The 62,935-nt window shown below is 36.8% G+C and overlaps 3 protein-coding genes across 5 annotated transcripts; 1 reads left to right on the plus strand and 2 right to left on the minus strand.

The window, feature by feature from the left end:
* Positions 1-600: 600 nt before the first annotated feature.
* CAPS2 (calcyphosine 2) lies at positions 601-32,436 on the minus strand. Of its 3 annotated transcripts, none has more exons than XM_062567914.1 (17): positions 32,356-32,436; positions 29,935-29,981; positions 28,374-28,419; positions 28,132-28,251; positions 24,337-24,489; positions 23,165-23,287; positions 19,978-20,045; positions 17,587-17,706; positions 16,121-16,195; positions 15,151-15,246; positions 14,952-15,045; positions 12,775-12,890; positions 6,654-6,730; positions 4,857-5,011; positions 3,849-3,968; positions 2,676-2,772; positions 601-1,076 (listed from the first exon to the last, which is right to left on the minus strand). In XM_062567914.1, exons 1-17 carry the CDS (start codon positions 32,434-32,436, stop codon positions 901-903), a joined length of 1,764 nt encoding a protein of 587 aa, XP_062423898.1. In that variant the 3' UTR covers positions 601-900. The 3 variants fall into 3 exon arrangements, with proteins under 3 accessions (XP_062423898.1, XP_062423891.1, XP_062423906.1); XM_062567907.1 differs by having other exon boundaries at positions 24,337-24,510; XM_062567922.1 differs by lacking the exon at positions 24,337-24,489 and having other exon boundaries at positions 28,141-28,251.
* A 2,411-nt stretch (positions 32,437-34,847) lies between these two features.
* CCDC107 (coiled-coil domain containing 107) lies at positions 34,848-41,456 on the minus strand. The gene is made up of 6 exons (XM_062567934.1): positions 41,252-41,456; positions 38,894-39,099; positions 38,568-38,634; positions 37,388-37,478; positions 36,407-36,516; positions 34,848-35,874 (listed from the first exon to the last, which is right to left on the minus strand). Exons 1-6 carry the CDS (start codon positions 41,418-41,420, stop codon positions 35,597-35,599), a joined length of 921 nt encoding a protein of 306 aa, XP_062423918.1. The 5' UTR covers positions 41,421-41,456; the 3' UTR covers positions 34,848-35,596.
* Positions 41,457-41,465: 9 nt separating this feature from the next.
* Positions 41,466-56,257, plus strand: LOC134135462 (glioma pathogenesis-related protein 1-like). The gene is made up of 7 exons (XM_062570846.1): positions 41,466-41,609; positions 45,222-45,728; positions 47,136-47,381; positions 49,783-49,886; positions 54,370-54,455; positions 55,979-56,005; positions 56,103-56,257. Exons 1-7 carry the CDS (start codon positions 41,466-41,468, stop codon positions 56,255-56,257), a joined length of 1,269 nt encoding a protein of 422 aa, XP_062426830.1.
* Positions 56,258-62,935: the final 6,678 nt, after the last annotated feature.

Below are 62,935 nucleotides of genomic sequence, written 5' to 3' on the forward strand. Positions count from 1 at the left end.
TAGGTTCAGAGTAGATATGAAATTCTATACATCAGTTTTGCTAAAGGATACCATTGCTTGCTAAAGGATACCATTGCTTAGTTTTAGATAAAATAATAGCAGTAAAATATACAGAAAGAGATATTTAAATTTTGCTTTCAAAAAAAAACTTAGCAAAATAAAAAGTGCATCACAAAATCTATTTGTGCAATGAAAGGCTGCACAGTATACCCAGACTGTATTCACAAGATTCTTATTAAAATCTTTGGGATTCAGTGCTCAGCTTTGGATGCCTGACCAAGATGTGTATATACAATCAGCAGAGGTGGTCTGCATACCAGTCTAAAAGCTAATTGGTGTGAATTTCTCTACATTTTCAGTAGTGCAGATATCCTCAAAACTGGAGGATGATCTGCTCTCTTTCAGGCTAAGCACCACCATAAGAAACAAGAAACGAAAAGAATGTTATCAGAACAAATGTATTATAAGCAGAAAATGCTGAAAAAAGCTCTCATTGGTATTTTTACAGTCAAATCTAAAGTTTTCCACAACACATCGTAAAACTAAATTTTCTCTTATATGCACCCTTCATGTATTTTAGTATTCTATTTTCCTGTTATTTTAAAAATAGGCTACTTCCTTCTAATATTAAATAAATGATGCCTTCTGTTAGGGGGAACAGCCTTTACTATTTCCAGTAAAAAGGAGTGAAGTATTTACCTTTAGGAAGTATTTAGTTTAGCTCAAAGGATACTAAGCAACCCATTATTTATTATTCTAAAAGCACGTAAAATTTTCAGCCCTTGAAATCAATTTAAGACACTAATTGTGAAGTAGCACATGTCAAGACTAAATCCTCACTTATTTATTTTGCCCCTGGTTTATCATGCCTCTCTTTTCCTTTTTTTGACTTCTTCCACCCTAAACTCCCCAAGGGTTCCTTAAGATATTAACAAAATCATCATCTTCCATGATTCCAACACTTAATCCTTCATAGTAATCTTCAAACTCAGAGTAGGATACTTCATTAGGATTGCTGCAGGAATCTCCTAGTGTTTCTAGAAATGATGATTTAATTTCTTCTTCTGTAGCTTTGCCTGTGAAAGTATTTTTTTCATTAAATGTATTTTCAAGAGCAGTGAATAAATAGCATTCAGTATATTTCAAGAAATAAACTTTTCACTTTGAGCTTACATTCTTTTCTTGAACAAGTTAAAATATTTTGAATCCACTGAAGCGAAAGTCATTGGCTCACTTAGTACCAACTGCAGAACTGATATTACTTTAACAGCACGTGATAGCATTAAATATCAGAAAAAAACACGATACCACAGTCAATTTAAATAGATTACAAAATTAGGAAGATTTTTCTTCCAATGATAAAGAACTGGATGGTGCATTCCTAAATTTTGGTAATTTAGAAGTAATCTTTATAACAAAGCATACGCTTAATGCGAAACAAGTTTAAAGCTCTAGAAAAATCTTAAGACCGGAATTGACATTCGAGCAGTGTTCTGGAAGTGACATTTGTGTCTTCTAGTGACTTCATAAAGATTATATTTGAGATTATATGACATTAAGAAGGAGTTTTATATTTGCAGTTCTTATCCTTTGGAAAATATCAATTTCAATGAATTACTGTCCTCGCTGTTACAACATGACTCTGTTGATTTCAACTATATTCACCACTGCAGTACATGCTTCTAACAGAAGCATGTTTTTATGGTCTACCGTCCTTGCTCAATAGCAACTGTGACATTTCTGAGATTATTTCCATTTACTGTCTATGCAATCATTGAGTTTTCTCTGGCTAGCTTTTTAGGAACAAGACAGAAAAAAATATTCTGACAAATAGGATGAAAAGTTATTTGAATTTACTGAACTCTCAGTTCTGAAGGTGGAGGGAAAAATGGATGGTGGTCCAAAGAGGTGAATTACAGAGAACTAGAATCACAAAGATTTTCCTCTGTCCATGCTACCATGTGTCTCCACGTGTTACCATTAAAATCACTGGCAATACAGAAAACATCCTCCCTTCTGCAGGTAAGGGAGGGAAAAGCCACCAGGGAGACTTTCACAAATACTAATTTGATACACAGAAATGTTATTTTAGAAACTAACCTACAAAGATTTAAATGCCTATTTTTTCAATGGCTGAAATTGAACCTTTTTGAGAGCCCTGAAAACAATAACGAAGATATCAACATTTCTTCTGTAAGGGATGACAGCCTAGGTCCTAGAAATAAATTAATAATTTGTTTAGAAACTCAAGTACCAGTTGTATTTAGTGACAATTGGAAATCTTGCATGCTTTGAAGAAAAACAGTAATACGAAAAAGTTTCTCCTCCAAAGTGAAAATTAATAACATCATATGTGTCACTGATTACTTGCATGCAAAAGTTGAGATGCAACTACTTAAATACAGTCCTATATGGGTAGGGAAAGAAATCTAATCTGCACAAATGAAGTATTTGTAGCTCGAGAAAAAGCAAGTATTAAAACTGTGTACATGAACTACATTACAATTTATAGTCATGTACCAGATAGACACATTATAGACGATCAGAGGAAAAAAAAACAGCTTTTGTTAACATCTCCAATCTAAGTCAATAAAACCCAGATTATATTTACACCAAATAGGTTCTGGATCCAGTATCTCTACTTACAAGTTGACTTTTTTAAAAATGAGAATTACCTGCCAGTACTAGAGGGTGTTTCTTTGCACAGTAACATTTTCTGATGTCTACCATAGGTACACTCCCAGTTTTGTTGAAATCTAGTTTCATATAGGCCTAAACAAGGGGAAAAAAAAAAGCAGGCAAAGAATTTAATAATATATGCTAAATATACTTAACTACATATCAACTAAATATCACAGATATTTAGATCCACACAATGCATCAGATCAACTTATCTACTTTATATATAAGCAAATTTAATCTGCCATTATAGTCAGTGGATACTAGAAAGTGATTTTAGAATATGGAATCTGATAATTATTGTATCTCAACAACTTTCACATAAAATGTCACCTAACAAACTCAAAAAAGTTGTCTTTTCTCTCTCCAAAATGTCTAGCTTTTCCTTAGAATCCGAAGTTAGGCTACTTCCTTTCTGCATCCTCCAGTTACAATGACTCTTAGGTCATTCTGATAAATAGGAAAGCCTCAATACTGCTAACAGCAGTCTCATTTTTATTTCAGCAGTTTTGCTCAAATGTACACTTAATACATAAAGTAGGAGAGTCAGACCCTCAGCAATTAGAAATATGAAAATATATGTTTTTTTTTCCTGATCTTCATGATACCCAGTCACCATAATATTGGCTAGTTTGTAATCAATGTTTCATACTACAGATGGCTCCACATTACATTACCAGCCCCTCTGTCGATCCAGTTTTGAGATTCACACATAACAAATGCTATTTCAACTATAAAATGTCTCACTAATACAGCTTCTCTACGTGTAGGTAGGTCTCAAAGAAGGCAAGTATTATTTCCTCATTTCACACATCGAGGAAAAAATATGCACAGAGATAGTGATCTGTCCAAAATCAAGCAATCAGACTTCTGGAAGAGATAGTTTCACGCAGCCAAATGTTTACACACTAGACTGAACAGTGAGAACAGGCACATACACTCAAACTCAAAATAATTAAACATTTAATTCTAAATTGCAGAGTTCAAAATTAACGATGAATTGACAGAACAATGTGTAGTCTTCTAATCTACATTTATTTTAATAAATTTATCTGACAGCTTAAAGAGTTGATTAGAGGCACAATTTAAGAAAAATTAAAACATCATGAATAACTAACTCCAAAGTTAGACTGCAAAATATCTACACTCAGTATCTGCCAAAAACTTACTTTTCTTACAAATGCTTTCCGATACTCATTCATTTCTCCAACTATGGCACGAATAAATTCCCCATAGTCAACTTTATCAGTCTTGCTATGATCAAGAATAAGCCATAAGGATTTGAAGTCCTGTAATTTAAAAGTAATTTCCCAATGTTAATTCTTATAAAATACATGTGAACCTAACTATTGGGGTATTACTGCACTGTGAAGAAAATGCAGAACACTATTTTTATTTTTAGGTAAGATAAAATTCATTGCATTTAAAATAAAAGACATACTACAGCTGCGGAGATAAAACTTGACTAATGAAATAAATAAAAAAAATTTTTTTAAACAAGCCCATCACTTGCAGTTATTGTAGATGGAAAAAAAATCAAGTATTAAAAAAAAAAAAGATTTCCACTCGAAGATGGTGCAACATTGACAACTCCTATTAAATTCAAAAGCTATGTCACTACCACTTAAGAGAAAAAAAAAATCCTAGTTCTTCTCTGATATTAACGCAAGGCAGCAAAGTTCTATAAATTTTTTCTCAACAATGGAACCAAATAAATCTTGATGTCTTTACTGTGTCCAAGAACAAAGCAATAACGTCTTCACAAACAACTTCCAAATCCAAATTGGCTCAAAGATTTGCCAAAATAACGCAAGTTATTAAGGGTCACTGATGACCGTAAAAAAGTACAACGTTATCTGCAGTTTTGCTAACTGTGGGTAATTTTTACAATGCAATGTATAAATGTTAACAAAATTACTGTCATGTAAGTTAAAAGCAACTTAAAGGAGAAAGAAAATAGCATCATATTAATTATTTTAAAATGGCCAAAAAAGACAAAAATGGATCACAATCCCACTTGTTTCTTCCTAACACAAAACTGTGCAAAAGTAATTTTTTTTTAATTTCACATGGGATTGAATACAAAAATATCAACACACCACAAAGTTAAGAAAATACAATAAAAAACCCACAAATCCTTGCATATGTAGTTATTAAGCAGTTTCAGCTAGACTTACCCCTTCAGGGACTTCCAAATGGAATAATTTTAGAGCTTCCTTGAAGTCTGCCTGAGAGAGAAATCCATTTCTGCTCTTGTCTATTTGTTGGAAATACTTGCCTAAACCTGTAACAACACGAACTCCTCTTTTCCTTAGTGTCTCTCTGAGCATACCTGAGAATCCAGATAACAAAATATTTACATAAAGTTGGCCACATATTTTGTAGATGATTTAAAATAAAACAAAACTACAACTACTTATGACTACTAGTTAAAATGATACATCCAGGCTTGCTCACTTTTGAGGGGAAAATGTCAGTTCAAAACGGAAGTCAGTTGCTCAACATTTGAAGTCATATTGAAGTTCATAGAAGCCATATGAAGAACAGCAACATCTAACAAACCATTATAAAGGCCACACAAGCAAAGGAAGAACGTTTTTCACTCTACGTATGCTCAAACTAAAAAACTGCTTAATTCCACTAGAAATGATTACATATCATCATTCAACATAGAAAGCAATATACCAACATCACCCTACGGCAATACAAACTTTTGATTGTGGGACACAGAATCGCTCATTCACTGTACAGAAATGTTAAACAAATGTGGAAACAAGAACAAATACAAGTGATTCAGCAAAATTTTTCCAAAAAATATCCACAAAACTATTTATACGGTAAAAATGATGGTGGTATCAAAATCTCTAGGTAGTAGGCAGGCTTTACGGGTGTCCGAATTTCTGAATATACTCTGTTAATGCAAGTCATCTGCTATTATCCTACTATTTTTTCAAACTACTAATATTTACAGTTATAAATCAAAATGTGGGAGTTGTTTCCAGTAAAAGATCACACTCAGCATGTTAAAATAGGTCATAATGTAACCTTCTTGCAGGCCACATCAGCAAATGTTAGATACAATCAGATAATCGCAAAAATCAATGTGCATGTATGAGAGGCCAGGGGAAAAAAAAAAAAAAAAAAAAAAAAAAAAAAAAAAAAAAGGAAGAAGATAAAAACTTTCCCCAATTTATTAGTCAATGATTTTTTTAAGTAAATGTCAAAGCAGATTTTAGTTCTAAGACTACATAAAAAAAAAGGTTTAGCTAATGACAGCAAATATTTGAACAATTCAGGAGCTGGTCAAATTCAACAGTTTTTGCATATTGTCTTTGTAATCTCTGATCAACAACAGTGTACAAATATCTTTCTATAATTTTAAATACAAAGATATGCCCTTGTCCAAAAAGCTGTAGGTAACAACCTGGTAAAATTTAGTTACGTATTCCAGCATATACTAATCGATATATACTCACATATTAGTTAACTCAATATTATAGACTATGAAAAATAACAACTTTTCAATATTCTGAAATACCTTTAGATAGTTCTTTTGATGATTAACATAATATTACAAAATTAACTGAAGAAATGGGATGGTATTTGGTACATTTTGCCAGTAATTTTTAAAACAGTGCCAATTTAACACAAAATCAGTGCCACGCTTTAATATATTTTTAGAGTAATGTTTTATTGATTATGTTCATAATTATTCTGTACAATTTCTATGATCTCTTGCTAGACTTCTTATTTAAAGAAAGAAAATTAAAAGGTGTATTTATGAGTGGATGCAATATTCTTGTGAATGTTTTATTCTGATATCAGATTCCAGTAATAATCGTGTTAACTGAAAAATCTAATTTCTGTTTAATTTCATTTATACAAATAAAATCCTTAAAATGCCACTACTGTTCTTTGTGTTGAGCTATAAACAGAAAGAAATTAAAATTAAGTGGGTTTTAATAGATACAAACCTTGGATCTTCCTGAAAACTTTGCTGTCATCAGTCTCTGGCCTGTCAAATTCTTGCTCGAGCTCCACAGAAGTAGCTCTAAAATAGTCAAAATTTATACTGATTGGTGGATTTACATGTAATGTTACTGAATTAAAAAAGTAGTGAAAAATTTTTGAACTTCAAATTTAATTCTTATGGTACCCTTACAAGCATAGTATCCAACTGCTTTAGTTTGTGGCCCATACGGAAGTCATTGCTCAGTAGTTGCAGATATGCAGAAATTCTTGTCTGACAATATTCTATTAGCAGCTCCTCTACTAATTCATTAATCATAGATCATTCCTCGTGTGTGTAAAATCTCCAGAACCAAATTTCAAGATTAAGTCCCACTCTTCAAGCTAATACCACCAGAAATTTGTTAACCAGTAACATTTATTTAAGAACAGGAAAAGAAACCTCTCTTTAGAAATTTCAAAACTATATAATTTGCGTTTGGAATCTCTACTCTCCTAGCAAGCTAGTTAAATGCTAAGTGAAACTGCTAACTGAAAGAAAAGAATTAAGTAACTTCCCCCCCCCCCATCTGTTTCATGTCTTAGCTCCTCATTCATCACTAATGGGACACAAGGACAAAAAGACTAACATTGTTATAAGCCAGACAGAAGAAGGGTAGAATAAGTTGTTTTCCATAATGCAGACCAAGAATAGTATCACTTAATGGACACTGGGGACCAATTCAGCAACATACCCCTACTAAAGAATACCTCAGCAGAGGGATAGAATTATTTAAAATTTTCCCTTAGTCTTCAGATATTCCATATGTCACCAAATCCTTACAGGCAGGACAGGTTCTGATTCACCTTACTGAGGTAAGCCCTGAACCAAGGAGGAAGTGTTCTGGACACAATCCATCAGTGGCATGCAAGAGTAGTAAAAGAGAATTCCAGATCTTTTAATTGCCATGACACAGGCAACCAGGCAACCTACAAACAGCTCCCATGAAAAACTCCCAGAAATCTGCTAAACAAGAAGTATGAAAAGTCTGCCAGCTGAAGGAGAAACTGTTCAGAAAGGGAACAGACATTATATTGACAGAAGTCTGGAGGTACCTGAGGAGTTCTCAGGTATGAAGACTTTAAGCAAGACAAACACGCATGTAGGCTAATTATTGATGAAAAATGCCTTTCTTTACTTTGTTCCTGTAACACAATACAATGTACTTTTAAGAAGACTATAATGAACAAATCATAGACTTCTAAAAGATAAAAATGCTTGAAAAAAGTTGATGAACTCCCAAAAATGCAAAATGGGAGTCTCACACATACGCACACAAAAATCTTGTGAGATAGCACAGAAAAACTTCAAGAGAACAAAGGTACTACAAGTTCTGGTTTGGGGCACATACTGCACATACTGCATACACTTCAAATGCATCTTGAGAAACATGTATTTCCTCCACAATCTTTGAACTAAATATTAATGACTAGACCAAATAGTGACAAGATGATCAGACAAAAAATAGGAAATGAATTAACTTTAAAACTAAAAGGCTTGTGAGCACTTGTGTGACTGCTGTTAGCAATCTTGGGAAACAATGGAAACAAAAATGTGTCTAAACATAGAGTTTTTCTTTTAATACCCTGTTAAACAACACACTGTTCAGAGTCTGACTGATTTTAACATCTGATGATATTCAGAATATGAGACTAATAGGGTGTCAAAAGAATGACAGTAAACTTGCCATTCAGTTTTCTATTTGTTACAGGACTTTATTCAGCCGTTTTCAAGAAATGTTAACAAAGGTGAAATCTTCAAGAAAAGATCTACTTAAACACTGATGCCATTTCAACTGGACATTGCATAGATATCTTCCTCAAAAAAGAAATGTCTCAAATCAATGTCTCAATAGATCAATTTCTTTAAGTGTGTCCATGTAATCAAAAAGTAGTGATGATGTGAATGTTAAAACCGTATTTAATACTATTTTAAGTGTCCACACTGCTAACTGTAAGTTATACAGATCCAGGAAAAAAAAAAAAAAAAAAAAAAAAACACAAACACACACACACACACTCCCTCCCCCCAACTTTTCTTAGTTCAGGTGTTTGAGTGCAGATTTGGAGGGAAGAAGACACCTTCTGAAAAAAAACACAAAGAAGTCTTAACTACTGAGTTTAAGGTACTAGTAAAGCACACAAGTCTTTTCTTGCACTGGAGACTAAACAGAACACTTCTAGCTTCAATTAAAGCCTGATTTGGAAAATACATAAGCCTTCTCATTTCAATACAAGCTAATAAAAAGAAGAAAGATAGGCATTTTTCCATGATACTATGTTTTGCATCTTTTTCTAAAGAAAGCAGTATTAGTTACAATTACAGACATAGAATCCAACTCAAAGACTTCTGAGGTCATTTCTATTTGCTGTCATTCATATAGGCAAACTGTAGGTCTGTCAAAATAAACAAAAGTAATACTCAGAGCTGTCAGAAAAAGGTTTCTTTTCTAGGTATGACTGTTCTGGCAAGAAACACCAGCAATCCTATAGACCTAAAACTGGATCAGCATGTCTTACACAGGGTCTAGGAATTATATCTAGGAATTATATTTAAAAATTTGTGTTTTGTCTGGCAAGTTGTTCACTTCTCAGGAGATTTTAGGATACATTTCTAGCAACACCACTCAGAAATTGTTATAATGTTTGATTAAATAAAAGACCATACTATAGAAGAACTTTCTAGAATAAAAAAGTTCACTAATTACTTTAATCAGAGGAGGAATGCAGAGACACAAGCACTACTGCCAACTTAATGCTGCTTGCTCATTTGCGCCTTGCCACGGAGTACTTTCTTCTGTTTTCTGAGGCCAAAGATTTCCTCTCTGCTATCTATGAAGGATTTTTCACCTATTTGAGCAACTCCCAATATGCAGTTCAGAAGCTTGGCTAACTCAAATCCCGTAAATCTATGGGAAGAAAGAGTTAACAACCAGTAAGAGAAAATGACTCGCCCTCTCTAAAACACATCTAAAATACAAGGGATTCATGATCTGTGATGGCAGGGCATAGGACCTCCTGAGAACCTGCAACAGACTATCTGAGCAGGATTCTCTGTGATTGCAGCAATGGGGGGACAAGGACTCACTTCAATAGTTTTGTACCAGAGAAAGCAGATAGTTCAATTTCAATAATCTCTGGTCTCAGAAAAGACAGTCAGACTTTCTACAAAAATCTAAGAGAACATACTTTAACTTGAGAGAGAATAAAAAAGCAGCAATTTGTAGCAGAAAATCCAGACCTGAATTACGACTTGAAGAGCAGGTCATGATTCTGAAGCCTTTAGAGATAATATTCAATCAACTCCAAACTCTACAGGTACCAGATTAGCAAATGAAGTTGTGTAACAAAATGATATGCTTCAGAGATGCAAAATCTTACATAAACGTTCCAAAATTAAATTGTATTGTTTTCCATTTCATGGAAACATTGCAGGGAGAGAACAATTAACAGTAAGCATCATACAACTATATATTTCTATAAACCATTCAATTGAAATTTACTGTTTTATGGATTGTTAACTTACAAATGGCTGCTTTGCAGAGTTTTCAGTGTAAAGGGACTGTACAGTGAATATAACTGTAAGAACAAGCACCATGTATTTAAGCACTTGCAGAAAGAAAAGTTATGTTATTCTAACTAAAGCTAATTCCTAATTCTAATTTTAGAAAGTATTTAACTATGGCTCTGTTATTGCTGTTCCTACTCTACAACTGGATTGGAACACCTGGCTTATGAAGAGAGGCTCAGAGAGCTGGGACTGTTTAGCCTCGAGAAGCCTTCGGGTAGAATCTTACTGTTCGATATAAATACCTGCTTGCAGAGAGTAAAGAAAATGGAACCAGCCTCTTTTCAGTAGTGCCTAGTCAAAGAACAAAAGCCAACGGGCATAAACTGACAAACAGGAAATCCTGTTTGAACTTAGTAAAAAAAAAAGTTTTCACTCTGAGTGTGGTTGAACACTGGAACAAGACGCCCAGACTGTGGAGTCTCCATCCTAACAGACGATCAAAACCCAACTGGACACAGTCCTGATATACCTGCTCTAGCTGACCCAGCTCTGAGCAAGGTGGGCTGGACTAGAGAATCTCTAGAGGTCCCTTCCAAACTCAGTCATTCTGTGATTCTATGAAAGTTTTATCTTGCAATATCTACTATAGCCTAACTCTTCATCAAACTTCAATTCACAAAGCTCCAACTGTATTTCCAATTCCTTTAAGTAACTTCCATGTTCAGAAAATGTAGTAATATAATAAATTTTCATATCAAAATGAAAATTTGGTATGAGATCCTGTGTTAAGAACCAGCATATCAACAATAAAATCCAGACACCTCAGAGGAAGACACTGCATTCCCTAGACAGTTTACTTCTATATAGATATTAAGATGAGAATACTATCTACAAAATGGTGCATACTCAAAGATCACCCATTCACTAACCATCTGAAAGAGTTCTAAGAAACTCCCATCTTTCAGACTATGAAACAATCTAATTTACCAAAACCACTTCAAAAGAAAAATTACAGAAATACTGCTCCAAAGGAGCTTTTTGCTACCTAAATGTATTCTCTTGAGCTGTATCAGCATCACACCTACATTCTGCTGATCATAAAAGAAAGGAAATGCACAAGGAGGAAATAATTTTCTCCCTAAGACAACAGCCTATCCTCTTGGGAAGAGCTATTTGCAGACATAGACCAGTTTTCTTTCAGTAGGAAAGAGAAAAGGAATAAAACAAAACAAAACAAAAAACCCACTAAGTTATATATCCCAGTGAAACACACTGGGATCACTCACATCTCACTATTAAAACGTTAAAAAATGTCCAAATCAGAAACTTCACTAACTGATGGTTTACTGTACCCACTAAAATTACAGTGATTCAGCAACAAGAGATGCACTTAAAACTATGTTCTTCATAGTTCTTTGCCACAGTAAACTATACTGATGATAACAGGGACACTCAGCCACAACAGTCAACATTGTCAGTCATGTTAAATTAATGCAAATGGGGGTTGTAGAGATGCTAAGTGTTCATAAACCGTGACCTCCATATTTCTCTTGTAGGTGTTGTTAATTATAGCATGTAACAGAAAGAATTCTATCTCTTCCTCCTCTTTGTTTTCCCTCACTTGAAATAAGGAGGAGGAGAAAACTGGCAATTTATCAGTATTAACATCTTAATTCTAAAGACATATAATACCAAACAATATCAAATTACTAGGTATCAATACTAGCCCTGTGCACTCTCTACTCCAGCTCTCCCAACACTGATCGGCTGGATGATATGCAGTAGCAGAGAATGTTATCAAGACTCATTTTCTTCTTCATCGGAAATGCAGAATTGGTGCTAGCGGCAAGTATTACCCTCTGTCGCAGTAAGCAGCACACCTCTTTCGACCAAAATACTAAAGCTGCAATGTACAGAGAATCTCAGAGCCTTAGAAGAGTGGGTGAGAAAAAGCTCTGTTGGAAATTGGGTTCAGTACCCCAAAGGGGCAAGAAGCAAATGCGATGATAAAGTAAGATGTAGTCTTCACATGTCAATATCTGGAGAATGACAGTAAAAGAAAAATAAATGGAAGGAGAAGATTAAAAGAGAGTGAGAGCGCGTGCATACAGTTGGGTGAGAGAACATGCACACGCTGAAGTCTTTCCCCCTACTTCTGTTCAAAAACTGTAACATTATCATGTCTGACTGTTTCATGTTCGTTTGAAACATAAGCGTCAAAAGACTCAGTGATACTGTTGATCACTTAAAAAATGACTTTTTTCCCAAATGCAGCACTTCAGTTCATCATGTAAAAATTTCAGTATATGACTTGTATATAAAAAAATCTGACTCCAAACACAGGGAAACAGAATAGTTTCATAATTAAATTAATTCTTATTTTAAAATTACCCCTTATCATTCTAACAAATTACTGAATTACCGAACATCCATTCACATCTATTATTTCTTCCCAACAGCCTAAATATAGAATTTTTAACAGTATAAATAATATAATGAAGATCCAATTAAAAAAAAAAACTAAACAAACTTTTTTGTAAGGGAGGATGAGTAATTTGAAAAACTGCTGCACTTACTTTAGAAAATCCATAGCTGCTTCATCAATACTTGTCACACGAAGGGTGAGAACAGGGTTCTGCTTAACACTTTCTGGAAGATTATGATCAACACTTCGGAAAGTGAGGTTTGCTCCCTGAGGACAGAACATAATGAATCACAAGTCCATTATACATTTTGTAGAACAGGTTCTGCACCTGGATTTTTCTGGATTCTATAATGATGAAAGGAGAAGAAAAACAGAAAAGCAGAGCCAGGCTGTGAAGGAACAATGCTCTACAATCTCACATGCCTGAGCCACAGGCAGGCACATTAGGCCACAGTAGGCTCTTCTACTAGACAAATCGCTGTGTGAAAGGTAACAATTATCATCTTGGAGTCTGCAGCTGTTTTTTTTAGTGAAGAAAAAAAAAAAAAAAAAAAAGGGAAGAATGTAGGATGTAGAAGGTGCTACACTGATTTAACAACAAACACCTTTCAAACAACAAGAAATCGTTCACAGCTATTTTGAACAATAAGATTTGAGAGACACAAACAACTATAAAGTAGCCATTCCAAAGTTCAAATCGTTCATGCACTGTTTAAATATATGGTAATTCTTTAAAATTACCGTATTTCACTAATAAATCCTGGTAAAAATATACTAATAGTAATATACAGTTCCCAATATAGTCCCTTCTAAGTATTGATTTAGGTTCAGCTCAGTTGATTAGAGCGTGGTGCTGCTAATGCCAACGTCACGGGTTCAGTCCCCGTTTGAGCTATGCTGAGGGTTTGACTCCAGAAGTCCCTTCCAACCTTGCGATTCTATGATTTTATTACAGATTCTCCTCTTCCCTCCAGGTTGAGGTCAGGGGACACCTTACATTTACTTCAACATTCAAAACGTTATTTGAGTTGGGAGAAGAAGGAAGAAAGGGAAGTGGAAGGAGAGAAAAAGCAGCAGACTAAAAGCAAGGAACCCTGAGAAGAATCACAGAAGCAGTAGTTCTAACTGTAATACCATGCAGGCTTCAGTTGTAAAGTCTCCAAAAACCACTAAGTAGTAAGTGAAAATCTGTCAGCCCCCTGGACTTTGAGAGACAGTTGTATATCTTAATGTCAGCCCAGAAAAACAGTTTGCAGATATGGGGATGTACAGATAAAACACTACCGCAAGGGCTATAAAATTCAGTAACAGTACATTTTCTGGATGCCTTAAAAAGGTATCTCTATCCAGAACACATTTTAACCATTCCACTGCAAGTTGCAAACATATCAATAGCAACCATAAAAAAAAGTCTGAATAGTTGCAACCACCATACAGTAATTATTTAATCGTGTAAACTCTTACATGGTAGCCAGATGTAAACAGTTAAGAGAAGGTAGGTGACTAGACAAAATACTTGAAAAACTAATGTTGTGTTCTTTTATTTTCATATTCAAATACATCATTTACTCTAAATTTAAGATTAGTAGGGGGATGAAAGGCTGAAAACTCAGTGGAAACATCTTCTACCTGAAAAATTGCTTAAGTCTTTATAAACCAGGAACATTTAACCCACAAATCCAGCAGTACAGATGATGCAATGTCATCTACCTTCATTGATGAGATTAGCTGCTGGATGAAGTTTAGCCTAGTTTAAAATGCTCCATTTGATAAAGTCTTGACTTTAGATACTATATATTCAAATGATATTTCAAGCTAACACCTTTTTGTAAAAGTTTCTTTTCAAAGCTATTTCTAAACAGCTGGTGGTAAATCTCCTCAAAGTTTAGGTTAAAACCTATTACTGTATAATTTTCTTAGGTTTAAATAAAACCTATTCAGTCATTCCTTAATGTTAAAAGTGTCAGCAAACCTTACAAAGATTATTAATTTTTAACAAATGCTTTAGTCTATTTCATCTTCAAGACCCTCCTGCCTGAGCTGTTAGTTTTGTCATGCTTTAAGGTCTAGAAATGCTTCACTGTCTGCAGCCTTATGCCCTCTAGTGGCAAAAGTACAAACTATAGCTTAATCTGAAAACAAAAACAGAATCGCTAAACATTCCAACAGCAAAATAATCCAGACTCCTGAAAATTTTAGGTGGGAAAAGCCTACTGAAATTAGTTGAAAGTCTTTCCCTTAATGCTAGAACACAATGTGCAATTCTAATATCTAGATATTATTTCAAAATCAACAATATTGACATATGTTCCATAGAAGAATACTTACAGTATAGAAGTCGCTAAGATCATACGCTTTTCCCTTCTTTTGTCCTTGCTGGTGTTGATAAATTCCCTTCTGAATGAAAGGCAAGGCATTTGTTCTGTGAAATAATTGAAATCTGATCTTAAAACGATAGTTAAGCCTCTTAGATTTGTTGTAAAAGATAATGCAGTCCAAATAACCTTTTCAAAGTGACTTATCCTACCTATTTTTTCCAAATTGTCGAAATTCATAGACAGTAATGGATCTGTCATACACAAAAAAAAATCCAATCAACTCTCTACAAGCATCACGACCATTTCTAGAAGGAAAATTGAAAATAATCTTTAGATTTTTGCATTTATACAAATCAATTTCAACTCAAACAAAAATAGCACTTCTATTTTGAAATACATATTTTATGTCCAATGTCATTTATTGTGTAATCCTTTTCTTTGAAAGAGATACCTGACTCTGCTCACTGAAATACTGTGTAATTCAATCTGTAGATTTGGACACGTCTTAGTATTATAAAGAACGAATATCGAATTAAGAACCCCTTTCAAAACTGCATCTCAAGTATACCAATGTAATTTTCATTCATTAACTAAAAGATTAGCTAAAATCAAAATTCCTACATTCATTGTAATACATGAAGTGATATGGCTGAATCCTCAGCTGTGTCTATCAAGTAGAATATACAGCTCAGTGCTCCAGAAGAGCCACATACAGAGCTGAAGAACGTTTGTATGCCCTCCTCCCCCGCAATTTAGACCAGTTACAAAGATATGCTAAATCTGCAAGTTCTGAAGGTAAGGTGTTACAAACAAGATAAAGTCATTCTTTTGATCCACAGTGGTTGCCACATGTTAAGATAAGGCAAATAAACAAAAAAAAAAGTGCAATGACTAAGAGCACTATTCTACACAATCCCTGTGACCTGCACAGAGCTAAAATGGATAAATGGTAATATAACATTACTTAAGCATCTTAATGCTGTGCAATGGGACTGTAAAACCACTAACAGCAACATCAAAATCTGTATTTGTATTATGTGTGAATATATACCCATACAGCACATACCTTTTTCTAAGTACAGGGCTCAGAAACAAAGGTTCAGTGCAACTAATCAAGAGGGTAAAGATCATCATTCACCAATTTATAGAACTGAAAATCTTTATAAAATTTGTGATTACCTTGATACAACCCTACTATCAAAGCGTAGCTTGTTGGAAAGAATGTTTTCAGTTAATCCTGATTTTGTCTTTATTCTGTGAAAATAAGTCAACATGTTAACACCTATATGCTCACAAAGCAATATTAAATGAAAATCAACTGTTTCAGAACAGCAAAACATGTGAAATATGGTATCCTTGGCAACCTGGTTGAAGAGATGATCCCTTGTAGTTGAATTAAGACAGCAACTCAGAGCTGTTATGTGAAAGGCATTCTGCAATTATATCATACAGCTGTTCACCACACAAAAGCAGAGTGCATCCACAGAAGCTATTGTATGAATAGGATATTTTGTTTAGATATGTTGATGTCAAGAATTAAACCTTCACCATGCACTATGTTTCTACTGCACAATACATTTTCTTGCAAAATACGCGTATAGGGTCTTCTTTAGCCATCTAAATACTTTGTATCAACCTTATCAGTACAGATCACAAGAGGGTTTTTTTGTTTGTTTTTTTATAATACAAATAAAACAAAATTGTTGAGAAAGCCTTCAGAACATGGTACTAAAATAAGCAAAACAGATGTTTGCCTGCATGTTAAGACAGATTAACAAAACAAAAATAGGAACTCCACATCCGTTTCATTATATAAATCAAAATGTTTTCCTGGTCCTTCTCAAACCCTTGGAGTAGCCATTCCAATGTTCCCGGGCAAGGAATGACATCTAAATGCCCATACAGTTACCTATTTCTGCAGAAATCAAAACACGAAAGAAAGTATGATTGTGTTGTGGAGATCTACATCAGCATTTGCTAATATATATTTTTGCAATTTTATGCACCTAAGAATGGGAATCTTAACAAACAAAGAAAAAATACAGAAGGTTGCAAGCATGCAGCCAATTCAAAGGCAGCTGGCAAAACCCTGTAATGGAGAACAGTATGAGTATGAGCTTAGGATAGTACTCCAAGGTTCTACAAATACTCTGAATCAATCATTACATACAGAGAATCCACAAAATCCTGTCTCAATAGACAATTACAAGCACAGGGAGGCTACAGAAAAGTACTCACACAAAACTACTGGGTCCAAGTCAGGAACAAAACAACTAAAAAGGCATCAGGGATATTAGGAAAAGATACCAAACCACCGATGGCTCGCCTGGGACAGCCCTGGGAGGAGCAAGGACAAGATGTCCATCTCTCTCAGTAGAAAATTTGGGTTCCCCTGCCTGCCTCTGTGCTTGTAGAGATGAGCACTTACTGGTCTGATCACTCCCCTGTGAAAAGCCTAGAAGTAGCAAAGGTAGGGCACTATTCAAGTTCCCTCTCCTGCCATTGTCCCTCTGTGCTTCTTTGTGCTTGTAAAGACAAGCTTTTATCAAATAACCTATCACGGAAGACTTTAACAGAGCCCAAAACAATCAAAAAACAGAGCACAAAAATGTATTTCTAAAGAATGACCACTACAGAAAACTTACTTTGTTTCATGTAATGTTCGCTTTCTAAAACGCAGTGGTGCTGTCTCAAGTCCTGGAAGTCCATGAGATGCCTGATCAGTATCAGCACGTGTGGACTGCTCTGGGTCACTTATAACAGCTCTAATCAAAAAGAGCAGAAAGAAGCCCTCTGCATATTAGTAAGTAAGTATACATTTCAAATCTCACATATTTTTACTAAAAAAAGTGAGAACAATGCAATAGTAAGAACATGGAGATAGCCATTAACCATGCTTAATTTTGTGTTGGATTTTGTTTTTTTCAAAAAAAAAAAAAAAAAAAAAAGGCAGTCTGAACCTACTACTCAAAGTGAAATATATGCAATAATAGTCTGCTAATGCACCACTTGTAGTAACTTAATGGGTATAATTCAGAGGATTATGAAGGATTTTTTTTTCCCCCTCATTCCCACTATTTCATTAATCAGTGGCTCCTTCCAAAAATCAGTCACTGCCTTTTCTAGTGCTGGCTAATGACATGATTCAACAAAACTATAGGCACTTCCTCTCCCAAGGTCCTGACTACACAGTCTACAGGATCCCAAAGTCCCATCAAACACACACGAGAGAAATTAACTGAAATCTGAACGTTATACCATCCTCTTTATCCGTTTAACAATCAAACAAAAGAGGAGGCACTTTAAAAATATACTAGATTGCATCTACCTCTACATTATCAAAATGGTTAATAATCATAAGGAAAAATAAGTTTTGTATGGCTAATAATTTAAGTTTATAAAACTGCTCTGATCTATGCAGATCCATCTTTACACACAGATTAGTTACACTGATTCAACTGCAAATTTAGCTCCATTAAAAAAAAAAAAGAAATCTTTTGCGTTTCCTTTAATAGATTTTTCATGAGACAGTTTTGAATTAATCTTCCCCGATTACCATCCTGCTCTCTGATACCAATTCCCTTGGCAGTACCGGCACAGTTATATTTGGAACATAACAGAGATCTTCTTAAAAGTTCACCCTGTTGCAGCTGCTGCACTACTGAACATTGTTTTGACACTGTCAAAACAAAGGGTTCAGAGCAGAAGAAATACAAGAAAAATAAAAAGTGAAGCAGCTGAAGGAGTTTAAACATAGAAGGAACATAAGTGATCCAAGATGCACAACGTTGCACATTTAATCCTACATCAGTAGGATTAAAACCACTTCAACACAACCCATATATTGTTAAAATAATCCCTGTAATCACTTGCTTTGCTTATTTCTTTGTAAAAATATGACGAGACAAGTATTATTTTTGAATACTGGGTTTTCTGCATTGAGCACTGTTTCTAGATTTCATGTTCTTAATCTTGTTACAATGACATTTGAAATGTAAACATGATGTTTGATGAATATCTTTATGCAAGTTTGCTGACTGTGTTCTTGATACCTCAGCTTTTAAATAGCATAAAAGCATTAGTAGACTTTTATACAATACAGGTTGCTAAACTGCAGTTGGAAATGAAACAAAAAATAAAATGAAGTATAACAACATTCCAATCTCAAATATCAAGATTTCATAGGCTATAGTATCAGTATAAACAATTATAGAGACTGTACCTAAGCACAGATGGATCTTACTGTAGAAATGCCCACACTAGTTTTAAACAAGTAAGGTAACAAGAAATAATACTGAACTAGCCTACACCAAACTATATTGCCATGACCAGACAGCTTTAGTAAGTCTCAGAATTATTAAAGTATTTTTAAAAATGCAAAAAGTTCCTTGGAAAAATAATAAGGAAAGGTAGTTTTACTATACTCCTCTTTATCTATATACTACTTTCCCCCCCCCGCCTTCCCTTCCTTAACATAGCATGGTATCTTACAACACAAAGGCAACACTCTATAGGAACTAAAGGGACAGCAATGAAGTTAGGAGTGCTTTCCTTTGCAACCTGTACCAACTTGATTTATCTGTGTCTTTTTTTCCTACCTGCTTAGCACTGGGATAATACTCTTCTACTTCGAAGGAACGCTACATTAGTATCAATAAAAGAATATTAATAAAGCTGACATTCTTAGAAGGGAAACAATGCCGAAGAAGTGTAATTTATAACAACAGGCATTTATGCATTTTGCAGAGATACAGTAGGCTATTTTCAAAAAGTAATTTAAAGGTTTTACAATAACATTAAGTTCTAGCATAGAATTAAAAAAATATCTCAGCAATAACTGTACTAATGCATAGCGATTAAACTAGAGGCTGTTTTGGTTTGTTTGTTTAGTTGGGGTTTTTTAATACAAATGGCAACACTACAGAAGAGTCACAATGACATGGTCAAAACACCATCTTTGCAGTAAAAGCCAAATGCTCAGAGATCCAAGTTCTTCTCCACAGAAAACTGAAATTTTATTTAATAAAATCTCTTACCTAGATAATTGATCCACCATCACCTGTTCTACTACAGTTTGCTTTCTCCTCTCAGCAGCTACATCCTCCTGCAAGTAAAAATTACCAGAGAACAAATGAAATAGAACACCAGACATTTCAATAACTTACTAATGGTGCAACTAATTGGGGATTTCAAGGGTTTTTCCATCTTTTTTTGAATGGAGGGAGTTCTATTCACATGAAGAATAGACAAATAATATTCTCTGCTACACAATTAAATTGTCTATGAATTTCAGTTGTCAATAAACACAAGAATTCTAATATTTCTACTGACATACAGCTTTCCTTATCTCTGCATTATTTCTAATAAATTAACTCTGAAAGTACAAGTAAGTTTATTTTGTAAATTCCTCAGAGCCTGCGATAACCTGTACTATATGAGGTAACGTTTCATACAAATTTCAACCCAGAGAATGAAAAAAAAAAAGTTACTTCTAAGAATATTTAATCACAACAACTATGCCACAATCTCCCTTTATTTCATCTTCCAGAATTCTGAACTTTTCCACTGCAACTTACATTTGCCCTTTTTATCCAAGTTATTTTGATGTATGAGAAAATCAGAGGTCATCATTTCTGAGGCGTTTTAATGCAACCTCCTAACCCAATCTATACCTTTCACAACTGTTCAGGTATTCAAAAATCAAAGAATTAAGATATTTTTATGATTAGTAATTTATTCCATGCAGATTGTTGTGTTCAAACCAAATTCTAAATAGATCAAGCCTCCCTACAACTGAAGAAGAACTGAAAGTTGGTTCCCAGATACCAGGCAGCTGTAACGGATAATCACTAATTCCATAATTCATTAATTCACAAGTCTTCAAGTAAATAGTGACTAGTACTAGCCAAAATAAATAATACAACACCAGACCAAGGTGTTTATTTTGAGCTGATTTTATGCCTTAAAAGATTTCTGAATTATGGGGTTTTGGGGAATCTTTGCCCATTCTTACAATACATGCATTAAAAAGAATTATGTAAAGAAGGCCTCAGTGGTAATACATAATGGTTCTTAAAACACAGTATATTTCATTAACCACAGTCTACAGAGCCAAAACAACTAGCATGATGAAAAGAACCTGGCTTTTAAGAAGAAAGTTTACACTTTGAATTTCAGTTGAATACTAGAAGGTCACTAAATGTACTTTTCTGTGGAACATCTTCCTTTCAGCTTTTACAAAAAAGCTCTATTATGAGTTTACAAAACTACCGAGATAAATATTGAATTTACAGTGCTTATCACCGGTTAAAAATAACTACCTCTTTTGTCCAAAAACATGTGATTATTCAGACAAGATAGAGCTTCTTCCACAAAGCTAATTATATTACATGTAGCCTCCAGAGGACATCACGTATTAGTACAGAAATCACATTAGGTATTACAGTTTCTCTTTAATATATGAATTTTCATTCTAAGTGACAGAAAATTTAATAGAAATTCTGCTTTAACTGAATTTTAGTAGTGATTACAGTAAAAGGAAATTTTAACATTGCATATTTTCAATCAAATTTTTAAGACATCTTAAAACTAAATGCCTACAACTGATGCAGCATATATCCAACTGAACGAGTATGTATGCAATAGCTACTTTGATTTTTTGTTATTCCTACAACTATCAGAAGTTTTAACCTGAGTGAACCTAAGAGATGCTCCTAGAAAGACAGTCTGTGCACCCATGACTGCTAATTGATAATAGAATTGCTTTTAACAGTTCCTGTGATATCCTTCTCAATTGCCTATTAACTTCTTTAAAGTATGTCAGCTGCAATATATCTGTAATTCTGTGGTCTTGCATTGCTCCATTTCTCAGTCCTTTCAGCTTACTTGATTCATTAAGCAGTTATTCTAAGGATACTTAAAACTTTTTTGTCATTACCCTTTCCCTATAGCACAGATGTTTAAATGTATAAAATACAAGAAACATTTTATCTGTTCTTTAAGAATACTTTCTGAAAGGTTTTTTTTTTAATAGAAATGAACAGTGACCTCAAGAGTGCAACATCCACATTTGCTTTAGTAAGACTAGAAATCAAATCAACGTTTGCAATGATGCAAACTTCAGTGCATATAGATGAGAAAACAGAATAAATGAAAAACATTATTTACCTTTACAGTCTCTTAAGATTGTTTACAGTTTAACATTCCATGACAATGGTAGAATGCTAACTCTGTTCAACATGTACCTTAATGTACCTGCAATATCAAATCTTAAGTTCTTCTCCACTGTAAATAATGCTAAATTCAAGGCTTAACCTTAACTTGGCAACACTGCTACAGAATCCTAAAAAGAGTAAAAATCATGTCTAAAAAACAAATTAAAGAAACATACTGGATATATCCATTTAAGGGAAGTTGTTATTTCTTTCTACTCCTGCTACTGAGGGTGCACCTGGTTCTGGTTTGTGATCTCTCCCTAAGGTCAAGACAATAGGATCCAGCAGGGGGTTGGGGGGCCAAAGCGCACAACCTGCAAGAAGAGGCTAAAGGAGCTGGGTTTGTTTATTTTGCAGAAGAGGAAGCTAAGGGGCACTGTAAAAGTAGCCTGCAACCAAAGGGCAACTACAAAGATGACAGAGTCAAACTTTTTTTTGACAGTGGCCAACTGTGTAAAAGGAGGCCAAAGTCACAAATGGAGCCTAGGAAGACTCAGGATGGACACTAGGAAGAACTATTTCACAAGCAGAATAATGTAGCACAGGAATGTGATACCTAGAGATGCTGCAGAAGCTCTGTCCTTAGGGATTTTGAAGACTAAGGCAAAGCCATAGAAGACCTGATCTAATAACAAAAATAGAGCCCATACTGCTTACAAAGACTGTTCTCATCACATAGTCCATCTCAGGTATTAACAAGGGAAACCAACTTGTTTGTTCTAGAAAAAAAATAAATTATATAAATTATAAATTGTATTTTCATGTATATGTATACTACATAAAATATATGTATTACAGATAAGATTTAAAAAATGCTCACTGGAATGCTCAGTTCCATTCCCATTGAAACAAATGTTTAAATCCCCAGGATTTCAATAAGTGTAATTACATACTAGGACCAAATTGTCAAAGGCTCAACTTCTGTTGAACACCAGGAAGTCGTAGATCGTAATAGTCTAGACAGTTAATCTCATTTCAGTCAAACAAACAAACAGACAAGAAAACTTACGGCTTCTGATTTCCTTACACTGTGCTGCATATTGTAGGGCTTGCTTGTATAGCATTGCTGAAGGAGAGCTTTCTCATCAAGAGCTGTAAAATCATCATTCTGCCTGTCTTCAAGGTGTGCACCCTATGCAAAAATACAATACACTGTTTTCATAACAAAGTTCCATAACTGTAAAAAGAGTCCTCATTTATTGAAAATTCCCTTTTCTTTTTTCCCCCAGTTTACACTTCTTCCACTTTGTGCTAATTTCTGTGAAGAAATTTTCCCTGGATTTCTAAGAAACTGAACTTACAGAATCTTGTTCTGTGTTCTGTCCACATCGCTTTTGAATCCTTACCAGCTTTCAACCATATTGAAACACAAAAGCCTCAAAAACATTGTGTTCCTACAAGCTTTGTGAAAAAATAGCAGCAGAGAAGACAGACTGTTATAGTATCTCTCTGAAGAAGAATCCATCCCTTCTCTGTTCAGTTCAGCAACAGTCAACAAAAACCAAAGGATTTGTCATCATACAAAGAGCTCAAAGCCCATCTCAGCTGAAGTGCTGCTTCTTGCTCAGCAAAGAAGTTAAATATGACATGGACAGGGAGAAGGCAAAGCACATAACAGAGTCTGAGACCTGTAAACCAGTTTGGAGGTATTATGGGAATATCTCCCATATGGAGGATATGAAGAAAACTGACATAGAAGGCTGACAAAGAAGCCTATATGATTATAATTGAATATAATAATAATTAAAATACTTCTATACTCAAAGAAAAAGATTTTAATGCATTTATATATTCTGAGGTAAGATTTTTACCAATATCTTTCCACTACCTCTCACCTGCTCAGGATTCAAATTCTTATCATTCATGCTAATGATGCTGAAGCTAAAAAATGCATTATTAGGGCAAGTATTACATTCCTTACCAGAGACTACGTGCCAGTAACATACTTGTTATTATCAGTCTTAACAAAACAAGAGAGCCCAACAAACTTCCTGTGGTTTATATCTTACTCAATATTAGCTACTGAAACCACAAATAGAAATATCTATGTAATAAAAGCACAGAAGAAGTTATTAAAAAAAGAACATTATTTATACATACATGCAAACCTCTCTACATACTGTAATGAAATACCAACGTACATTTGCCATTTACAAATATAATTATTTCTTGGTTAGTTACCTTTTTCGAAGCTTCTGGACACTGGATGTGGTCTTTTTTCTTTTCTGCAATTCTCTGAGTATACTGCTTATACCTTTCCTTCATCTCTGCCTCATACTGACGATACTTTACTTTATATTTGTCTGTTGGGGAGGGCAGATTTTCTGGTATTGTCTTTTGCTCCAAAGGAGAATTCTAAAGCAAAAAAAAAAAAAAAAAAACACACAAAGAAAAATCTATATAAAAGACTGTGGTTGGGTTGAGATATTAAATGAGAACAATACAATTATAATGGTGATCAGGACTAACTTTTAAAACCTTACTTGGCACTACACTTCACATTAAGAAAGAATGAAAACATGACTGTATATTCCAGTTTGAGTTCTTCATATTCTGCCATTTTTTAGTATCTTTTAAATATACATATATATATACACACACACACACACACACACACACACACACAACTAATAAAACGGTTTGAAGAGAGAAGCTGAGACTCAGTGGTACTGTCCTGTAAGACCATGTTCTGATGACTGTGTGAGCCTGGAGCACTGACATTTGATTTGAATAGCTGAAAATGGGCTGATGATTTTTTTTTTGAATCATAATTTCTAATAACAAGTGGCAGATGATTATTAGCCTTGGGACTTCCTTCCCTAGACCAAAATCAGTTGAAAAGGCTATGAAGCCAGCTACTTAACTTCCTAAGTTTGCCTCCTTGATTTCAGTGCTCCTCACAAGGGAGACCAGACCAATGGAAAGAGCAGAAATAAGGGAAGCCCAACAGTTCATTCCTCTTTCTCTTCTTGAATAACTAACACCTTAAATGTTTACAAGATCTCTCTTCCACACTCAAAAAAATAAGATGGCCTCACCTAGCATATCTGCCTGGCACATATTCTGATCCTGCAACAGGAGAGAACAGTCCTGTTCTAGAAAATCATTTTTCAAAAAAACAAAATATTGACATTCTTGAAAGGGTAGCATCCTCTTTCAATGGAATAACCACAACCCTCTCACTGGTTAATTTCCTGAATGTTAAGACCATGTTTAAATTATTTTCCTGAAAGTGACTTATTTGGGAAAGATTTACTTACATAGTCTGCATTGAAGTTGGAATACATTTTGCTAAAGGAATGCTGAGTCAGGACGCAAGCAAGCAATGCAAAAGTAAAGGTCATTCAGAGGAATATAATTATTAAAGTATTTCAAGACTACTTGAAAATCTTCTCAAAGAAAAAAAAAGAGGAATGAAAACCAAAAGAACAAAAGATTAAAAAAAAAAAAAAAGAAAAAAGAGACCAAGGAAACAAAAAAAGAGAGTGAGAGATGGCAAAAAAGTTTAAGCGAACAGAAGACACATTCCCACAGGTCCAGCACTACAGTTATTTTATACATAATGAAGGCAGGAAGGAAGGAGACCGAAGACAAAGGAAAGCAATGAAGAAAGAGAGAAAGCCCATAGGAAATGGTCAATGGACACAGTAACTTTTTCTTAGCATTCCTGCAGCTAGACAGATTTATATTTATGAACTTTGTATCTTTTTTTAAATATGATCAAGTGAGAGGTGAAATTTTAGGCACCCATAGCAAAAAGGAGTATAGCAACTCAAGCATGTTGCACTGCACACTTACGATGCGGCAGAGAGGAATATAATCTATCTGTAGCTAAATGTTTACACTTCCACTTTAAGAAGTGCTTAAGTACCTATATCAGGTACATGGATACTCTGAGAAGTAACATACTCTCAGTCCAGTAGTCTCAGTCAGTTCAAACAATGCATACATACAGTCTAAATTGAAGTCTAAAGTCTTAATTAACATGAGTTGCTACGTTTTCATTATCTTAAAATTCTCAGAAACAATAGAAGTGTTAAGCTTTGAGTAGCACGAAAAACTTTAAATAGTTCGAAAAAAAACTGGGTAGCTGTTGCAAAGGAAGGTTACTTATGTTCAAAACACCTTTTCAGACAAATACTTCCATTTGCTCTTGTGATAGATATGTTTTCTGCTTTTCTATTTTTAATCACAGTTCTCCTAGCTTCCTTCAGTAAAAGTGAACTGGAGTCCCTTGAAGGGAAGAGATGGTGCCTCCTCTGGAGGAGTTACCAAGTCTGATCAGGAGAAAGAATCTTCTACATAATAAAACGTGTGGAGGACAGGGAGCCCCAGCCTGGAGCAGTGAGCCCACAGCCCTGAGACTGCAGCTGATGCAGAGAAACTGCAAGCAGCCAACAGCCTGGCTCAGCAGAGGTAGGCAAAACCTTTCTAGAGCCTGCAACAACTCAGGCATCAACTTAACAACCACCCTGTGTAGACACAAGGGACACAATAGGCAGGGGGCAAGCTGCACATATAATGCACATAAAATACTACAAATATTATTTGTATTGTATGTGTCATGATCATGTATTGTGCATGATTCTAATAGAAAGTAATCATGTAGGCGGCATTGTTCCTGAACTAAAGCTTTCGATATCTAATTGCTTGAAGATACAGGGATATCAGAAGACTACTGTTCGCAGCACTTCAGTCTTTTCCCTCTAATTACCACATTTGAAACACTTTCTAAATACTAAACCAATATACAGTAACAGCAGATTAAAAATAGTTTCTCAAATAAGCTCCTTCCTGTCACACAAAAGAAGTTAAAACATACTACATTTTCAGACTACACGCTGTAAGTACTCTACCATTTGGTTGCTAATGTTATTTTGTCAGTATGTATTTTTTCAGCTATTTTATATCCACTTTATTCTGACAAGACTTTCTAGACATCTGTTTAAACTAAAGGAGAAGAGAAACCAAACAGTAATTACCAAAACCTTTCTTGAATGAATGATCAAATAAAAATGCCACATTCATATTTTTTTTTCGAATTTAATACAAGTGTAAGAGTCCAAATAAAAGCTCTTCCTTCTTTCAAAGAACAACTTCAGCAAAGGGGTAATTACATTACAGAATTACAGACAAGTTGGGGTTGGCAGGGACCTCTGAATATCATCAAGTCTGACCTCCCTGCTCAAGCAGGGACAGCTAAAGCTGGACCACGCTCAGTCACGTTTTCAATTATCTCCAAGGATGAAGACTCCACAACCTCTCTGGAGTTACATTTATTATTATATTATATATCAATTTATTATACCAGATATTGATCCTGAAGCGTTTTGTCCTGAAGTGTTTTGTAACTTTACAAAGGTTAACAGTTTGTTAACTGCTGGACCTCTGATTTCTTTGTACAGCACTGAAGATTAGTGGCAAGGTAAATTTCTCAAACATATGAAAAAAAATACTAATACTGACCCAGAAACATTAACAATAGAAATACTCTGACAAACTGAATATAATTCCAAAGTTGAAATCACAAGTCTGTTTTAAAAGACAAAAGATTTAGAAGAACTTTATAAAATGGCTGCACTTTACTCCATGTATGCTTAATGACCACTAATTATCTTACCTTTATTATTTTCATAAGTTTCACTTTGTTTAAAAAGAAAAACCACAGCTACATGTGACCTTAAAGGTATTACATTTTTCAATTGCTTTCGCAAATTCTTAATAGAGCTAGCTGTTAATACACATCTTAAAAATGAAGAAAAAGGTGAATGAATGAAGAAAACAGTATTTCTGAAATATTCTAGACACTTCTCATTAAAAAGTACTTCATCAAAAAATAATTTGGACCAATAGCACTTGGAGATATGAGTTTAATAAAATGAAAAAAAAGAGAAGTTGTATAATAAAGCTTAGTATATTTGTCTATATTATCCCTAAAGGGACACAATTTAAAGAGATTTACAAAGACAAACTGACTTGCTGAGCCCGTTGATGCTGTGCAGACAGTGTTTGTAGTGATGTTCTCCAACTTGAAGATGAATCTAGAGGGCAAGCATGAGGATAACTTCTGCTATATGGTATGCAAGAGTCTCCACCCTAAAACGAAAAGGGCAAGCAATGGTAATTGTTATAGAGTCACAAGCAAAAATTTTATTTTATAAACTCTTGCAACACATGAATTCTAGTAACTATTCAAGACAAAATTAACTTATAATTACCTCTTCATCAGAATCACCAAGCTTCCCTAGATCTAGGCATGGCACCCTGCAGGAAGTTAAAATGATTTTAATAGCAGTATGTCCTCTTATTTTTCTATTATACCAAAAGTAAACCATCTATTAATTATTATTACTAGCTCCTTCACAAAAATTTCTCTACTATAAAGAGTTTCACTACAATCAGAGAGGCAAAATCCCTATTAACCCCTCTTGCTGTTTCAGGAACTGGCCACGGAGCTTTCTGCCATCTCCAATTGCAGAGTACACTGGCAGCTGCAAAGGGCTTGTGGAAGGCCTAACTTTACTTCCAGGTTCCAACAGCCCTAGCAAGGCCATCCTGGCTACTCTCCACCAGGGGCTCCTGCAGCAAGGGCAGAACTCAGAGATCCCTTATTCCCTTCTTCCACAACAGATCTGTAGCAACTTTATTCAGTCACGAGACAGAAAAGAGGGAAATAATAGGTGTTTATGATGCAAACCTTGAAACTATTGGAAGGGATTAATATAGTGGAAGCAAACAATACTTCAGTATTTCATTCAGCTTAAAGAAAATAAAATGTCTTCAGTTCATCAACACATTTCTCAACTGTGTTTGTATTTTTTGTCTATTGCAACCTCCCAAGAGGCAAGTTATACTATTAGCACTGCAGCAGGATAAAAAGAGGAGTGTAAAAAGTGTAACCAAGTTTTTATTACAAACACATTAGACAACTGCAAGTTACACTAAAACTTGCAAAACGTATCTTAAAATAGGCTCATCAAGACAGGAGATTTCAATTTCCAGCATAATAAAACTTCTTCCAAGTGTCTAGATATATTCTGGAGCAGTACTAAAATGTGTGTTTTTTCCTAATTTACTACCAATATTTCCAAACAATCCTATTATAACAAGATTACTTTTTGGAATGAGAGGGTTCCTTAATCTCCAGTCTTTTTCATTAGAGAATGACTAACAGCACACAGAAATTGTTTTGCTCAGATATGAAAAAATCCTATGTCATGGTCATGTATACTTGTAAAATAATGCAGAAAGATATACAGGCTGTAAAAAAAATTTAAGCAAACAAACAAAAAAAAAAACTAGAACAACAAATATGGTGCTTGAAATACATGATGTTCCCTACTTGCAAATAAAATTGAAGTTTTAAATTCTATAAGCACTGCACAAAATTTGCCGCTGATTGTAAAAGCCCTTCACAACAGTTTCTCTATGATTTTTAATTCTAATACTTACAACCAAGAATTAAAAGAAAAAAAATGCTTTTGTCTTTTTGAAGAATATTACGTTAAAACCATTCAAGAAAGGCTAGGTATAAATAAAAGCTGTGAGTATAACTCTCTGTGAATACTACTCTGCAGTTAAACTCAACCAAAAACAAATGAAGTTAATTCCAATCTAAATAAAGCTTCAGAAATTCTACTTTAAGTATAAATCATAGAAAACAAACCCTTGATGTTAAATTTCACAGAGCACTGGTTATATATATTAATGCAAACACAGATGCATTTTGTTAATAATGTTAAATTTCAACAGATTGATAAAATCTAGAATCAGACTTACTCTGGTGGACGAGGACCCCGAGCAGTCCGTGTACCTGGTCTCCATCCCTGAAAAAATGATACATTATTATTTACCTACAAGGATCAGCTCTAAAATACGTAGTTTACTTTTTAGCCTCCTCTAGAATAGTTAAAGAGTGGATGACTTAAAATATGTGAGACATATCTGACTTTGTCTTGTTCTCTTATTAAGAGACTCAAAGAAACTTCTCATTGAAAGTTGATTCTTACAAATCATAAACAAGACTAAAAAGACTCAATATTCATCAAGAGAGAAAGATTTTTAGTCATTGAGGATCCAGAATAGTGTCCATGCCAGCTGTTAATAAGACATTAAAAAACTCTATGCTCCTAGGATTTTGATTGTACAATCACTACTCACAAGGTCTTAGGTCATATTGTGCTTGTGGGTTGGGGGGAATCAACCCCTCATTCAACCTGTAAACCAGAAATCGGTAGCTGGCTCAGATCCCAGAGAAGCATAGTCTTTTACTGTACTGTACAGTCTTAGCTTTAAGATAGTACCAGATGATGATGAGTACACAGCTTCTGCGCTCATAATTTTGCACTGTACTATGGCGCACACACACTTTGCAATTGTAGCAAAATGATAACACGCACATGCGCACAAAGTCAAAGCTCCATCTATTCCACTGTCACATTTCTGAAAACACCCAAGAGAAAATGCCTAGAGAGGACCATATAACTGGGGAAAGCACATAGTAACAATTCCCCCAACTAGCCTCTCAGTGTGAAAAAACTTCTGGCTCAGATATGTTCTGAGCTGGGGCCGGCATCTTGGTTATTAACAGTCTTCAGCCCAGCATCCAGAATCTGAACTGAGCAGACATCCTATTTCCAGCTGTGGCCCAGGTCTTTCAAGATTTGAGAACACTAGTCTACTCACAGGGGAAAAGCCCCGCCCCCTCCCCCCCCAAAAAAAAAGGAAAAAAAGAAAAAAAAGTGCTCACAGTCAAACCACAGTACCCTCTAGTGCCTTTAAAAAGGCTTTTTAGTTAGTTCTCTCTCTCTTTTTTCTTTCTTTTTTTTTTTCTCTCTCTCTCCTTCCAGGAAGGTCGCACATATAAAACACCACCACCCCGTGGTCAAATAGGTAAAAAACTGCTTCAAGATCTAACACAATTTAGTCTTAAGGACACACTTAACAGATGATACACAGTACATTAAGTCACAGATACTTTTACAGTGCTTTAAATCACAATTATATTTTTTTCTGTATTGTTTCGACTGCCTTAAAATAAAGAGCCACATTCTAGATTTTAAAGTCTTCAAAAAAATTCCTTTTTCAGGTGGCATCTAACCATGAAGAAAACAAACAATCACATCTGAAAAATCACCATAAAGAGAGCCCAATTTTACTAGCTGAAGAACATAGTTTTAACCTAATTTTACTCTGTGATTTAACAAGCCACCAAGAAACAGAAATACCAGGAAGTTCACATTTGGAAACTGATAGGCAGCAGGAAGAGAGGGGAAAAAAGGGTAAGAGATCAGAGAAAAACAAATGCATTTCTTTCACAGCCTACAGCAAATGCCCCAGATGTTGTCGTTGTAGACAAATCTTTCATTCTCAAAAAAATGGTTAAAGGATACCATTATAAAAATTCTTAATATTGGTTAAACATAGTGTTTTTATATTCAAAATCAAACAGAAAGGGAAAAAAAAAGGAAAACAGCAGTTTAGCAGTCAAACTCCAGGAATTCCTAATATGGTCATCCACCAGCAATATGGAAGTTTAATGCGTGTTTGGAGCCTGAGGGAAGATTACAGATTAACTTTTGTTTCATGCGCAAAAAGTAAACATTCAGAGAAAAAAACAACTGTTATTTAAAATATTAGTATTTACATTGGTTATAATAAAAGCAATGGCTCTTATAACCTGATATCATATTTATATTAATCAAGCATGTAATTTGTTTTCAAAAGTTAGCCTGAAAGTTTCTGCTACACGTATTGTGAGGGTTACACATCTACCTTCTTTCCTTATTAGGATGCCTGAAAAAAAAACAAAATTCCCTTCAGAACGAATGCTGGGTATTGAGATTTATTTTACTCCACATCAGTCTGTAATTAGGCCTTCTGAAATTATGTTTTGGGGGCTGCTTGCGCTTAATTGCAAGTACTGACTTGTACACAAGTTCCCCACATCCCAGGTAAGTACCTAGAATATCGGTTATTTTAGAATGACTGTCTCTCTTGAAATTCTCTCCTTCATTTGAAAAACTGTTATATTGAACTATAACTTTCCGACAAAAATAATTTCTTTAAAAGTTTTTTTCTCTACAGTATATATACTGTACATATGTATTATAAGCTTGAACATCTTTTATAGCATGATTAAGAGATTTGTAAACATTTCAAAGTAGGGAAAGGAAACAGGGAAGCCTCCCATTAACATACTTGATTATGTTTCTTCCCCCTCAAGGACAGCTGAGTCTGTCTTCTAGGGGATGCAGCAACTCCTTTAACCTCCAAATCCATGCAGATCAGACGATGCCCTTCAGAATAAACTGAAAAACAGAAAAGACTATTAGAAAATCATGTATTGTCTATGTAAGTACTTTTGTAAATAGATATTACTGTGTTAGAAAAAAATATGTCTATCATTGATAGCTTATTGCAGAAAATACCCAAGTTATGAAAACATCGCTAGCTTCCCTTTTTCACCACTTTTTAATTTTCTTTTCCTTACTAATGTTTTACCAGGTCTCTGTCCAAATTTCTCTCTTAGCTTCAAGTTTCACCCCTTAGTTCCCTTAGCTTTACTCATCTTTATGTTCCCTCTCACGTCCACTGCACAATGCCTTGGGAGCAGGTATTTTCTGCAAGGTGCAAGGATCCCACCGCTCCCCAGCGAGCGTCTAAGAGCGCTAGACTCTCTTTTTAGCAGAGCCTATTTCCTGCTGTACTAATTTCTCCTTCCACTTGGCCAGCTTTGAACTCAGAGCCTGTTGTTTAATCCCCAGAAACGAGATATTCCCGTTTTAAATCACCGCACACAAAGGCTGACCCTATTTCTACTTACTGAAGAGGTTTTAACCCCCAGGTAGCCCTGACTTTACAAAGCAGGAAGCAGAGCGGTACCGTCCCTCAGAGAGATGGAGGGCCGCTTGCCAAACAGGAAAGGGGAGGGAAAAAAAAATAAAAATAAAAAAAAGGCTTCCAGGCGCAGGCCCTTCTTCAAGGCATTTAAAGCGAAAACGCCTCCGCCTTCACCTAACCTCACGGCCTGTTACTGAAATGTCCTTTCGCAGGCGAAGGCGGGGGCAGAGGGGAGGGACACGGCACCGCTGCATTTCTGCCGTTAACACGCTACTGAAACAACTTTATCTCAGAAGGACGCTGCGACGGGGAGCGCAGCCACGGCGGAGGAACGAGCCGCTCTCCCGTCAGAGCGGCGGGGCAGGGCCGGGCGCCGGGCGGGAGGCAGCGAGGGGGGGCGGGGGCGGAGCGAGCGCCGCTGCCCGCCGCGTCGCCGCGGCAACCCCCGCGCCGCGCCGTTGCCATGGCGACAGCGGCGCGGCCGTTGGGGCGGGGCCGAGCGCGCCGCCGCCGCCCCGCGGGGCGCTGTGGGGTGCAGAGCGCCGGGGGTGCTGGTGTGAGAGGGGCCGCGATGTCCCTGCATGCAGCGGAGCCTAGAGGAGTAACTCCTCCTATTCCTCCTGGTTAAACACCGTCCTCGGGGGTCGGCTCCTTGTTCCATCCCATCAGCCGCCCCACGAGTGCATTAAAAATACATGGTTGTTCCACAAGCCGAGGGAGACGCGATCGAGTGTCGCTGGTAACACTGAGGAGAGCAGCCCGGCAGCACGGCTCCCGGACAGGCAACACAGGCCTGGCTGTGCTGCTGCCCGCCGCCCCGGAAGTACCTTGAAGCGCTACAGGCAAGGTGTTTTGAGGATCAGCAGCATCCACAGATGGTAATACGGGACTGTCACAGCGTTGATGACTTGGAGACCATCTAGGGCAGTGAAATCCTGCAGCTGAGTGCCTCAACATTTGTTAGAATCACAGAATCATAGAATCAGTAAGGTTGGAAGGGACCTCTGGAGATCTAGTCCAACCTCCCTGCTCAGCAGGGTCACCTAGAGCATGGTAGACAGGGTTGCATCCAGGCGGGCCTTGAAGATCTCCAGAGAAGGAGACTCCACAACCCCTCCAAGCAACCTGGTCCAGTGCTCCGTCACTCTCACAGAGAAGAAATCCCCCCTCACCTTCAGGCAGAACTTCCTGTGCTTCAGTATTGTTGCAACAATATTGGTACGTTTGGAGCACAGCATTACAGACAAACATCTACACCTGCTCTCACAGCAATAACTGGTGGAGATTACATATATAACACTTTGACAGCACAGCAAACTCACTTCCAATCCCTTGATTCCCTCTGACCAAAGACTCTGAAAAACAACCCCACATTAATTAGCCATAATAGCCACCTAGCAGAGGGTTAGCTACTAAGCAATTCAGAACTGTTTGAGCACTTCCACTTGAATGACCAGACCTACACCAGTCACTTTTAATCAAACTGTATCTGAGAACTAGGTTCTGATTCATCCATTCTGTCTTGGGAAAAATCACTTGGCTCCAGAGAAAGTCTGAGTTGTTGGTCTATTAGTTTTCTACTGTCAAAGCTACCTGTTACTTCTGCCATCAAAAGTGTGCCAGTTTCTTAGGATGTACACTCAGTGAACAGAAAATTAACAGAAAGTAAAGGTCTGGACAAAATGATTAACCAAGGAAAAAAAAATGCTTTCTGAGCATTGATTCAAAACATTTGAAACTATTGCCAAGGTGGTATCATTCAGTTTTTAAAAAAGCCTCCAGTTCTTGAATGATACATATTACTATGTCCGTTAATGTAAGAAAAAGAGTAGTACAATGAACCAAAAGGCCAGATTCCATAATTTTATTATACATATGAAACATATTACTACTAATGGGTATCAGTCAGTTATTAGGCAGCTTCTGGGTTTAACTGGTGACAATTGGGAGTCGAAGTACTGTATTAAGGTTCAAATTAGCATACAAAACTACACATCAATCCTCAGGCAACAGCAGAACTGAAACTACAGGACTTACTTTGAAGCAAACCTGGCTTAGCAAACAGACATAATTATTTTGAAGTAATGTCTGTGGCTAAATTTCTCTCTCCAAATAAAGAATTCTGTCTATGAAAGCATCTCCGAGATTTAACTCCATATTGCTTTGCATTCCTCACTAGTTTTCCATGAAGAGCTAAACTCATCAGTGCAAGCACTCTAATGAACTAAAGAAATTCACAGTTAAAGGATGCAGTAAGCTTAGTAGCTATAAAACATTTTTGAAACATCTATTCATTATACTTTTAATTAAAAGAGATCCCAGTATTTTACTGACGCTTCAGATATAATTACAATGCATTATATACAGAGAGTACAGAAATATTTTCTATAGGAAAAAATAAATAGAAAAAATATGTAAACATCCCAAGTGAAATCTGCTGCCATTGAAGCCAGTTACAAAACTGCCACAGATACTAACACAGACAGTATTTCATCCTCTTTTTAAAGCATAGAGCAGTGCATGTAACTTGGTTCAAAACAGTTTAAAGTGCATACAATATTGTGAAGAAAAACATAAGCTTTTAAATGTTTTACATATTTCAATCATATCTATTACGTCTCCTCAGTCCTCTCTCTTCTGATTCAAGCACATCTTTGTTTATCATTTCTTGGTCGACCACCACATCTGACTCAAACACCTGGTTCACATCACATTCTTCATATAATTGATCATCTTCTATTTTGTAATCATTATCAACATTGTCAAGCAAATCTTCATTACTGTCATCTTCATGGTCATGTATTTCTTTATCTGGAGACTGTTCGGCAAATGACTGAATGAGATCTTCAAGTTTCTCATTACAAATGTGGCTGACATCTTACAATTTACCAAAAAAAGAAAGTGTAATTTAGTGTAACAGTTCCAAGTTTCACAGTCAGTTTAAAATTACTCATTTGTTTTCTCTCTTTTAAATAAGCTTAAGTAAAGCAAAAATTTCCCAGTGAACCACTCTTAATATTTTAGGTTCCTCTTGGACTAATAAGTACCTCTTGGAAGGCTCCAGCTAAAACTAATATACATTTTGCTTTACCCATATGTTTACCGCCTGGGAACCCTCAGTCTAAACTTAGTTTAAAGTTATTAGTCTGCTTTAACAAAACAGAACGTGACTATGTAGTCTATCTTGCTTCAATGTATTTTAGCATTTATTCTCAAAGAATGATGATGCATCACAAATTTGTAATTAGATACACTGCAGGCAAGAATAATGGTACTCCTCTAGATTAAAATTAATTCCCAACATATTTCACTAAAGATGCAGGACTGAAAATTATTAAGATACTAGTAAGATCTGTTTAATCTTTTAAAATATGAACTATAATTTCCAGAAGGAGAGATATTGAAGTACCTTTCATCTTGTTTTCTGATTTATCCAAGCCACTTTCTTTCATCAGTCGTCTAATTGATTGGAGCTGTGTCATTATTTCATCTTTCTGCTCGCAAGCTAAAGCATTAACACTGCAAAAAAGACAGATGTCAACAGCTGGAAAGACTACCTCAGAAGTGAGTGCTTGATAACATTTCACTGAAAATGTGCAAGACTGGAATACTTCTTTCAGTGGATAAATACCACAGTCAAGTTAGTGACACGTTTAGGTCAAGCTTTTCTTTGAAACTGTACTCTTGGGAAGTGAGAGGCATGCAGCTTACAGTAGCACATACAGCTACTGGCTAATTTAGTCACTGAATTCTAAGACTGGAGCTCCAATGGCCAAAGCTGAGCAGCGACTACTGAACAAAAACAACTAACAATCCAAAATATTTTATATTCAGGACAACACTGCTTAATGTAGAACTTTACAGTTTAGAGACTTTTCATTTATTTCAGGCTTTGTCTACTCTCTGCCCTCTCCATCACTACTATAAATCTGTAAAGCAGCCAAACTGGTCAGTGAATTCACTATTTAACAGTTTTAAAACATTTTAAATTCAGGAGTATACTAAAAGAACAATTATGAAATTCTGCATGTACATTTTAAGCTAGGCTTCATGAAAGATGTCAGTTTACACAGTATGTGCACTTAGTAAGTTCCTTTCAAAACACAAAAATAAGCAGCTATACCTTGGCGCCTATTTTTGTCGTCTTCTAATGGTATCAAATGAAATAAACACAGTCTGCTACCAGCAGGTGTTTGTGGAGAAGATGGCGAATGCTAGAACTGGTATTACCTACAAAAAGGCTGAAGAACCACTGAATAATTAAAAAAGGTTCCTAAACGCTGTTCCTTATCTATGTATAAGGAACTTTAATAACTCTACTTTTTTTCTTCTTTAGAGAATGTCAATTGACAAAAAGTGATGCGAACTGAACTATTTTATAATCACTCACCAGTTTGACAGTGGATCCAGCTGAGTCAATAAAGAGTTTAACATTTTCTCTGTCTGTGCTAGATGCTGCTCCAGTTCTAAAAGCTGATGCTCTAAAACAAACAAACTCTACATAAGAAATGCACTACCAAAAAGACATTAAGTTATATTTTTAGTTGGCATATGTAAAAACAGCAGGATTTTTTTCTTTCTAAAGTTCCAGAATATGGAAAGGGCACAGTAGGATAAAAACATAACAGAACCTTTACTACATGTGACCAGAAGTCCATCTCGTCCACTAACTTTTCTCCAATAATGTCCAAATAGAGGATACTTTGGCAAAAACAGAGAGCATACGGGACCTCTTTCCTATTCCAGCCTCTAAAACTATGCAGCTCCAGGACTTCCTGAGTCAGAGGCAGTGCCTTTATACTTACTACACTGCCATGAATTTGTATTCAGCTCTTACAACAGTACTGGCAAAGGCACTAGAGTTGAGAAGAGTGTGTCTCCTCCTAAATTACAAATCAGTTTTGAAGAAGGAAGAATACAAAACCCAAAGATGGTCAGTAGGCATACAGTGTACAGGGACACCAGTAGAGGCTTCTAGTTGTTTAGAAATATAAAAATGTGTCTAGATAAGGAAGGAAAAAAACAATAAAGGAGTACGACAACAGGTCCTTTCTCCAGGTAAAGCCCTGATTCTTGGCATATGGAGATTAGACAGAATCAGACATTCCAAAGAGTACTCTGTACCAAGAAAAAAAGAGAGCATCACTTGTTTCTTCTTCTATAAAGGTCTTATGTTTTTGACAGGTCTGTTATTTGGGCCAGAAATATAACAACCTATGTAACTGTTTATCCATACTGTTCCACAATTAATACAGCCCAACACCCTAGCGTATAAAAAAAGAGCATATAGGTCGTGAGTGCCAAAACATCATGTATCAACAGGCAGAGAGCCTCAATGTATTACTACAGAATATTGTTTTGAAGAACACATCTGGATTTTTCAACCAAATCTATCCAGTGCCTAGAATTTATAGAATAATATACTTATAAAATATCTTATATGTTACTAGTGACACTTAAATAACTTAAGATTGTTCTTGTTGAGCTAGATTGCATTAACAAAAATATGCAGCTTTGTTTTAGTAGGAAATCAGCATTTTTGCTGAATGTAAGCATTCTGAATATCTTACCTGTTTCCTTTGCCTTGTCTTCTGTATTTTTTTCCTTCTTAGAGAGACTTTCTTCCTGTGACTTCATCTTTAATAAATACCATTGTGTTACAAGAGTGCATAATATTTTTTTCACACATGAAATAATATTTTGAAAAACTTTACTGAAAGCAAATAGTAAGCATAATCATTTGTGCTCCATTAATGTGACCCTTGTTTCTGCCTTGCCTTTTTTGTATCTTAAAATTTAACTCTCATAATTTAAACAATGACAATATGATTGTTCTGAACTTCTATGACCTAAATTTCTATGATTTCAATGACATAAAACAGTTCATATTGCTTACCTTGAGAAATTTGTATGCTGCAAACACTCCCACACCAAGAGCATACAATGGCATCAGGGTAAAGGCTAAGTCTCTACCATTTCCTCTTGTTCTTTCACTCTTTATCTCTTTTTCCATTGCATTTCTCATCTGCTGAATACTCTGATAAGTTTTAGCTTCATAATTTCCTGTATTCAGGTGAGCTTGATGAAGTGTCTGAGGACTACCTTAGAGATTAAATTGTTTAAGAGGAAAAAGACAAGATAAGAAAGGAAATTAAAGGTAAAATTCATTTTGGAAGTATAACTAAGTTGTCTTCCTTTTTCGTGGTTCTCTTAATTCGTAACTCTTCTAAATGGTGAGGTCAGTCTTGAATACAAATCAAAGTTACAACAGACCACTCTTCCGTAAGTAGAATGCAATGTTAAATCTAGATAGTAAAGAATTTCAAACTAAGTTGCTTTCTCCAAGATACAAGTTTTATATTTCTTCATTAGCAGCAAAATTAGTAAATTCAGGGCAAACTATGGAAAAGTTAGACACAACAAGAAACATTGACCTTGAAATTAAAATATACTCAGAGAAACTATTAATAATGTTGCAAACAGTTGCAGATTAATATTTTTCCACACAACAAAGAAAGGAGTGAAGTAGAAACTGAATTGTCCCAGCCAGAGGAAAAATGTTTTGCTAAAATATGTATGTGATGTTACTGCTTTGGTTATTTTCAAAATAAAATCAGTACTATGTGGATACTCCCACAGGCTTAAAGTTCTGCACCTCTACAATTCAAGTATTTAGCTGGAAGGAAAACTAGAGAATAACAAAGAGATGCACCTTGCAAGCCTTAAAATAGTTCTTAAATATTGTATTTTTGAATGTAATTTGCCTGCCAGAATAGGCAACAGATGAATGAACAGCTAGTTTCATGGCTTGAATTGCGTTATTTTGTACAGTTAAATCTGTGATCCATAGGACGTGCACATAAGAAACTATTATCAGCTAAAGAATGCAGAAAGTTGCAGAAACAAGCAGATCAGGAGAAGGCTGAGGGGGCCTCATCAAAAGTTTTATGTTGGTGTCTCAACTAGTTGCCTGGATTTATGACTTTCAAGTCCCTTTGAACATTTAGTTCACGTTAATTTTTCAGAACCAAACATGCATAAACCAAGATTCACATTCAATAAGAATTCCCAAACAGTAGACTTTTATACAAAACACTACTTGTTGTCAATTAACACTAAAGTAATAATTAAGTGTAAGTAAAATTAGACTCAACTTTTAAAGCTGGAACACGAGAACCCTGATAGATGAGAACAACTGATGTGCGGGAAGTTTATTTTATACAGTGTTAGACCAAAATATTAATAGAACTGCAGGCAAAACCTGTAGGTTTTGACCTATGGCCTTTAACAAATAGCAGTCGCTATATAAACTGAAAGAAATCTGGCAATACAGCTAGGCTAGAGCCTATGAAACACACCAAGTTTGAGACCAGCTGAGAAGAACATGCTAGCTGCTCAAGACTCACCTCTTTGCCTCTGGAAGGTACTGCTAGGGAAGAACACAGATACATACTTTGGAGGATTTCAGCAACACTGATTTACAGTGCCTCTGAAGGCCTTATCAGTCAGACTTGCCTCAAAGAAATAAGCTGTTTGTTATTTGCCAAAATTAAAATGGACCCTTAGCCCTCGAGATTTGGGAGTCAAATCCTTAGCTAATATACACTAACACAGTTTCACATACATTTTATAGGTCTTAAGATTTAAAAAACAGTAAGCTGCCTAAATCAAGCAATGATATCTTCTCTAGAAAAGCATCTTTAACTCTTTCTACTACAGTTCCTGACATATTTTGTAAAGTTCTGTCCTAATATTTACTAACAGTAATACTTGGTTTCCTTATTAAAGCTCTAACATACTCGATTCTTTTCCTCCCCCTCTACACCTCTGAGTTACTAATCTGCTAGAATAATAGATGATGTCCATGCAGGCAATACCGCCTGTTCATTCATTAAACACACCTAGTAAGATACAAGCTTCATAGCAAGGACTTACCTCAATTTAGGAAGTAATTTTCTTAACACAAGAAAGAAAGCAATCAACACAGTAACAAACTAGAATAACAACCAGAATACAGCGCAGAAGTTAAAGCACATACACTAGCTTGAAGCTGGTTCACAACGCCTTTCCTGTCCACAGCGCCGCAAAAAATACTCGGATCTCCCTCAAGATTAAGGCGGTCAGCCCTCCCCACTTCCACGGGGCTCCTTCTGAGTACGCTTAGCACCATCGACCGCTTTAATCCGCGGCCGCCAGGAAACCAACCCAGAGCGCGCCGCTGCGGCGCGGCCCCCGGCGCCGCCAGGGCTCGTACCTCTGCGGTGCTGGTGGGGCTCGGCCTGGCCGCGGCCGCCCTGGCCGCCGCGCACCGACCTGCCGGCCCGCCCGCCGCCGCCTCCCCCAAACATCCTGGGCACGACGACGAGGACGCAGAGCACCAGCACCGCCGACACCAACACCTGCTGCACCACCGAGAGCGCCATGGCCGCCGCAGCCCCGGCCGCGCCGCCGCCGCCTTCCGCCCAGCGATGGGCGGCGGCGGGAGGAGAGGCGCCCGCTGCGTCGCCTGCCGGCGCCACGGCGCCCCCTGCGGGGCTGGCGCGGCGCAGCGCGCGGCCGCGCAGCGGCACGGCCGGGACCCGGCAGGCTCGCGGACTCGCAGGGTGGCTGAGGTTGGAAGGGACCTCTGGAGATCATCTAGTCCAAACCCCCTGCTCAGGCAGGGTCACCTAGAGCGCACGGTGCAGAGTATCGCGTCCAGCAGGGGTTTGAGTATCTCCAGAGAAGGAGACTCCAGGCAGCCTGTGCCAGTGCTCCCTCACTCTCACAGGAAAGTTCTTCCTCACATTCAGACGGAACTTCCTGTGCTTCAATATCTGCCCATTGCCTCTTGTCCTGTCACTGGGCACCACTGAAAAGAGTCCACTGCCATCCTCTTCACACCCTCCCTTCAGGTACTTATACACATTGATAAGATCCCCTACTCAGTCTTCTCTTCCCCAGGCTGAAGAGGCCCAGCTCTCGCAGCCGTTCCTCATAGGGCAGGTGCTCCAGCCTTCTGATCATCTTTGTAGCCCCACGCTGGACTCTCTCCAGTAGCTCCAGGTCTCTCTTGCACTGGGGAGCCCAGAAGTGGACACAGTACTCGAGATGAGGCCTCACCAGGGCTGAGTAGAGGGGTAGGATCACCTCCCTTGACCTGCTGGCAACAGTCTTCCTAATGCACCCCAGGAGACCATTGGCCCTCTTGGCCACAAGGGCACATTGCTGGCTCATGGCCAACTTGTCATCCACCATCACTCCCAGGTCCTTCTCTGCAGAGCTGCTCTCCAGAAGGTCAGCCCCCAGCCTGTACTGGTACATTGGATTATTTCTCCCTAGGTGCAGAATCCTGCACTTGCCCTTGTTGAACCTCATGAGGTTCCTCTCTGCCCGGCTCTCCAGCCTGTCCAGATCCCTCTGAATGGCAGCACAGCTCTCAGGTGTGTCAGCCACTCCTCCCAGTTTGGTATCATCAGCAAAATTGCTGAGGAGGCACTCTGTCCCTTCATCCAGGTCAGTGATGAATACGTTGAACAAGATTGGAGCCACTACTGACCCCAGTGGACACTGTTAGCTACAGGCCTCCAGCTAGACTCTGCACCGCTGATCACAGCCCTTTCAGCCAGTTCTCAATCTACCTCACAGTCCACTTGTCTAACCCACACTTCCTGAGCTTGCGTGTGAGAATGTTATGGGAGACGATGTCAAAAGCTTTCCTGAAGTCAGGACAGACAACATCCCCTCATCTACCCAGCCAGTCATTCCATCATAGAAGGCTATCAGATTGGTTAAGCATAATTTCCCCTTGGTGAATCCATACTGACTGCTCCTGACCACCTTCTTTTCCTCCACATGCTTAGAGATGACATCCAGGATGAGCTGTTCCATCACCTTTCCAGGGATGGAGGTGAGGCTGACCGGCCTGTAGTTTCCTGGGTCCTCTTTCTTGCCCTTCTTGAAGACTGGAGTGACGCTGGCTTTCTTCCAATCCTCAGGCACTTCTGTTCTCCATGACCTTTCAAAGATGATGGAGAGTGACCCAGCAATAATATCTGCCAACTCCATCAGCACTCACTCATGGGTGCATCCCATCATAGCCCATGGATTTGTGGATGTCAGGTTTGCCTAGAAGATATCTAATCCAATCCTTCTTGACCAAGGGAAAGTCTTCCTTTCTCCAGATTTTCTTTCTTGTCTCCAGGTCTGTGATTCCCGAGGGCTGCCCTTAGCAGTGACAACTGAAGCAAAGAAGGCATTCAGTAACTCTGCCTTCTCTGTATCCTTCGTCACCAGGGCTCCCACTCCATTCAGCAGCAGGCCCACATTTTCCCATCTTCCTTTGGCTACTGATGCATTTGAAGAAGCCATTCTTGCAGTCCTTGACATTTCTTACCAGATCCAATTCCAAATGGGCCTTAGCCTTCCTCATCGCATCCCTGCAGACTCTGACAATGTTCCTATATTCCTCCTAAGTGGCCTTTCGCCTTTTTCACATTCTGTGTACTTCCTCCTTCTGTTTGAGTTTTGCCAGGAGCTCATCCATCCAGGTCTCCTGCTTCCTTTGCTGGACTTCTTACTCATAGGGATGCACTGCTGTTGAGCTTGGAGGAAGTGATGCTTGAATACTTGCTCTCTTGGACCTCCCTTCCTTCTAGCGCACTAACCCATGGGATTCCTCCAAGTAGGTGGTCCCTGAAGAGGCCAAAGTGTGCTCTCCTGAAGTTGAGGGTTGCAGTCCTACTTATTGCCTTGCTTCCTCCTCATAGGATCCTGAACTCTACCATCTCACAATCACTGTCACCAAGGCTGTCCCCAACCTTCACATCTCCAACCAGTCCTTCTTTGGTAGTACAAGGTCCAGTAGCACATCTCTTCTCGTTGGCTCCTCCACCATTTGTCACAAGAAGTTATCATCAATGCTCTGCAGGAGCCTTATGGACTGTTTGTGCCTAGCTGTCCTGCTGTCCTTCCAGCAGGTATCAGGGTGGTTTAAGTCCCCCATGAGAACCAAGGCCTGCAGTCATGAGGCTACATCCAGCTGTTTGTAGAAGGCCTTATTGCCTTCCTCTTCCTGATCAGGTGGGCTGTAGTGAACACCCACAACAGTGTCATCCATGTTATCTTGCTCTTTAAACTTTACCCATAATCTCTCGACTTGCTCTTCATCCTCCCGTTGGCAGAGCTCAATACATTCCAGTTGCTCTCTCACATAAAGAACAGTTCCACCACCTCACCTTCCTGGCCTGTCTTTCCCAAAATGCACACAGCCATCCATGACAGCATTCCAGTCACGTGAGCTATCCCACCATGTCTCTGTAAATTGCAATGAGAACATGGCCCTGCGACCGCACACAGATCTCTAATTCTTCCTGCTTATTCGCCATGCTGCATGCATTGGTGTACAGGCATTTCGTAGAGCTAATCAAGCATGTAGGTTTCCCAGGAGGGGTGCAAGCCCTCCATAGCCATGTCTCATAAGCACATCTCCAGATGCATGCACCCACTGGAGGCATCCTGACCTGAGCCATGCTTTGCTGACCACCCTCTCTCTGTAACTCTCCCCTTCCTCCATCTTTCCTGGTTTAAAGCCCTCCTTACTACATTCCCCAATCTGTCAGTCAAGACATTTGTGCCCCACTTACTGAGGTGGATCCCATCATTTGTCAATCTTCAGAGTGCTATGGTCGCAGAAACCAAAACCATGTTGCCAACACCAGTGGTGCAGCCAGTTGTTAACTTGGAAAACCCGTCTGCTCCTCCTCCCATCCTTCCCCCTCACTGGCAGGATTGAGGAGGAGATCACCTGGGCTCCCAGACCCTTGACCACCATCCCCAGAGCTCTGAAACCCTGTTTGAGTGTAACCCGTTAGTGTCCAGTCTGACGAGTGGACAAGCCTCGGCAGTCTTTGTATGACATCTCCTATTTGAGCCCCTGGCAGGCAGCAAACCTCTCTGGACACGAGGTCAGGTCAGCAGACAGGTGCCTCTGTCCCCTGCAGCAGGGAGTCACCCACAACAATTATTTGTGGCTTCTTCCTGGTGTTCCCACATGGCGCAGGGTCTGTGGGCCCAGCTGCTTCCCTTGAAGCCATGCCCAGCTCCTCCTCACCCTGGAGGGCACTTGGGAAGATGTTTTACACGACTCTTGTATTTTAAACCTTTTCCACACAAAATCGGTAGAGACTAGGTTCCCCATAACGTTTATAGCTGTCAGCAGAGCTAACTCATCCCAAAACCTCTAGGTCAAGAGAGGCTTGTGTGCACGCCGGCACCCAAGCAAGTCCTCAAGGCAGGTAGCTTCTGCTGGCCCAGGGGACGCCTGCGGGGGCCAGCGAGGGATGCACGGAGTAACCCGCCAGTCTGCTGCAAAGTGTGACCCGTGCTACCACGAGAAGCAGCGCCAGGCTCATGGCAAGCACCTGAGAAAGCCGCTCCTAGAGCCACCTGGGGCGAGGTGCTGCCACCAGCGCAGAAGGTTCTGGAAACAGCCCCGGGGCCGGGGGGGGGGGGCTGCGACGCCTCCTGCGACCGTTGGAGCCATTGGAGCCGTTGGGAGCCGTTGGGAGCCGTTGGGAGCCATGAGGCAGTGGCTGGCGGTGCTGGCGCTGTGGCCGGTGCTGGGGTGCGCGGGCGGGAAGTCGCCCACTTTCCCCAGCATCATGGACAAGACCTTCATCGAGGAGTGTGTGCGTGGCCATAACGACCATCGTGCCAGTGTCAAGCCTTCTGCCAGCAACATGCGGTACATGGTAGGGACCGGCTGCCGGGGGTGCGGGGGACGAGGGGGCGATGCTCCAGTGGGACATGGAAAGGGTTAGAGTAAACTAAAGAAGATGCTAAGAAAAGTGGATGTTGAATGATTAGTGCAGCTCCACACAACAGAAGGGAAGCGTGATGAGCAAAGACAGCTAAAGGAGTAGTATTTGGAGGAAGGCTTGGGACTACTTGAATACTCAGGTATTAATTGAAAAGAAAGGCTTTAGTATGGGATTGGAGATGGAATGACAGATGGGGGAAATGAACCTTGGAAATGAACACGCTTGTGAAAGATGCTGCACCTAGTTTTACTATTCAGGAATAGGAAAAACAGGAAAAATAATGAATATCAATAGCATGCATGTAGAAAGAACTATGGGCCTTGAGAAAATAGTATTGGCAGCCAATATAGTTTTTGAAAAATCTGCATAGAGGGTAAGGGTATACTGAAATCTAGGCTGAGAAGCCTAGGCAATGAAATACAGTACTTTTACCTAAGGCATAAAACTAGGTACTTCAAGGGTAGCAGAAACCTACTGAAAACAATTATGAGTGGAACAGAAATGCTGAAGGTCATGCATGTTCAGGAATTAAAAGTTGTGTAATGGAGTCATACTGCAAAGAAATAACTGGCAGCAGAATGAGTTACAGGCCAAACACTGAAATATTTAACTTATGAAGCAGTCTTGGGTTTAGCTCAATTGGTTAAAGCGTGGTGCTAATAATGCCAGGGTCACATGTCCAATCCCCGCATGGGCCACTCGTTTGAGGGCTGGACTAAATGATCTCCAGAGGTCCTTTCCAACCTTACCAATTCTATGATTCTATCTAATTCTATGATTCTATCTAAAGCATTACTGTGAAAGAAATATGTATTTGCTGCCAGAGACTCTTCAGATAAAAATGTTTAAAATATGTCTAAATCTGAATCTACAGGAACAGTGCATTTTTACTTTTGCTTGATTTTTATGTAGGTAATAGAAATCCTTAATGATCTATTTAAAAGAAAAAAAAATAACAGTTATAATTAGTGTTAATAATTAATAATATAATTAACAGAGTCTACTTAATGTAAATGAAAGTAGCTTCTTATCTGAAGATAAAAATGCATTCCAAACATTTTTTCAGCTGCTAGCAAGTGCTCTTACAAATTTTATTTTTGACAGTAAAGAAGGAAAAAAATTTGCTAATGAAATCACTTTATATTTCTGTGCTGCATCAAGAAAACTAAATGAAAATAAAGCACACATACTTGCCTAAATAATAGAGTCTATTTTTATATAATTCCAAAATACAATGTCTTATTTCTACTTTATTCTTTCTGACTGTTTTTACACAATTGTTAAAAGTTCTGTTGTAACTTCACATTATATAACTATTTCAATTTTCGTGTTTTTCAGACTTGGGATGCAGCCTTGGCAAGAACTGCCAGGGCATGGGCAAATAAATGCCTTTTTAAACATAATATACACTTGAAGAACAAATACCAGTGCCATCCTAATTTTACATCTATTGGAGAGAATATTTGGCTTGGAAGTTATCGAGCATTCGGTGTCGCTGGTGCAATTAAAGCATGGTATAATGAAGTCAGATTCTATACTTTTGAGACACGCAAGTGTACAAATGTTTGCGGTCATTACACTCAGGTAAGAGCTATCTGTGGCAGAATGTTCTGTATAGTTCTAGTACAGTGCCTACCAGATAAATCAGCAGGGGCTCTAAATAATGGAGTTGTATATATGGTTTGCAGCAACTGCCAGTCTACTATCTTCTTTAGGAACGTCAGCTATACTGGCTATACTGCAAGTTACCCCTGCACTGGTTAATTTTCTTACCTTTACTACAATATTATCCTCACTGAAAATGTCCCTATACATTTCATAGTATCAGTACTACATGCACGCAATAAAATCATATCAAATTATCCAGCCAGGTACCCACACAGTTTTGAATCCTGTAAGTTTGGAGATACTATTTTGAAATAATGACAGTAACTACAAAATGTCTATAAGAACTCAGTAGAAATATTAACAGAAAGTGAAAATGGAAGTTCAGCCAAAGTAAATTGTATTCCTTTTATAAATCCTGTAAGAGAAAGGTAGGGGGCAAAAAAGAGCATCAACAACAAAAAAGGCCATTTGTGACATATTTCTGATTTCTTCATGGTAATTCTGACAAACATAATTCTTTGTTGAGAAAGTAAAGCTTTCTTACTGTTTAAAATAAGTGTATTCATTCCCATATTTTTAAAAAATGAACTTTGCAGTAGGATTAGTTTCAGCTATTACTAAATATGTAATGTTTCACTGATCTCAAAGAGTAAATATTTTAATGTAGACTCAAATCTTAGCTGGTAAAATTACGATTTAAATTCTCATCCCAGAGTCAAAAGCACTTTGCAGCTACTTAGACAGTTCAGTTCCTCTTGAGTAGACTTTGGATTAGGAAATAGTGAACCTACCAGAGTCATTTACAAAGCATTTTCTGTTTGGGACTTCTTGTACCTCTTTTCATGTCCTTTCTTGTTTATTTCTCCTCAAGTGTTAACTCCTGTTTTCTGCACCTAGTTCTGCCTATAGAAATGAAAAGCAAAGTTGGAGTTGCTGTTTATTGGACATTAAGTTCTTAGAAGGTTCGACCAGGATGATATCTCAGGACAGAATTCTTCATTTTTTTCTCTAGCATGATAAATTTAAGAAATTATGTAGCAAGGTAGCTTCTACCTTTTTAAGATTTTCTGTTCTACTTAGTCTACATAGAATTTTGGAGGTTTTTTTCACTTTCCTCTTGGAGTGATGTTTACTTCTAAGATTTATTTCCCCCAATTCAGATTTCTTATTTCTTAATTGCTACAGTTTGTTTGCCCTTAATATAAAATATTAAGTCACAACAAAAACTTCATACATTTCAGGCAAAAATAGAAAGGAAACTAATCACTGGAAAGAAACAAACAGAGTATGTGGGTTAAGCACTAATGAAAATATAAAGGTTGCCTCAAAATTGATAGGCAAAGACTCTGATCCAGGAGCCATCATAGACTTGTAGGCTCAGACATAAAACTCAAATGAGTAATATTTACAAATCATAAATTGATAGGTCATGTTGAGCTGCCGATAGCATAGTGACACAGAACTCAAAACAACAGAAATGTGCAGTAAAGCATGTGAAACTCTTACAAAGAGGCCTATGAAATGCTCAGTCCTTGCTCCAGGGTTGAGGTTGCATGTCATTAAGCATTAAGGTCCTTTTCTAAGAAAGATTGTATCATCTGCTGAACATAACTGCTTGAAGAGATGGACATTTTGAGAATGTTCAAATCACTTTGATAGGCCTGTATTCTTTGTTGTGGGGGGATCCTAAGAGTTATCCATTACATCTTTCAGTTTCCCAAAAGTAGAGTGTATGATCATCCAGACCTTCTAGGTTTATAGTCAAACAGTTTTAAATGGCTTCAGTACAGTTTAGTCAGCCATGTGCAGAAGATGTAGGAAAAATCTCCAACAATAACCAGAGGATGTTCAGACTGTAAGAGACTCTTTTCTTCATTATGGAAGATAATTCTGCAAACTTTAGTACTGCACAGCTTTCAGACTAATCTGTAATAAGTTTGCTGTATTAGTCAGCTAGACCACTTTTCTTACATAGGAGCAGCCCTTTTTGGAGTCCTGAGTTAGCAATGTTGAAACTAATCAAAGAAACTGTTTGGAAGTTGCCACTAATTCCCTTTTTGTCTCTTGGAATACACTCATGGATCATAAAGTCAGAGACTCTTACTGAAATTGTTCTATAGGTGATTCTGCAAATTTGCAGAATTTTGCTCGCTTAATCTTGAAGTTTGAATAAATCACTTAATCTTAAGGTGTGAATATTTAGAAACGGGCTTTAAAAAGCTTGCTTACCAGCAAATGTTTTTTTGTAAGTAGACAGATCAGGGGTTGCAAAAGGAAAATAATGTGTAGGATCTTTGAAAATAATTGAAATTTTCTAGATATTCCAACAGGTTACCATTAACTACAGTTTTCACTTTATTTTTAAAACTTTTTTTAGGTTGTTTGGGACTATTCCTATAAAGTAGGCTGTGCTGTTGCTTTTTGTAAGAAAGTTGGAGGAATGAAAAATGCAGCACTTTTTGTATGTAACTATGCACCAAGGTAAGTTGTTATTTTAAACATTAACAAGATGAAAACAAACTATAATAATGTTTAGCTGAAAATAAATTGGGATCTTCATTTATTGCTGGCATTGTAAATGGAATAAGAGAAAATTATGATCAGCTACTTCAGTTATCCAAAGAGCCATAAGCATCAGTACTTGCTTTGTTTTAATCTGTTAACTTTTCTGAAAACTCTCATTTTCTGCTAGCCCTAAACAAACAAACCCCAAACTCTATCTTAAGCCCCACTTCATTGATTTTTTTTAATATAAATCATAAAAAATGAAGAAGTCGCTGCAGGCTACAGTTATCACAAGTGGAATTACCTCTTGAAGAGTTTTTTAATGCAATTCAGCTTTTTATGTTGCATTTCAGTTTTTTTATCTTTAAAAATCACTTGGTAATAGCACAGTTGTTGTTTTTTATTTCTGTATAACTGAGTAAAATAAAATTATATTTATCATTTCTTGACCATTAAATAGTTGTGATTGCATCAAAGATCATTTAAGCATAAGAAAACAGTAAATGATCTATGCCAGATAAAGCTAACTACAACAAGTGATTTCATATTTTATTTGATCTTCTGAAATATCAGAACAGTTCCTAATGAAGTAGAATTTTGAAAACACAAAGGCAGACAGTTTAGAAATAATACATTTTGTTTCATAATAATGCACACTTCATCAAATGCATATGCAGTCTACACGTTATTTTTAAAAAAATACATAGCTTGTGAGCTTACGTGATGCCTGATCTTTCTTATTCCTTCTCGAAACTTGGGTCACAGTACTGTTTTTCTCTCCCCCTTGTCCTTGAGTCTTGTTAACTATTTGCAAGGTTTTTCTCACAGTATTTCTCTAACACTATCGGGGAGTTCAAGTAGGTTGACCTATAAACCTTTTTGAACCCTTGCTGTCTCTCTCACCACACCCTGAGACTGGACTTGCACTTGAATTATTATTTTGAAACTTGTTGGGGTATGGAATTTTGTTCTTTTTTTCAAATCTGACCTGAAATATTTTGAGTTATAAATTCAGAATAATGAGTAATTCACATCAGCAAGGTCTGTAAAGTATTGTTACTTAAGACTTTTCTAATCTGTCACCACATGCCATATTGATGTGCTGTATTATTCTACAGATCCTAAAGAACTGATCAGCTAGGCTAAACAGTCCTCTAAGATGAGGTCTAACATACCATGGTTCTTCTGCTTACTGCCTTGACACCAAGAACCCTCTACTTCACTACAGAATTAAGTGGAGTTAGAATAGACAGACTAGTTTCTAATGACACCTTTTTCTAAACTGTTTGAAAAAACATGTAGAATATTGCCCCCAATCATCACCACACTCCAGGTACTGAAACAGACAGCCTTTTTCAACCTGACTTTCGGGTCTCCTTTCTGAGATTTGGGCCCTTAGTGCTGAGTTAACCTGTGAGAGAGCAGTTTCTTCTTGGACTTGAAGATATACCAATTTAAGGACAGCCTTCTGAGGCCTGAAGTTAGTTGCCACATCCATGCTACCAGGCCCAGTTCATCAAACTGTTCTTCTAGTCTCTTCGCTTCTACCTACCTTACTTTTGGCAGATGAATCTTTTATCTATTCTGTCCAAGGAGCCTTTGGCTCTAAGAGGGGCCGTATGATGGTATTTGTTATTCCGTTTCAAAGGCTAACAAAACTTTACAAATGCCCTTGGATCTAGCGAGATATCACATAACTGGACATTCACTGGACATTCTTCTCCACTATCACAATAAGCTTTCCCAGTTAATTATTTCTTTTACCTAGTTGGCAGGCCCTTTTGTATTTTAGCTCTTCAGTTTCTGCACCATAGGCAAAAAGTCCGAACTAGAAGAAATGAACACTGTCTCACATCTAACTCTCATCGCTGATAATCATGGCTGAAGGCAAGAAGTGTAAACAGTCTGAGGAATCCTGAAGGGAAGACTAGATAGAGATTATGGTGATTTGTCAGCTATCAGTTACAGCTTCCAAATTACCAGAGTTGTATACATTATGTGAGTGTAGGGTGCTGCAGCTTTTACAGGATGTCAGAAAACTCCATTATTTCTGGAGACTTAATAGCATTGCTGGGTGAAGCCAAACTGTCTGTCTGAACTGGACTCAGTGGATCCAGCAAACTGTTAATGTCTCAGGTTGGGTGTTAGCATTGTTATTTTAGATACCAGTTAGAGTTTGCAGTCCCTGGCCACATTGTGATATATCAGAGGCCTTCTCCTTTTAGTGTTCAAACTTGTTCCAGAGCAAATCAAGTCCTTTACATATCCATGATGCTCAAGTCGTTTTGAAATCATGTAATTTCTGTTTTATGATGTGAAGGAAATGTCTACTGATACCTTTAACAATGTCTTCTGAGACACTAACATGTAGCAACTTTGCTTCCTTTTCCAAACCCCTTTTAATTATTTTCTTTCAATTTTTAAAGTTTCTGCATTTCATTTGTTTTATCACAGGAAGAGATGGTGATTAATCATGCATTGACTTCTAGGGAAACTAGTTAAATGCATGCAAGTCAGATATCCCAGATGCAAGTCTTCTTCACTCTCAGTTTCCTCTACCCTATTCGGAAAATACCTATCAAAATTATCAGCGTGACTATATCACTACATGGTTAAGAATATCAAATATCATCAGAGACAACTGGATTTTAGATGTAATTGAGAGGGTTTATTCAACATTTTGCTGTATCAACAATGTTTCCATTTTACTGCTCTGTAGGAACCTTTGTCTTAAGTCTACTTTAGCAGAATAGGAAATCTCTCCTGTTTCTGGAACTACAGGTTTCCACTTATTTTAGAGTAAAAGACTTTATAACTGCTTTCTGGTGTAAGAGGATGGAATATATTTCCATATTCCAGAATTTACCAAATTACTAGATGTATTGTCATTTAAGGTTCTAGAGCAGTTAATAACAAGATCCCTTATTAGCATGATTCTATATTTAAGTGCCCCTCACAGTTTTGGTAGCTGTGTACAAGTCCACTAAAGGGTGAATTTATAGGTAGATGGAAAAGACAATTTTAATTCAGTCTCCAGCTAAACAACAACAGCTGAAGAAATAGCTTGATCCATACTTAACTTTATCAAAGACTCCTTAAGTGGAAATGAGTGCATGTCAACCAGTATTCCTCCCTTTGCAGTCTCCCCAAGAGGGAAGAAAGTGCTTCACATTTTGACCCTGTTTTTTTGTCTCTGGAGTGCTATTCTATTTCCTTATTCTGTTTTTCTATTGTATTTTCCCTACTCCATTTTCCTGTTTGAAGAAAATAGTAAGTACCTAGACTTCCTGCCAGATGAGGAAAGTCCATGAAGAGCAAGGATCCTATGTGTTTCAGTTCAGAACTTTGTTACAGACATATCACTAGACAACATCTAAGCAATATCTCAGTAAATCAGGAGAAAATATTGTTGATTAAACAATCTCACCTGCTTCTTCCCAAAGACAGGTTGTTTAAAGGTCCTGTTAAATTGGAAGCTTGAAGTTATCTTAGAGATTTCACATATAAATTCTGCAATATTTTGTTGTACAAATTAGATCATCTTTAAAATAAAGGAATGGTAAATTAGCATGTTTCAGTTTTAATTGAAAGTAATGTGGCATACCAAAAACTCAGATTTCCATTAAATTTGAACTTCCAGTGTGTTAAATGCCACTAAGAATGTACAAGGCTCTCCAAGACTATTCTTATGTGTACAAACTATCTTTTAGTTCCTCAGGTAGGATTCTGTCTTCTGAATTGTCTGTTTCTTCACTCATTTACTGACTTCATTTTCCATAAAATTAGTTTTTACTTTAGTTAGACTTAAATACATTTTATTGAAAATTACCAATTTCAGCAGTTATTTGTATAAGTAGCCTTTTTGAGAATGTCATCAGAGTAACTACTGCAGGCTAATCTTTATACTTAAGCACTCAATCTCCAGTGTGATGAGGTACTTAAGCATGTAAGGATCGCACTGTTTTCAGTAAGACTGCATACTTTCTGTTAGGCATTTGCAGGCATTTTGCTGAATCACGGTGCTGTTTCTCAAGATTATAGTTCAACAGTAAATAGCTTACAGGATTTTTTTTTTTCCTAAATAAGTTGTTTTAAGCTATTTTGGGAATGTCAGCTTTAAAATTTTCCTATTTCAAATCCTTTTCATTTTACCTCCACTATTTAAAACCAGGCTCTACCCAGAACATTCTTTTTATTTTTTTTGAAATAGTTTATTTTCTGATTTAAAGTTTGAATAAAAACCTGAGGATTTTCCCTTAAGAAAAACAACAGCTTTTTGAGATTGTTTTCTGTATCAGGGACCAAACAATGAAAATGAGTGATTTCAAACTATTCTGAGGTTTTTAATGAGTTTTCAGTAGTTCATTGTATTTTCAATGTATTTTTTTCAACAAATGATTTATTTAAAATTATGTATAAGGCCACACATCTCATAAAAACTTTTTCTTTTCCTTTGTAGTGGTAATCTTCCAAGAAAACCTTATACAAAAGGAGCATCATGCAGTAATTGTGCAAAAGAGGACACCTGTGAAAATAAATTGTGTAGTAAGTACAAGCCAATGTAAAATGCAATACGTAAGTCCATTGTTACTTGATAAAGAATGTTACAAACTACAGTTTTACTCAGTGCTGATGTTCTCACAGATCCAATTCACAAACAATTTAAAGATATTCTTAAGGCCAATTATGTTCAAAACCCAAATAATTAAATAGTTCATATTTTGCTGAATCTGGGCCTCAGTGATCATGATAAAGTCCCACTTTGATTCCAAGTATATGTAATTAATGATTGTAGGTAAATGTGTTATTATTTTTCCTATTGCACTCTGATGTTCTACTGACTTCACCATACCAAAGAAATCAGCATCCAGCTGCATACTTTTTAAAGTAGCACATAGCAGCAACTCTTTAGTGGTCACTTGGGCCTTCAGAAACTGCATACTTCTGTATTATTCATATTGTGTTATTAATCAGTTTTATTTAGATATAAATACTAAAATTTGAAGCCATTGAGTCTGTTGTTACTCTTTTCTGAAGCCACAGCCAAATTTCATTTGAGAATTAGTATAGCTGACACAGTCTCCATAAGCAGTCACAGTCACTGTGGGAAAGTCAGTCTGATTGTGCAATTCATGTTAGAGTTGTAAAAGAAATCTTTCTCAGCGGCACACTGTATATCTCAATTATTCCATCTGTGGGAAAAAGGGCTGCATCCTAATTTAATTTTTTAGCTATAACGTTTTTTTCCATGACAAATAGGATTAAGTCCTCGAACTGTTTTTTTTTAAACTATTATTGTCAAAAAAAGGAATTATTGTTGTGAAATGCTAAACATTCCTGATGTTTTGAGGAATGAAACATCAAGAAACAGTATATGGTCTCTGTTCAGAAAGTTCTAGACCTGACAATTTCTACCTATTGGGAAATCACAAGCTGGGAGTTTGCTGTGGCTAAAGTTAGGACATGTGTTTTTAAGTTTCATTCAAAAAGCTGTCAGTAAGGCTCATGGCTTTCATCTAACAGTTAGTTATTAGCTTTAGTCATTATATATGTTAGTATAGCTTTAGAAACATTCAGGAGTTTTGTGGTCTTAATTTTTAGGTAGCAAACACCTCTGAAATAGAAGGGCTACTGGGTTATATTTGATCTTGAAGTTAGACACCACTTAAGCAGTTTTGTCTTCCTTTCTCGTTCATAAAATTGTACCTGATAATATTTACTAGCTTATGTGTGTAGTCAGAATATTAAATATCATTTCTTTTTTTGAGAAAGACAAGAGAGGATTCTAACTGAAAATAAAAAGGTCTTGTAATATGTTCCTCTTCTCCATTATCATTACTGTTACAAGCAATAATGCCTTTATGAATGTATTATAAAGTACAGCTGTTTAGCTTTTAAGAAAATATTTTAGCTTTTGTTTTATTTTTAAGGTTTGTCAGTGAGAATTCTGAGAGTTTGTCAGATTCTCCTGATTGTAAATCTGATTAATTTGCTTTAGCTAACTAAGATAAGCAAAGAGAAATTACAGCTGACTTGTAGAACTGTTTCTTTTTTTTTCCTTTTTCTAGGAAATCCACAACGTGATAAAATTATCCGTACGTATTTTAATTTTACATCCTTATTTAAATTGCCTAGTTACTGTATATATACACATATTCCCAGTAAGACTTGTATTTATATGCTTATTTATAGATTATTCAAGATGGAATCCCCCGTGGGAGTTCAGAATTGTATGCGATGAGATTTGTATTGCTCTTGCAGTTTCGAGACCATCAGTGATGTTTCTTGCTTTTATAGCTGTTTATTTTATAAAAAAGCGTTTTATAAACATGCATATGTCTACATAACTTGATTTGAAATATATACTATCTCCTCAAGATATTCTCTAGTGAATTAAGCAAAAAAGTCATACTGACATGATGCTAAAGACAACTGATCTGACAATAATTTGGTTATTATCTTTCGCTCCTTAGAGCCTGCTAACATGCTAGGAAAATATTTGCGGGAAAAACATCTCTGGGAAAACATTAAGCTAAAGATGGCATTTGGTAAGATTTGGAATATTAATTATCAAATTTAACAAAAATGTGTCATAGTTAACTCCTAGAATTCAAAGAAAAAAAATGTCAATTAATTAAACAGCTGTTACAGTTCACACTAAGCCAATATTTAAAGTAATTTAGATGCAAGAGAATACTAGCATCATTTTATGTACTCAGTCCTGTTTTCCTAGGATAAAAGAATGCTCTGAATAAAAAGTAAAAAGAAGATTCTATAGAAAAACAGTTCTTTAGAAATCTTAATGTTTGTAAAGTTACTACAACTTGATATTTATAAAGTAATAAGTTATAAAATAATAAGTCTCTTACTCAAAATGAGAAGTTTCAGATTTATTATTAAGTATTTTGTTCCTAAACTCCCGCTAAAGGTAATCAAAAAATTGAAAAGGTAATATTCATCTTTTTAAACTTCCTCACATATTCCTTGTTTTAGCATATGTTGTTATTTAAGCATATTCTGGCTTTAGCATAGCATACTTCTGGCTTTGTAAATGTTCTGAAATTTTAATAATAAATTTTGTTCACTTTATCTGTAAACTTATTCAAGTCTCTTTAATCAATGCAGATTTTGCTCTTCTATATCCAAAACATCATGTCTTTCATTAATATATTTTAATTTCAATTTCACCAAAGGACAGGTAACGGCTACACAATAATTTTTAAGTTATTTTCCTGTCAATAGAATAAACTGTATTTTTTCCTGGTTATAGGTGAAGCAGAGGGATAAGACTATCTCAACACATTAAAATACCCCAAAAAGCTTAAGGCTATTTTAGTCTTATCTAGTAAATGCCTATATTACTGCATTACTGCTGACGTCCATTATTTTGGGGTAATGTTTTACTGTTGCTGTAAAACAAACAAATACCGCTCCCCAAGTCAAATTCTGTCATTTACTTAATGACCAGAACTGAAACTGAATTTACAAAATGTTTCCAGGAGTTCAACTTTCAGAAATAATTTGTCTCATACTTCCCTTTTCTAGGTATGTATTTGCAAATTTAGGTCTAAAACATGGCAATTTATTATGTAAATCTATACTGATAATTACAGTGATTATGTAAAAAAAAATTATTCTTATTATAGGAGATTCTCAAAGAAAATTAGCTAGATTTTTATTGCAGATTAAGTTGAAAACAACCATTAGACATAAGTGCTAGCTATTTCTTCTAAGTTGCCTATTCTAAAATTACTAAAATAGAGACAAAACTTTTCAAATACAAGGTTTATTTTTTAAAACTTAGATTACATTCTTAAATCCTGAAGCCTAATGTTATACACCTAAAACCATAAATGGCTCTTAAATAACCAAATTGCCCAGTATGACACCAGCTGTTCCCATTGACTTACCTGCAAGTTGCAGATGTTCACCATCTCTGACAGTAAAATCATCATTTAGATGCCTTAATGTGGCTGAAAAGCCTAATTCAGAGATTAATTTCTGACTTTTGTACGGAAAATAAAATATATATAAAATAAAATAGAAAATTGTATACTATAATAAGGCTTTTTCATGTTTTGAAGTGTTACTATTGCATTGATTTAAGATACTGCCTTTTTACAAGCAAAAACCCCATTTACATTCAAGTATTATTTAATGTTAAAAATTAATTCAAAAGTTTTTCTAGTCTGAGCTGTATAATTGGGAAAAAAAATCATATCTAATGCAGTAATTCATATCACTCAGAGAAACTCTCCTTTTCATCATTTAGTAACTGCATTAAAGTTAGGGCTTTTCTAATCACTGTATGCCTTAGAAAGCTAAGTTGAGAAAGAAAGAATTCTGCAGCCTCCCAAGCCGTTAGGACAACCTTATTTCCTACTAGCCAGATTTATACTGAGATAACGATGTTTTGTAGGCCTTTAATCTAAGACACAGTTTATTGCTTTTCCTGAGCTAAGTAGCATGGAATTTGCAATACTGAATGATCAGCAGATAGTTATGCCAACTGTTTACCATCAGGTTCTGTTTCAAAAAATGAAGTAGTTTTCATGAATATCATTTTTCATTCTACTCTCTTGAACTTGTGATATAATTCTTTTCTGGTAGTTTTTTAATTAAGGTGTTTTAAAGTTGTTAAAAAACAAATTAGAAAACTGGGACAGCTTTATGCAAATGGAGATTAGGATAAGGTTAACAAGCTTCTCAGCTTGTGGTTGATAGTTTTGATGAGTTTTTTGTTGTAGGTATTTTGAAGTTGAGAGAAGCTTCTTGTCACGTTTATCAGATTAAAATGTCTTTTTAATTAGTCTTTCATAGTATCTAACTGTACCTACCTACAGGGCCTATAGATGAGCATAATCATCTTAAAGCACCAACAATGCAGTCCTTCTTAAACAGATTACCCCTAGAAATATTGATACTACTTCCTATATTATTTTTTTACACTAACCTATTAACTTATGTATATTGGTTGTATTCTGTTAAAAATACACAGAAAGAAATGAAATTATGCATCAGATATTTGGATGACTGTGGTTTTCTGTTATTGTTGATGACAGCAAGTATTTTATTGTCCATTTTAAATGAAAAACTATGAAGATGAAAATTGTATCACTGAATTACTTCGGTTTTAATGAAGAAGATTTCAGCTGAAATGATCTGGTGGATCTAGCTTCCTTAACTTCATTCATCTGAACTCAATGTCACGATAAGATGAAAAATGAGGTCAGCTGCTGCAAAGGCCATTGTAATCTGATGTACTGATAAAGTTGTTTATCACTATGTGTTGGCTATTATGCTTTGCTACTCAGAAGAGTTAGTATAACTGTAGGCTCTGTGTTGTGAGGCACTGCAAAGTTGTATCTAAAAACTGACCAACTGTCTGTGTGTGTTCTTCACTGTTTCCCTCTTGGGTGCTAGCTCTTCTGCTGTCCACACACAATATGTATTTCCAATTTCCTCTCTTGAAGAAAATGTAAGTATGGTTAAGAAGATAGTTTATTCCAAGATCCACTGGCTAAAAATAGTATAGATGTGGCCTATAGTGGCTTTTTCTCTCTTCTCTCAGGACAATCCTGAATATGATTCAGTAATATTCCAATAGTACTGTTAGCAATTCTTGAACTTTCATGCTATTGCTATGCACCAACCATTTCTGGTCTTATATTATAAAAACATCTCTAATGGACAGCAGAACAACTTCATTTTTCAAATGTCTTCAGTTAAAAAGAAGAAACAAACGCAACAAATCATGGTAGTTTAAGTTCAAGAAACTTAAATTAGCATGTATGAAGGTCAACGAAGATAACTAGAGATTTGATGCAGCTAGGCATACATATGTACTATTTAACAAGCTTCTTGTATCTGTTGTCAAGACCAGACTAAATCCTTCATCCTGCAAAACCTGCAGACCATTGTCTTCCACAGTTATGTCATTGTGTACCCAGCTTTCCTTTACAATCTTTAGCAGTGCTATCAGCAAAGATTAGGAGACAACTTTTGGTAAGTGTATCACACATCTCTTGTTCTTTGGTTTAGGAAGGGGAGTGAAGCAAGCTGTGCTTGAGCAGCAACGGAGCCATCATAAAGTGCCATTTTCACTAGCAGGAGGTAGACACCACAGGGGAAAGAACAACCAGCAGCACCTTGTGCTTTGGTTCATCTAAAATCCCAATACTGTCCCAAGAGACAGCAAGCAATGCATTACAATTTTGCTCACTTAGGCTAAGGGGCATGGTTGCAGTAAATGCTGTTATGCAAATCCCCCTAACCTTCTCCCACTAAAACAATAGTAAACTTCCTGCAGTCCAGCCACATACTAATGGCCTCCCATGCTCATAGGCAGGACATTTATAGCTCAGCAGAATCACTGAACAACTGAAATCCTCTGAGACATAGAAGAAAAATGAGCAGTTGGACAGTAGTGAACAGACAGACCCAGTGGTACACCAACTTCATCAGTTTTCAGATTTTATTGGGTAGCAGTGTGGCCGAGAGCAGCTGTACAATGAGCAGGGACTGCACTCTGCCATCCCTTTCAAAGGCTTCATTTATTTTCTAGTTGGAATGTTCTGCAGGATACTGAATTTCCATCTTGCAACTCAGAGCAGGCTGGAAAGACATTTCAAGGAAGTATCACTTACCTAGCTCTACTAATCAGCTTCTCCCTTCTGTTTTGCATGCCCTAGCCTGTTAGATGCTTATCCTGCAGTCTTAAAGACCACTCTGAAGATGATGACCAGCTGGTGAGATGATTCTCATCTGGTTTAGTCACAGCCCCTACTGACTGAGAAGAGTTGGTGGGCCATTCTATCTGAATCTGTCTTCTCCAAACTGTTCTCTAGAATGCAGAGAGATACATCTCCTCCATACCTTCTAACATAAAGTTGCAAAGTCTGGCCTTGGAATATAAGTATACAATTCAGCTATGGATTAAGACACTTACACTTGTCCACGTGTGCTATGGGCCTAAGCTTTTACTATAGGTAGGTAGAATCTAGCCAATGCTTCTTCCATTCCACTGATAGTAACTAATTCAAATTACCCTAAAGCAGATTCACAGTGCTTGGTCAACCGAACTTCTCTCTAGGGTCCTTTGACTGTACTAACTAGGTATTAATGAAGTATAACATGAGTTTAGACACTTGTATCACCTGTAGCACCTAAATTTAGAGTTCTTAGTTACAAGCTGAATTCCACCCTGGAGGTCCACAAGTAGTATGGATATTGCAGTGGTGTCTTTTTTGGTTCCAGACTCTCTTCCTCCTCCCTCCTTAAAAAAATAACAGATATATGTGATAGTGAGGCTTTGGCCACAGCTGTACTCAAACTGGAATCAACCTCAGACCCTGGGCCCTCAGGCAGAGGGAGACCAGAAAGAAGATTCTGTTAGACAACATGAAGCTGCTGGACAGAGGACCAGTGATACTTATAGGCCCTCCATGGACTATTCTAGGAGCCTTTTCCTGCCAATAAAAGAGAAGTTACATGGTCCCCCTGAGTCAGGAAATCCTTCTACAAGAGATTCTTCTACTATGAGATTCAAATTGTTGCCAGTCTGCTCAGTAAGAGCAGCAATTCTTTTAGTAATACAAACTTTGCTTTCACAGACTGCAGATCCTGTCCTATGCAAGTAGTCGGGAACAAGAAGTTTGTCTCTCTTCTGTGTACTATTTGCTGAGGTTGGGGACATGACTACTAAGATATTTTCGTTCTCATGGTTCAGTAAGCATTTCTAATGGTCAGTAACATCCAAAAAATATTTATCATTGTATTTTGACATTAAGTATAGCAAGTTGCTTTCTTTCTTCTCATATCCTCTATAGAGTTAAGAACTTGACCCAGCCTCTGTCATCTTTGCCTATGACGTGCCTGTCCCTTCATGCAGTTGTAGCCTGTACCTGAGAAAGGGTGAAGGTGTGAGATGAACTCCACAAGTCCACACAGTAAAAAGTGAATACTATAATGTCTCTTACAGGAGATACAAGATTATGATCAGTGTTAGAACTCTACAGCATCTTATAACCTTCAGGGGTCTTAGTCTATCTTCTGTGCCTGCATGGCTACCAAGGGCAGGAATAGTATTTGTGAAGGACTGTCAAATGTTCTTTACATATGCAAGCCCTGACCCTCTGTTGATTGTCCCAGATGTTTTGCATGTGGTTACACTGAAAGGTAGTAGTCTTCCAGGTCCATTACATCCCTTAATGAATGCGAGGTGACCTGGGGCTATTTTGCAGTCTGAGAGCATAGACTGGAAGTATTGGTTCAAGTATCTGAAAGAGATTTCTTCCTTATTCTGGAGGTAATGAAATATTAGCTCCTTCAGCCCAGCATGTTCATAACCTCATCTGACCCTATGGCAGAAGATGGAGCTGGTCCTAAGGTAGTCAGTGTCTCTTAGTCTTAATCACAAGGAGTTAAAGTAAAAATGGGAACAGCAGTGGAAGCATCATGCTGTTACAAATGAAAAGTGGAAGTTGTCAGCATCTATTAGGCATGTCATTCCTTTTATGTTATGATCTAAAAAGGTCATACAATGTGTGAAGCTGATGAGTGGTGAGTGTGGATTGCTGGAGTACCCTATGAGTGATGAAATGCCAGAGACTAGTTGGGTAGCTGTCCACTAACTACTTTGAAACATAGGCATCTCCTGTCTGTCCAGAGGATGGTACTGAAGAGACAGATAAAATTTGTCTGATGACTTGAGTCACTCCTTGGCATAATTTGTAAAGACATAGTCATACTCTTTCTCTACTATAACATAAGATGAATATTTCATCACTGCTTAAATACATATGTCTAAGAACTGTTTCATCTAAACTGCCTTCAGTTGCCTTGGCTTTGCATAGGAAAACCTCAAAAGATCTTGCAGTTTTTGGCCTGCATAGGAAATAATTAAGAGCTTAAGATAAATTTCCTTTCTTTGCTATCATCTTTTTGGCAAACTTGAGCAGCCAAAACCAAAGTAATGGAAACATACATTTTTTTAATGATAGAGTCTAAGTAATTACAAATACTTA

This window comes from Rhea pennata, chromosome 1 (genome assembly GCF_028389875.1).
Source record: "Rhea pennata isolate bPtePen1 chromosome 1, bPtePen1.pri, whole genome shotgun sequence".
Lineage (NCBI taxonomy): Eukaryota > Metazoa > Chordata > Aves > Rheiformes > Rheidae > Rhea > Rhea pennata.

Excerpts from the sequence above, each read along its gene's own strand:
- CAPS2 (XM_062567907.1), bottom strand. The coding sequence starts at position 32,436 with ATGGATTTGGAGGTTAAAGGAGTTGCTGCATCCCCTAGAAGACAGACT. Across the intron at positions 24,511-28,131 it reads AGCATCAACGGGCTCAGCAA|AATTCTCCTTTGGAGCAAAA; the intron begins GTCAGTTTGTCT and ends TTTTTGCTTTAG. Across the intron at positions 15,046-15,150 it reads CGACAATTTGGAAAAAATAG|AACAAATGCCTTGCCTTTCA; the intron begins GTAGGATAAGTC and ends ATTATTTCACAG.
- CCDC107 (XM_062567934.1), bottom strand. The coding sequence starts at position 41,420 with ATGGCGCTCTCGGTGGTGCAGCAGGTGTTGGTGTCGGCGGTGCTGGTG. Across the intron at positions 37,479-38,567 it reads AGACAAGGCAAAGGAAACAG|AGCATCAGCTTTTAGAACTG; the intron begins GTAAGATATTCA and ends TGTTTGTTTTAG. Across the intron at positions 35,875-36,406 it reads ATCAGAAAACAAGATGAAAG|ATGTCAGCCACATTTGTAAT; the intron begins GTACTTCAATAT and ends GTAAATTGTAAG.
- LOC134135462 (XM_062570846.1), top strand. The coding sequence starts at position 41,466 with ATGGGCGGCGGCGGGAGGAGAGGCGCCCGCTGCGTCGCCTGCCGGCGC. Across the intron at positions 49,887-54,369 it reads GTATGTAACTATGCACCAAG|TGGTAATCTTCCAAGAAAAC; the intron begins GTAAGTTGTTAT and ends TTTCCTTTGTAG. Across the intron at positions 56,006-56,102 it reads ACAACGTGATAAAATTATCC|ATTATTCAAGATGGAATCCC; the intron begins GTACGTATTTTA and ends GCTTATTTATAG.